This window comes from Gossypium hirsutum, chromosome D08, assembly GCF_007990345.1.
Source record: "Gossypium hirsutum isolate 1008001.06 chromosome D08, Gossypium_hirsutum_v2.1, whole genome shotgun sequence".
NCBI lineage: Eukaryota > Viridiplantae > Streptophyta > Magnoliopsida > Malvales > Malvaceae > Gossypium > Gossypium hirsutum.
Genome location: NC_053444.1, coordinates 51,474,559 through 51,546,647, shown reverse-complemented (window position 1 = coordinate 51,546,647; position 72,089 = coordinate 51,474,559). Strand labels below are relative to the sequence as shown.

General features: G+C 32.0%; 5 protein-coding genes, 1 long non-coding RNA gene and 1 other non-coding gene across 11 annotated transcripts; 4 read left to right on the top strand and 3 right to left on the bottom strand.

The window, feature by feature from the left end:
* Positions 1-14,273: 14,273 nt before the first annotated feature.
* On the top strand, positions 14,274-15,713 carry LOC107900851 (uncharacterized). Of its 3 annotated transcripts, none has more exons than XM_016826593.2 (2): positions 14,274-14,533; positions 14,615-15,713. In XM_016826593.2, exons 1-2 carry the CDS (start codon positions 14,468-14,470, stop codon positions 15,206-15,208), a joined length of 660 nt encoding a protein of 219 aa, XP_016682082.1. In that variant the 5' UTR covers positions 14,274-14,467; the 3' UTR covers positions 15,209-15,713. The 3 variants fall into 3 exon arrangements, with proteins under 3 accessions (XP_016682082.1, XP_016682084.1, XP_016682083.1); XM_016826595.2 differs by having other exon boundaries at positions 14,302-14,533; positions 14,631-15,713; XM_016826594.2 differs by having other exon boundaries at positions 14,302-14,537.
* A 3,391-nt stretch (positions 15,714-19,104) lies between these two features.
* Positions 19,105-19,807, bottom strand: LOC121219834 (uncharacterized). Its single transcript, XM_041098319.1, has one exon. The coding sequence runs from the start codon at positions 19,783-19,785 to the stop codon at positions 19,270-19,272; it is 516 nt and encodes a 171-aa protein (XP_040954253.1). The 5' UTR covers positions 19,786-19,807; the 3' UTR covers positions 19,105-19,269.
* A 13,836-nt stretch (positions 19,808-33,643) lies between these two features.
* LOC121219833 (protein transport Sec1a) lies at positions 33,644-39,434 on the top strand. 2 transcript variants are annotated; one of them, XM_041098318.1, is made up of 20 exons: positions 33,649-34,194; positions 34,274-34,417; positions 34,506-34,584; positions 35,015-35,065; positions 35,169-35,265; positions 35,362-35,394; positions 35,625-35,753; positions 35,943-36,128; positions 36,223-36,306; positions 36,399-36,497; positions 36,577-36,644; positions 37,193-37,286; positions 37,614-37,739; positions 37,847-37,942; positions 38,094-38,213; positions 38,304-38,384; positions 38,453-38,649; positions 38,749-38,839; positions 38,928-39,017; positions 39,186-39,434. In XM_041098318.1, the coding sequence occupies exons 1-20, from the start codon at positions 34,116-34,118 to the stop codon at positions 39,249-39,251; spliced, it is 2,010 nt and encodes a 669-aa protein (XP_040954252.1). In that variant the 5' UTR covers positions 33,649-34,115; the 3' UTR covers positions 39,252-39,434. The 2 variants fall into 2 exon arrangements, with proteins under 2 accessions (XP_040954251.1, XP_040954252.1); XM_041098317.1 differs by having other exon boundaries at positions 33,644-34,194; positions 35,169-35,394.
* A 181-nt stretch (positions 39,435-39,615) lies between these two features.
* On the top strand, positions 39,616-43,474 carry LOC121219832 (transducin beta-like protein 2). Its single transcript, XM_041098315.1, has 10 exons — positions 39,616-40,011; positions 40,290-40,395; positions 40,501-40,561; positions 40,645-40,937; positions 41,041-41,180; positions 41,662-41,736; positions 42,080-42,170; positions 42,481-42,684; positions 42,892-42,936; positions 43,025-43,474. Exons 1-10 carry the CDS (start codon positions 39,799-39,801, stop codon positions 43,108-43,110), a joined length of 1,314 nt encoding a protein of 437 aa, XP_040954249.1. The 5' UTR covers positions 39,616-39,798; the 3' UTR covers positions 43,111-43,474.
* Positions 43,475-43,509: 35 nt separating this feature from the next.
* Positions 43,510-43,582, bottom strand: TRNAK-CUU (transfer RNA lysine (anticodon CUU)). Its single transcript has one exon. It is a non-coding gene; the product is annotated as a tRNA-Lys (tRNA).
* A 102-nt stretch (positions 43,583-43,684) lies between these two features.
* LOC107900854 (uncharacterized) lies at positions 43,685-45,331 on the top strand. 2 transcript variants are annotated; one of them, XM_016826599.2, is made up of 7 exons: positions 43,685-44,116; positions 44,214-44,270; positions 44,358-44,483; positions 44,647-44,719; positions 44,803-44,895; positions 44,994-45,107; positions 45,180-45,331. In XM_016826599.2, exons 1-7 carry the CDS (start codon positions 43,974-43,976, stop codon positions 45,231-45,233), a joined length of 660 nt encoding a protein of 219 aa, XP_016682088.1. In that variant the 5' UTR covers positions 43,685-43,973; the 3' UTR covers positions 45,234-45,331. The 2 variants fall into 2 exon arrangements, with proteins under 2 accessions (XP_016682088.1, XP_016682089.2); XM_016826600.2 differs by having other exon boundaries at positions 43,875-44,116; positions 44,994-45,027.
* Positions 45,332-45,524: 193 nt separating this feature from the next.
* Positions 45,525-47,759, bottom strand: LOC107900855 (uncharacterized). Its single transcript, XR_001685062.2, has 2 exons — positions 47,470-47,759; positions 45,525-45,978 (listed from the first exon to the last, which is right to left on the bottom strand). It is a non-coding gene; the product is annotated as an uncharacterized lncRNA (long non-coding RNA).
* Positions 47,760-72,089: the final 24,330 nt, after the last annotated feature.

The window sequence follows — 72,089 nt, the reverse complement described above, 5'->3', positions numbered from 1 at the left end:
TCTATCGTAGGCACTAAATCGACCCTCCCAAATGTGAAGCAGCTATAAGCAGGATTTCAAAACTGGGCGAGGGCTCGAGACAAATGCTTGTCTACCTTTACATCAAGTAAATAAGGAAAATCCCCATAATTATTATAAAATAGCTGTCTAACCTCGTCATTCTACTGACCCTAGATTTCCCTCAACTCTTACAAGTTGTTTTGAGTTACACTGATACGAGTAAAATCCCATAATTCTGATAAATACCCGTAAACCAAACTATCACCTTTCTCTCGTTGTATAGCCTCAGACCAAGTTCGGACGGCTGCATTGTCCTCCACTCTATCAAGAAACCCTTTTTCCATGACAAGCTTTCTATCTAGCAACTGAATATGAACTGACGTCTTTTATGATGAAATGAAATGTCATGTCATGTCATGTAATCAAAATAAAACACAAAATTCAGTATCAAATATAAGCATATAATCAAGGAATAGTAAAACGTCTATTAGGACATCTACTAGGGTTTAGTATGGTTCTACCTAAGGCAAGCTCCTAAGACTCATTATATGTGGTTTGGCTCTAAAGTAAAGGTACTCGAACCAGCAGATTCCTCAATCTTCACCCATTATAGGCTCATATAGATCAATTTTGGTTCAGGGGAACACATTTTCCCTATGACTATACGGAGATGATAATCTCACGAAGGCATAGGTACCAATGTATTCCGAAAGCGATCCACTATCCTATACGGATGTGAAAACCTCACGAAGGAATAGTTTTTCACTCCCACTTAACAGTGTAAAATCATTCAACTCATGTAATGTATAACGCAAAGATCAATTAAGCAAGAAAATAATGAATGCAAAAGGATCTCATGAATTTTTTAAAAAAATATTTTCTCGATCATAAGACAAAAATTAATCAACTTTGTGGCTCGACTCTCTTATTTTAAAAAAAAGTTCCCAGTGGAGTCGCCAAGCTGTCAAAACCATTTTTATTTTTGAAAAAAACAAAAATTAGGTGTCGATGAAAATGAGAGTCGCCACCAATCTTTTATTGAGGTGTGATTGGATCACCTAAAATAATAGGTTTGGTCTACGAGTTTTAGAAAAATAGATCCGGGAGTCGGTTATGTACGAGGAAGGATTAGCACCCTTGTAACGCCCAAATTGGTACCTAGTTAATTAATTAGTGTCTTTAATGTCGAAAATTTAAAAATATGATCCTTAATAAAACTTAAAAAAACGTTACTTATTAAGACTCTTATCATTTCGGAGAAAGAAAATGAGTACCCAATGCGTTAGGGCACGACATTCTAATTCCTCAAAAATGAATTAGTCCAAAATACTCGTGTAATAAAAAAAATATTCATTTGTTTAAGATTTAAGAAATCGCGGCCCAATACGTTAGGGCACAATTTCTCAAAATCCTAAACTTGGGATATTTTCTTTATTATTATTATTTAAAAAAAACTACCTCGAGAAATCAACATGTCACATCCAATACGTTAGGATACAACTTATTAAATTCCCAACAACAAGCCTTATTTTTTTTGATTAATGACCAATTCTCGATTGTTAGATTTAACGAAGAAAATTGGAACCCAATACGTTAGGGCTCAATTTCCTTGAAAATCCTAAATACGAGTATTATCTCAATTTTGAAAATGTTCTATTTTTAAAACTCGAGTAAAAAGGGTGATGTAATGTTACATTGAATGCATGTATAGATATCGCAATAACAAATATCAATAATAAATACGAAAATTGTATAGAAATAACATAAATAAATAAATAAACAAAAAAATAAAAATAAATCAATGACATGCAAAGCATCAAATAAATGAGCAAAGTAAAAAACATGCTTTTAAAATATAAATGAAAACATAAATCAATAAAAAAATGAAGGAAATAAAAAAAATATAAAGAATAAAAGATACATAATATATACATTAAAATGATGAAGAATGAAAGACATACACATGAATTTACATATAAAATTTTGGATTATAAAATTTATATAAACAAAATATATAATGCATTTGTGAAAATAAAAAAATAAATATAAATATATACATATAAAATATATTCATGCATTTGAAAAAAAATATGTATAAGTAATATATTGGTAAATATAAAAACGTAGAAAATATTTATAATGAGCTTTGAATAGAGTATAAATATAGATGTACATATTACAAAAAATGTATAAACATATATAAATTATAGAATATGGGAAAACATATAAATATTATGAAATATAAATATGTTTATATATATGTATAAAAAAACTATGAAAATAAAATAATAATAAACTATGTATATAATATGTATATATATTAACATGCATATGCGCACCTATATATAGGTATAATAATAATATATAATATAATAATAATAATAATAATGAAAATAATAATATCAATACTAATAAAATAAACTAAAAAACCTAAAATGAAAGATTAAGGATTAAATTGAAAATCAACAGAATTTAAAAACTAAATTTAAAAATAGAAAATGTGAAAGGGAGCAATTTAAAACACGCGCAACAGGGGGAGGACCGAAAGAGCAATTTACCCAAACCTCCCAAAACGCTGCACAGCATTGGGCTAAATTGAAACAATAATAAAATACGTTGCCAAATTTACAAGAAATAAAATAAAAGTAATTTATAAACATTGTAAAACAGGGGGATCAATTGCGCAAATGGTCCAATTTAAAGAAACGTGCGGATCCTGCGGGTTGGATCGGGTCGACGTTCGGATCCCCCCATAAAATGGCGCCGTTTCAAATTAATTATAAAACTAACATTTAAAAAAAACACTTTCTGCCATATTTACAAAAAAAAAAACTTATGAACCCTAGCCTCCTCTGCTAGGGTTCCAACATTCAACCGCCGCCGCCGTTCAACGGATTCAAAGTCCCTTCAACCCCGATCTGATCGGAGCAAATGGGGAGTCTTCGTCTCCTTCCCGTAGGTAAGTATCCCTTTTCTCCCTTTTCGTATATTATTTCCTTTTTGTAATAGAATGCGGAAAAAAAAATAACTAAGAAAAAAAGCTGAAGCTCGAAAAAAAACTATTAACCTTTTGATTTTTTTTTTATTGATCTTTGCTATTTGGTACTTTTTTTGCTATGAAAGTAATAGCTTTTTTTATTATTGATTCTCGATTCGGGGCCTCTTTTACAGTGTATCAATGGCCATTTTTATAGCCAAAGTAAAATAAAATCATAGAAAGTAAATCTGTTTTCTTTGATTTGATTTTCAATCTATTCTTTCCATATACTACTTTGTTTCGTGCAGGTGAAGATCGTGTGGAGATTCGGGGGCGAGGTTTGGCTTGTGGTGTTGCCCTAGGGTTCCATCTGCTCCCCGAGCTTTGATTTGGGCTAAGGTCTGATTTAGGCCTTTGTTTTGTTTAGACTTGGGCCATATAGGCCGATCATAATTTGGGCCTTTTACCCGGGCCAAAATCGGGTATTACAATAATTATTAAACTTAAACCATACGAACTTACCAGAATTGAATTGTAATAATTGCAGAAGTTCAGGGACTATTCTGCTATTTTTCCTTTTTTATGAGTATCTATGGAATCTTGATCTAAAATATAAAATTATTCATTCATTAACATATATTTTAGTTCCAATTCATTTCAAAATTTATACCCTTCAATTTTTTTGAATTTATACAATTACCCTAGGTTTTTACAACTTTTGCAATTTAGTCCCTTAACTAGTTAATCTATCAAATCAACTAATTTTCTCAATTAATAATTTATCCAAATATTCTAGGATATCATACAGCCCTTAGTAAAATATAAATTTAATACAAACCCTAATATTTTAACCATTTTCACAATTTGATCCTAACATTAATATTTAACAAAATCACTTTATAATATCATTATACAACAAAATTAAAGTTCTAAACCCACTTGATATTAATAATTTCTTTCAATATATTAATTTAGACAATAAAACAATTCATTTCATGCAATTTGGTCATTTTTGACATTTTTACAAAATTGTCCTTAAAATTTTACTTTTATTCAATTTAGTCCCTGTGCCTAAAACATGCAAATTAGCCTTTTTTAATGTAAACCCATGCTAGCTGAATATTCATGGCATTCAAAAAAGCTCATTATCATGCTTTTTTATCACTACTAAACTTAAAAATAACATAAAACCTTAACATCCATACCTCATTCTCTTGAAACCAAACTTTAACTTAACTTTCTCTCTCCTCAAGCTTCTATTTCTTGAATCTAACTTGATATTCTAGCTCCCCATAGTCTCCTTATTATTTTTCTCTCTTGGTAGCTATAGAAGTTCTTTTGATTTCTAAGTGAAAATGGTGAATTTTTTATGAAAGGACCAAATTGTAAAGAAAAGAAAATTTCTTTCTTTCTTTCTTTTCTCTTCTCACGTTAGTAGCATGGAAAGATGAAGAGAATTCTTCATCTTTCTTTCCTTATATACTAAATAAAATATAATTAAAAGTCAAATCAAAATATTAATAAACTAATATTTATTTAATTAATCTAAAATATCACTAACATCATCATTACTCTTCAAAATTATCTTCCTTGCTAAATGACAATTTTGCCCCTTATGATTCTTCAAAATTCCTCCATTGACTCATTATTCATTTTGGTAAAATTGTGATTTAACCCCTCATACTTTTTTTCACTTATTCAATTTGGTCCTAATTCATTCATTTTCATTAGTTTCTAGATCATTCCACCCTTAAAATATTGGTCTTTTAAATTTTTCATATTTACACTTTAACCCCTCAAATTTTAAGTATTTACTCTCAGGTCACAAAAATTTTCTCACTTTTTCAATTTAGTCCTTTCTTGAATAAATATATCGTAATATACTTCCCAAATAGATTTTGTTGACATAACTCAAAATTCCCCTTTTTTTCACTTTATTTTCTTATTTTATTATATCAAGGTCAATATTTCACTTTCTTATAGTTGTAACTTTCGGGGTATTACAGATCAAGTATGAGTTTTCTACTCCAAAAGCTCCACAACAAAATGGAGTTGTAGAGAGAAAAAAACATATCAGTACAAGAGATGGCTAGGGTGGTGCTAAACAGTAAGGGTATTGCTCACAAGTTCTGGGCTGAGACTGTTAACACAACTACCTATGTGATCAATAGGGTTCATTTAAGGCTAAAGACTCAAGTGACCCTTAAGTGTTATCGAAAGGTAGAAAACCAAGTGTGAAATACTTTCATGCTTTTGGAAGTGCCTGCTTCAGTTTGAAAGACCGGGAGCATCAAGGAAAGTTTGACTCCAAGTTTGATCAAGGTGTTTTTCCAGGGTTTGCTACGAATAGTAGAGCTTATAAAATCTACAACAATAGGACACAAAGGATAATGGAGTACATATTAATGTGGTGGTTGATGATGAATGCTAATGTGGAAGAAATTTGATAGAAGATAATCCTTTGAAATATTCAGTGGAAGTTGTAGTGCCAACTTCTAGTGACCACTCATAGATGGAGCACAAATATGCTTATAATAGTAAGAAAGATAGAAGGTGAAACTGAGACAGATTTTGATCCATCTCAACCTTGTTCTAAAGTATGAAAAAATCAGTATACATGTGATATCATCGATGACATCCATGATATTGTTTGAACTAGAGAGAAGCCTAAATAGAATTTTCATTCTATATATAGGTATGTATGGTACATAGATTTGAGTCGATTAAGTGTACCGTAGGGGGAATGGCTACCATCTTTATCTTAACAGTAACAGTAGTAGGCAATTTTGTGTTATCATTTCACCTCTCTTCCAATTGTGACTTTTGTTTTATTAATATGATTTTATTGTTACGTAAGTTAAATTTTACTATTAGGGTCTGTTTGATTGCCAGTAAAATATTTTCCTTAAAATGATTTCGGGAAAATGTTTTACTTTTCTGTAAAATGATTTACTGGAAAATATTTTCTGGTGTTTGATTGAATCTGTGTAAAATATTTTCGGCTGTTTGGCAGATTTCCTGGAAATATTTTTCGAAAAAATTGTTTTTACATATATTGATATATATTAATAAATTTTTATAATTTAAATTATTTTTACATATATTGCAATGATTTATTTATAATAATATTCAATTATTAAGTTACAATATTAATTTTTATAAATTGAAAAAAATTAATATCAAATAAATTATTTGTAATTGTGTTAAAAAAAACAAGTATTGAATAATTAAAAAAATAAGTTACTGGAAAATCGATAAACAGAAGCAATTTTCTACCGGAAATGAAGGAATGAATGAAGGAGGCGATAGAGAGGAGAGCACGGAAAATGTCTTACGGAAATTGAAAGGGTAAGACATTTTCCCTAAAATATAACCCATTTTCCCTTATTTTGGAGTTCATTTTCCAAATGGAAAATGTTTTCCGCCAATCAAACGCTGAAAAAGTTGGAAAATGATTTTCCGGAAAATCAATTCCTTCAATCAAATAGACCCTTAGTTTTTATATTAGATTGTGAGTTTAATTTTTATATTTTAATTAGATTATTTTATGTCATTGTATTTTTTAAATTTTAAATTTTTAATCTTTATTAAATAATAATAATTTTTTAAACTAAAAGGGTAGTTATTAAATTTATTGAATTATAGTACTATTTTCAAAATCTTATATAGAAAACAAATTATTATATAATTGTCATTTTAACTTGCGATTTTCACATATTATTTATAAAAAAAATTAGTTAGTAGATTTAAGTGTCATCATTTATGCTAAGATTAAAATTTAAAAATTTAAAATGTATAGAAATTATGGATGATCAAATTGAAAAATATGAAGGAAACCTACAAGTTGACCTATAGTACAAGACAAATAGCAAAATTCTAATCAAATTAAAACTTTAAATATAAAAAAATATAAAAACTTTAATTAACCAAATCCAAATATAAAAATTAAATGGATGACTGGGAATAAAAGCAAGTTTGATTATAATATTATCTCAAAATATATCCTAGATTTATAGATATATTTTCCTTCATGTGCGTGCTGAATCGGAAAGAAAAAGGATTTATAATTAATAATAATCGTTCTATATAAATATAATTCAAAATTTGCAAGTCAAATTCATAAAAAAATAATTAAAGCGCAAGCCATTGCCTAAAGCATAATCCAGCTCATTCTTATCTCTCCACATTAATTTTTTATTGATTTCTGTCCAAACCCACCAGTCAAAATATAATTGTCACCTGCAACTAAAGTAAACGGATTTTAATCATCTTAGATAATTTACAAATTTAGCACTTAATGTTTATTAATTTTATTATCTGGACCTCAGTTCTTTTCTTTATATCATCTTGACCCTCAACCTTCAAATTTTGTTAAAAATTTATTAATTTTTAATATTTTTAAAATTTTTATTAAGTATACGTAAACTACCATGTTATTTTTCATGTAACTTTCGTTAAAATTTTAATGATTTGATTAACTTTTCCATCTAAAAGAAATATTTTAACTTAATTTTAAAGGTTGAAACTCTAAAATACAAAAGAAAAAAATAAACATTAAAGACTAACTTATCAGAAAATTTTAAAAACACAGAACGTCAGCAGTTATTCAAGAAGAAAAAGTGAAGTCGGGTATTGTACGTACGATTCCGGACTGCCAGTACAAGCCCCCCCCCCCCCCGCCGCCGCATGATTACCAATCAAAATTGAATTGGTATTTTCGTTAAGATGAAAATTGAGATTAGGCCAAATGATCATTACTTACATTTCTTAATATATTTATAATCAATGTCGACATTCTTTAAAATTCGGACTTTAATGCCATGGGCAGTCATCTTTCTAATGAAAAGTTCACACTTCTTTTTCTTTCTCAAATGTGACATAATCTTTTTACTACTATACCTTTCACATTAAGTAGATATATTATAGTCGATTGAGTTTTAGCTTGATTGATATCAATATTATTATCAGTGTAGGATGTCATGGGTTTGAGTATGCTGAAGCGTATTATCTTCCTATTTAAGGGTTGAGAATGAGCTATGGATAATTTTAGGCATGGTATCAAAAAAAAGCAGATATTATAAGTGTTAAAAAAATAACTATACTATATATTATTTTTCGTGAGAATTGAGATTACATCGAGTGATGATGGACATGGTTTTGAGGTGCAATGGTTAGACTCCCATTCATCTCGACTAATCGATATTCTTCAACAGGATTATTTAGGAACTTTTCACGCATATAGCAGTGATTAATAGTTTGTAACTTCTCTTTATTACCAAAAAGGTGTTGGAACATTTTTAAATATTTATAATATCCCAATAACTATAAATGAATAGGTGTAATTAATCAAAAGATAAAACTTTTGGTCATTGGTCAAAAGTTATATCATTTGATTTTTTAAAAAAGAATTATAACTATTCAAAAAATATTATTTGAATAGTTACAAAATTAAATGAATAATTATTATTATTTATTTATTCATAAAGACACCTATTGAAAGGTGTCTCCATGAAGAGATATGAAAATTCCTATAAATAGGAATGGGATCTCATTTGGAAATCATATCAACAAATTCTAATATTCTTTCTTTCCTTCCTTCATTTTCTAATATTATTAGATTATTCTATAAAGTATTACTGCAGAAATCCTTTGTAGAAATTGAGTTTTTTGTTATACATTGCTCAGTGCATAGTGGACTATTCTCGTCAGTGCAAAACGCAAATAGTGATTGGCTTCATTGTATCCTCGAGGTTAATTTGCTTGGAACTCATTTGCACACCGAAGGTAGGTGGGGGCAAATATAACCTTAAAGATAGTGGCTTGATACACGCCTTGGAGCCTATCCTATTTCTTCTTTTTTCTGTTCGAGTTTCGATCGTGTGTTCGAGATTTTCCTTATCGGAGTTTTGAACTAACAATTTTAAGGTTATAATTCATTATGACTACCACAACACATGAAAGTGGAACACTAAGGGAGTTGGCTTCCAACTTTGTTAAACTTGATCGGTTTGATGGTGGCAATTTTCGACGATGGCAGAAAAAGATGCACTTCTTATTATCAACTTTGAAGATTGCTTATGTTTTGGATACTTCAAGACCTGAAGAGAATGAAAACGAATCTGTTGTTGCAACCTAAGAAAGACAAAAATGGGACAATGCTGACTACATGTGCATGGGCCACATATTGAATGGTTTATCTGATGGTTTGTTCAACACCTACCAAAACGAGGTCACCGCTATAGAATTATGGGACAAATTGGAGGCAAGATACATGACTGAAGATGTTACAAGTAAGAAATTTCTTGTCAGTCGTTTCAATAATTATCAAATGGTTGATGGTCGTTTTGTTATGGAATAATTTCGTGATATTGAAAAGATGCTGAATCAATTTAAGCAATATGATATGAAAATGGATGAAATGATTGTGGTATCCTCCATAATAGATAAACTTCCACCATCTTGGAAAGACTTTAAAAGAAGTCTAAAACATAAAAAAGAGGAAATATCTCTTGAGGTTTTGGCAAATCATCTTCGTATTGAAGAAAAGTATCGAAAACAAGATCAGAACCTAAATTCTGAAAATGCCAAAGTACATGTTACGGAGGAATTACAGACTACTAAACCATTCAAGAGAAAGTTCAATCAGACTGATAGAGCACCTAAGTTCAAAAAGAAACAAAAGGGCTCATACTATCATTGTGGAAAGCGGGGACATTTCAAGAATGAATGTCGATTTTTAAAGAAGAAATCATCTTCTAAGGCAGATAATAACGAAAAGTTCGTTGCAATGATATCTGAAATTAATATGGCACAAGATGATAATACATGGTGGATTGATACCAGAGCAACCAAACATGTGTGCAAAGACAAAAGCATGTTCACAAAGTTCACACAATGTGAAAATGACAATGTCTTGTACATGGGAAATTCTTCCACCGCAGCAATCAAAGGCAAAGGGTCTGTTGAACTACAATTCACTTCTGGAAAAGTTTTAACGTTAAATGATGTATATTATGTACCAGAAGTTAGGAAGAATTTAATGTCTGGAAGTCTGTTGAATAAGTTTGGTTTTAAACTTGTTTTTGAGGCAGATAAGTTTATTTTGTCTAAGGGAGGAATTTTTGTGGGGAAAGGGTATATGTATGAGAGCATGTTCAAACTCAATATTATTAATAAGAATAAAAATACTATTTCTGCTTATATGGTTGAATCTTTTTGTTTGTGGCATTATAGATTAGGTCATTTGAATTATAGAAAATTGAATAACATGTATAAATTAGATTTAATTCCTGTTTTTAATAATAATATTAAAAAATGCAATACATGTATGTTGACTAAAATTACAAGAAACCCTTTCCCTAAGGTTAAAAGGAAAATAAAATTGCTTAATTTGATACATAGTGATTTATGTGACATGCATAATACTCCTACATTAGGTGGAAAGAAATATTTTGTTACTTTTATTGATGATTGTTCTAGATATTGTTATGTATATTTATTGCATTCAAAAGATGAAGCGCTTGATAAATTTAAAGTTTATAAATCTGAAGTTAAACTTCAGTGTGAATCATTTATCAAGTGCTTAAGATCGGATAGAGGTGGAGAATACTATAATCCAAGTTATTTTAAACTCACTGGAATTGTCCATCAAGTTTCAGCCCCTTACACACCACAACAAAATGGTGTAGCTGAAAGAAAAAATAGAGTCTTGACTGAAATGGTAAATTCAATGTTATCATATTCAGGTCTTGGACAAGGTTTTTGGGGAGAAGCTGTTCTAACAGCTTATCACATATTGAATAGAGTTCCTAATAAGGAAACTATATTGAATAGAGTTCCTAATAAGGAAACTAAAATAACCCCCTATGAACAATGGAAGAAAAGGAAACCAAATCTTAATTATTTGAAGATTTGGGGTTGTAGAGCTATTGTAAAAGTTCCAACACCTAAACATAAAAAGTTAGGTGAAAGAGGAATTGAATGCATATTTATAGGTTATGCACATAATAGCAAGACATATAGGTTCATGGTAATTGAACCAAATGATTCAATTTCAATTAATACTGTTATTGAATCAAGAGATGCTATTTTTGATGAAAATAGATTTAATTCTATATCAAGACAATTACAACCACAACAATTGATTCATTCTTCAAATGAGAATGAGATTCCATTGAAACAAATTGATAATAATGATGAATCTTGTCAAGAATTAAGAAGAAGTAAGAGGATTAAAAAGGTCAAAGATTTTGGACCAGATTTCATTATGTTTCTTGTAGAAGGAAAAGGTGAAAGTATATGTAATAAGATACCTTATTGTTATAATACTGAATCTGATCCTATTACATTTGAAGAGGCAGTGAAATCTCAAGACTCTATTTTTTGGAAAGAAGCAATAAATGATGAGATGGATTCAATAATGGGAAATCAAACTTGGATCTTAGTTGATCTTCCACCAGGTTCCAAACCAATAGGTTGTAAATGGATCTTCAAAAAGAAAATGAAGGTTGATGGAACCATTGATAAATTTAAAGCAAGGTTGGTAGCAAAAGGTTTTACACAAAGACAAGGTATTGATTACTTTGATACCTATGCTTCAATAGCAAGAATTGCTACAATTAGACTCTTAATATCACTTACCTCTATATATAATTTGGTTGTTCACCAAATGGATGTTAAAACTGCATTTCTAAATGGTGAATTGGAAGAGGAAGTGTACATGGAGCAACCGGAAGGATTTGTTGTTCCAAGATAAGAGCATAAGGCATGTAAGCTTGTTAAATCTTTATATGGGCTTAAACAAGCACCAAAACAATGGCACCGAAAGTTTGACAAGGTTGTTTTAGCTCATGGCTATAAAATAAATGAATCCGGTAAGTGCATGTATAGCAAATTTGAAAATGGAAAAGGTGTCATAATTTGCTTATATGTAGATGACATGCTCATTTTTGGCACGGATTTGGAACAAATAGAAAACACAAAGAAATTCTTGTCAAACAACTTTGTTATGAAGGATATGGGTGTAGCAGATATTATTCTTGGGATTAAAATAACCCGAGATGAAAGCATTATAGCTTTATCACAACCACATTACATTGAAAATGTGCTGAAAAAGTTTGATCTTTTCAACTATAAACTAGCATTTACACCCATGGATCCTCAATTAAAATTAGTATCTAATGCTGGTAGGAAAATTGATCAATTGAAATATGCAAGTCTAATTGGTTGTCTTATGTATATAATGACTTGTACAAGACCAGATATTGTATATGCTGTTGGAAAATTGAGTAGGTACACAAGTAATCCAAGTAGTTTGCATTGGCAAGCTTTGAATAGAGTACTTAGGTACTTAAATCAAACTATTAACTATGGATTGTGTTATAATGGATATCCTCCAGTTTTAGAAGGGTATTCGGATGCTAGTTGGATTACAAGTTTGGAAGATCATGCATCTACTAGTGAATGGATCTTTATTCTTGGTGGAGGAGTCATTTCTTGGGGTTCCAAGAAACAAACATGTATTACTGATTCCACCATGGCAACAGAATTTATTGCATTAGCCGCTACATCTAAAGAAGCAGAATGGTTAAGAAATTTGCTTTATGATGTACCTTTATGGCCTAAGCCAATTTCACCTATTTCTATCCGTTGTGATACTGATGCTACTCTAGCAAAGGCATATAGCTAAGTATATAATGGGAAGTCTAGACACATTGGATTAAGACATAGTTATGTCCGACAATTAATCTCTGATGGAGTGATCACTATTAATTATGTAAGGTCAAGTGAAAATTTGGCAGATCCTTTGACAAAAAGTCTTGCTAGAGATGCAGTAAAAAGGACCTCAAAAGGGATGGGACTAAAAACTATTAATTAGAGTCACCCCTGATGGAAACTCGACTCAACGCTTGGTATAACGTCAAGTCTTGAGTTCAATGAGACAAAGTACATCATTAGTATGTGACTGTTAGCACTATAAATAATCCATCCTAAGATTAAAGTGCTGGTACCCGTAATGATAAGGGAAGGATGAGTAATGTATTCTTAATGGACTCATAACATAAATATGTTAGAGTGTTATAATTACGAGAACACTTTTGATAGGATCCACCTACGTGAGTGGAAGTGTGGCAGCTTTTAGGAGCTCAAGGGCTTGGCTCTGACAGCACTCATGAAAAGAGGACATAGACACATGGCCATAATAGTGTCCCTAGATACTATGCATTGACTGATGTTGAAATTATTGTGTGAGATGTGTTCAGTTAATCAAATGGAATAGTTGGTTCAAAGCTTAGTCTACCATGCAATTTCGATTAACTTTAACATGTTTTCACTAAGTGAAGATTCAATCGTAAGACACATTTATTTATGCAAATTGATTTTCAAGAATATCAAAATCTAAATATTTTGAAAATGGGGGGAGATTGTTGGAACATTTTCAAATATTTATAGTATCCTAATAACTATAAATGAATGGGTGTAATTAATCAAAAGATAAAACTTTTGGTCATTGGTCAAAAGTTATATCATTTGATTTTTTAAAAAAGAATTATAACTATTCAAAAAATATTACTTGAATAGTTACAAAATTAAATGAATTATTATTATTATTTATTTATTCATAAAGACACCTATTGAAATATGTCTCTATGAAGAGACATGAAAATTCCTATAAATAGGAATGAGATTTCATTTGGAAATCATATCAACAAATTCTAATATTCTCTCTTTCCTTCCTTCATTTTCTAATATTATTAGATTATTCTATAAAGTATTAGTGCAAAAATCATTTGTAGAAATTGAGTTTTTTGTTATACATTGCTCAGTGCATAGTGGACTATTCTCGTCAGTGCAAAACGCAAATAGTGATTGGCTTCATTGTATCCTCGAGATTAATTTGCTTGGAATTCATTTGCACACCGAAGGTAGGTGGGGGCGAATATAACCTTAAAGATAGTGGCTTGATACACGCCTTGGAGCCTATCTTATTTCTTCTTTTTTGTTCGAGTTTCGATCGTGTATTCGAGATTTTCCTTACCGGAGTTTTGAACTAACAAAAGGAAAAAAATGTGAGTTTTGGAATCTCATCATGAACTGTTCTGATATGCAAGTTTTAGTGTTGTTAGTTTGTAATTTATTTGTTATACTGTAATAGTATAATTATTTGTTTTGATTTTTAATTGGTTTGTATTCATTATATCTCAACTCAAGTGTAGAGACATTAAATTGGATTGAATATTATAATATATTAGTGATTTTAGTGTGGTGAGCCAATTAGCGCTGCTTATCAGTTATCATCTCACAAGGAAGGGCAAGGTTATACGTCTTTTAAAATTTCCAATTTTGTAAGCGAACGTCAACGTTGGCCTTTCTCCTTGCAAGCATTTAAAAGCTATAACTAACAACTCCACCGCAAAAAATACATAATAAAAAAAATCTAGATCGATAGCGCCAAAAAGAAAAAACTGGAGAAAATTCATAAAGAGCGATATGATCCAGATGGTTTGGTCTCAAGAAATAGCTTCAAGAGCTTACCTAGACACTGTTAAAGCACTGGTAAGTAAGTTTCCTTTTTCCATAGCCTTTTACCTATGGATCTATTTCTTTTTTGTATTTTAATAGCTAGCTAATTTGCAGTGTCAAAATTTCAAAGAGCCAGGCATGTCGGAGTTCCTATCAGCCATGGCTGCCGGCTGGAACTCGAAGCTGATAGTGGAATCGTGGTCGTACGGGAGTCCCATAGCAACCAGCGTAGGCCTCGCCGTAGCGGCGCGTCACACGTGCGGAAGACACGTATGCGTAGTCCCGGATGAACGGTCAAGATTGGGCTACATCAAGGCCATGGAGGAAGCCGGGACGGTATCATCGACGGCGGTGATCGTCGGAGAAGCGGAGGAAGTGATGGAGGGGCTCCACGATGTGGATTTCCTGGTCCTGGACTTAAAGCGAAAGGATTTTGATAGGGTTTTAAGGTGTGCTAAATTGAATCATGACGGTGCGGTATTGGCATGCAAGAATGCATGCCATAGGGGCATTTCTGGGTTTAGATGGCATGGGGTGCTTGAAAAAGGGACACGTGTCGTGAGATCCTTGTTCTTACCGGTAGGGCAGGGATTACATGTTGCTCATGCAGGAGCTAATAGTGGGAGTGTGAGGACCAAGAAGTGTCCTAGCCGTTGGATTAAGTACATCGATCATCGATCAGGAGAGGAGCATGTTTTTCGAGGATAAACCGAAAGATGCGGCGGCAATCTTATGTAAATATTATATCAGACGAAGTGAGTTTTCTTCTCAATAGGTCTAATTCCGTATGCAATCCTTGTGTCTTCAAAATTTAGAAATTTAGTCCTTTTACTTTTTAAATTTTAAAATTAAAATCCAATTGATAACATTGTTAACTCACTTGTGTTAAATTTGAATATATGTTATCTATTGAGTTTTAATTTTTAAATGAAACTTTAAATATTTAAATATTACATCTTTGAATTTAATGAAAAACATATTAACAATGTTATCAGTTGGATTTAAATTAGACGATTCTTAGAAACAAAAATAAAAAGAGTGAATTTCAAGGTTCAGAAAAGTACAGGGACTGGAGCCAGAATTAAACCTTCTAAGTATTGTATAAATTTAATCGAATTGCTTTAGGCTTATGGTTTTTGAAAGAGGTTGGCCCTAACTCAAGATCTTTTAATGATCTTTACTGATGATATTGAGAAGCAGATTTAGCCATGAATCTAAGTGGATATTCTAGAAAATATGTTTGAATATACAATAAAAATTTTATGTTGTTCAATCTTAGCTCATGATAACATGTGTGTAAAAAATAAAAATAAGTAGATTTTTGTAGGATAATGGATCCAGAGAAATCTAAAGGATAATAGTTTTATGCACTATAATATAATTTAAGAATTGCAAAACTTGATAATGCTAGATTCTTTAAGAATGATGAAGTTAGTGAGAGTGCTTCAAAATAAGTTATGATTATAAGAATAATTCATATAGAATTTCTTACATCTATAAATGTTCCTTTATCCACAAATACCATAAATATTCTTCCGGCAATTAATGAATGTCCTAATAATGTTGCATAACATTTAACTGATGAAACACCCCTAGAAGAAACTAACTCACAGAGGTCTAATAAAAATGAACTACACAAATAACCCCATTAAGAAGATCTCAAAGAGAGAAAATCGATCATTTCTGGTGATTATGTAATTTATTTGCAATAGTCAGATTTTAATATTGGAAAAAATAAAGATCTAGTTTTCTTTTCTCAAGCCATAAATGGAGACGAGATTAATAAATGACTAAATCCATGAAAGATGAGATGAAATCTATGGAACAAAACAAAGTCTAAGAAGTTGCCGAATGGCCAAAAGATTCCAAATGAGTTCGATGTAAATGAGTTTTTAAAGCCAAATATGAAACTGTCAATATAGAATGTTATAAAGCTAGACTCATTGTCTAAAGTTACACTCAAAACGATGATATTGATTATAAAGATAAATTTTCACCAATCTCTAAGAAAGACTCCTTAAGAATTATTTTGGTATCAGTGGCTTATTATGATTTAGAGTACATAGACCAAATGGATATGAAAGCAACCTTTCTTAATGAGGATCTTGAGAAACGAGTTTATATGGACTGACCTAAAGGTTTTTCAATTGAAAGAAAAGGTCAAATGAGGTGCAAACTTAAAAAGTCAATATATGGATTTAAACAAGATTCACAACAATGGTACATCAAGTTTAATGATACCATAAAGTCTTTTAGTTTTCAAGAAAACATCATTGATCGTGTATATATCAAAAGATCAGTGGGACACGTTTATTTTCTTAGTTCTATATGTTTACGTTGTTTTGCTTGCTGCAAATGATTTTGGCATATTGCGTGAGACGAAAGTTTTTCTCTCGAATAACTTTAAAACGAAAGATATGGGAGAGGTATCCTATGTGATAGTAATTGAAATATTTTGAGATATATCACAAAGATTGTTAGGGTTGTCTTAGAAAAACTATATCGAAAGAGTTCTAGTGAGAATAAATATGTATAATTGTTTAGCAAGAATTATTCTTATACAAAAAGGGAATAAATTCAGTCTCATGCAATGTCACAAAAATGATGTTGAACGAAAAGGAATGAAATCAATTCCTTACGCTTCAGTTATAGATAGTTTGATGTATGTTAAGACCTGCACAAGACCCGATATTAGCTTTGCAGTTGAGATGCTTGGCAGATATCAAAGTAATCCTAGAATTGATCATCAAAAGATTGCAAAGAAAGATTTACGATACCTAGAAGGAACGAAGAATTACATGCTCACGTATAAGAGATCTAATCAGTTGAAAGTGATTGGATATTTAAATTCAGATTTTGCTAGATGTCTTGACAGTAGAAAACACGCTTTTGGCTATTTATTTTTTCTTATTGAAGGAGTCATATCATGGAAAAGTGCTAAACAGTTTATCATTGCATCATCTATGATGGAAGTAGAGTTTATGGCATGTTTTGAGACTAGTATTCATGCATTATGGTTGCAAAACTTTATTTCTAGATTAGGGGTAGTTCACACAATTAGCAAGTTGCTGAAAATCTATTGTGATAATTCTGCAATAATATTTTTCTCCAAGATTGATAAATATTTTCAAAGGTGCAAAATATATGAAATTAAAATATGTTACTGTTAATGAGGAAGTTAAAAAAACAAAGAGTGTTTATAAAGCATATTAGAACTGATCTTATGATTGCAGATTTGTTAACTAAAGGCTTACAACTAAAGACATTCAAAAACACATGTATATAGAATGGATCTCAATATGAATGATATTTTATGGTAATGTGATACTCTGAGCTCAATTATTGTGTTTTAGAAATAAAAATTAACATATTTCATTTCAATTATTATGATTGCATGCCCATAATTTTGAAATAATTTAAAATAAGAAAATAATTATAGTTACTTAAAGACCAGTTATATTAAATTGTAATGTTGTTGTTTATGAAAGGAAGTATGTGACTTAAACTATATGCAACCGTCATAATTCATTTTTGCAATTTACTATCATATGATAATAATGATGAGAGTTGTTTTTGTTATGCCCTAGTTATTTTTTTTTAAGTTTATATTTTTATTATATTGGGTCAAGTGGAAGAATGTAAGATTTTAGCTCAATTTTATGGACCCAATTAAGTTTAAAATCAATTGACCCAATTTAAAGAGATTAAAGGTGGGTTTGGATGGGCAATTGGGAGCAGTACAGTGCATCACACTACAGTATCACTACAATATCTAATCTCACCGCCACCGTTGTTTTTACACTAACCGTAGGTAAATGCACCGCCCATCCAAACTCACCCTAAGTGTTTTGCTTTAACAGAAATTAAATCTTATCCATTTATTAGTTACTTGATAAATATATCAAAATAAAAGTCTTGTCATTATAAATTATTCATTCCTTTACCTACTAGGAATACACACACAAAAAACATAAAAGTTATAGACTTCATTGCTGTATAACAAAAGGGATGATGTTAAGAGAAAAAAAATCAATTTATCATGATGTTCTTCTTCATCAAACCTAATGACTAACTCTAATTCTACATCAGGTAATATTTAAATTTGTGAAAATCATATTATTTTAAAGATAGTAAAATGATTACTTATGCAATATTAGGTTTTTGATTGCTTTATATCAAGATTATAATGATCTTACCAGTAAATTAAAATAAGAATAAGAATGTAAATAAGATATTTCTACTCACAAATTATTTAAATTCAATTCATACAAAGATTAAATATAATTTGTTCATTGTCAAGTGATTTGTTCTCTAATAAATTGAGTTTGAATATCTTAACACTTGATTCAAACAACGTGTAAGATGAATCAAAGTTTTAATTTATTATATATTTTTAATATAAACTTATTATTTTGCTTATGATACATATACTTACAAAGCACGAGTTCTAGTATGTTATTTTACTTCCAGCTAAGTTTAAGCTTCTATAGCAATACTCTGCTCAACTGGAGCCAAGTTTTGAGCAAAAAAATTTTAGTGAAGCTAGGACATCTTTGTTCAAGCTGTGATTCGGCTAAAGAAAATCTGAATTAAAATACAACGGATTGAGTTTGCTTTTATAAATAATTATTGTTAAGAAAATTTTACCTCAAAATCATATCGTTTAAACATGATTAACATGAACAGTAAAACAAACGAAGAGAGAACAAATATGTACAAACTAATTGAACTAAACTCGAGTTCGGGTTCTTAAAAGCAAAACCTCGGTCTTAAGTTTTGATTTGTGGTGAAGTGATCCTAAAAACATGCTCCTCACCGGTCCATTTATCTATTTTAACAACCCAACGGCTGCTTTTTCTTGCCTCGTTGGGCTTCCCTTTTCTAATCACCAGCAGGCCTTCTCCAATGGGAAGATAGTAGGTCTTAAATCCATCAGCACCGCTGCAACCTACAAGTTCCTTATTATGAGGGGCATTGTACCCTACAATGAGGGTACCTCCTCCTCCACGCTTTGCACCCTCTTGTGCTGTTTTCAATACCGTCTTGTGATCGCTGATATTACAGTCAATAAGCACAAAATCTGCATTTCTGTACTCATTTAGAAGCTTCTCGGCATCGCCAATGACGAAATCTATACAATCTCCATAGTTTCCAACTGCACTTACGGATGCATCATAATGGTGGAGACTAGTTAAGATGCACACCACTCGGCCGCCCGTTTGACGAGCCGCCGCGACCAAGGCTAGCGCGGTGGATCCGGCGACCTTAGCGCATGTTATCACCATGAGCTTGTTGCGGAAGCGACGATAATATTAATAACGATATTATCAGAAATATTTAGATAATTATTATGCCAACAATTATACTAAGAAAATTCCCAGTTAAATTGGAGGGGTCACAAATGGTCCCGCTTAAAACCCAACAACTAGACAGAACTCACTTAGATATTTATAGCAATAATAACTAAATAAATATAACCAACATAAAGCTATTAAATATAAGCAAACAAATAAGAAATAAAATACTAGAGATTTAACGAGGTTCTGCCAATTTAGCTTACGTCCTCGGACACTACCAAATTAATATTTCCTCTAGAAATATTACAAAGGAGAAGATTTTGGGATGATACAACCAAAGGGGGAGGGGTTCTATATATAACAAACCAAACCCCCTCCATTTCTATCTTTTCCTAATGTGGGATATTGCCAATATTCAACAAATCTCCACCTTGGCGATATTCCACATCTTCGAACATCTTCTCATAACACAAACTTCAATAGTGTCTTCAAATTTGCAACCAATCGCCTTCTTCCCTTTTGGTAGTTGTGCCAGCTTCCACGTCTTGTTTTTCTCTAGAGATTGCATTTCCTCTTCCATTGCACCTAACCATCTATTATTCTCTAAACTCTGAATGGCTTCGGTGTAAGTGGATGGAATATTATCAACAACTGGAAGTGCATAAGCTACCATGTCAGTGAAACGAGCAGGTTTCTGAATTTCTCGTCTCTGCCTTCTGACTGCAATTGGCTCTGATTGTTGTTGAGGTTCTTGGGTAGAAACCTCTTCCTCATCTGACTCTGCATCTGCCAATGAAGAATCACTAGTGGTACCTTTTGCTGGAATTACCACACTCTGCTCAAACTCCACCTGCTGCGGAGTACACTCCACCTGCTGTGAAGTACTACTCACTCCTTCTGGATTTACCTTATTCAACATGGCAGATTCATGAAAGGTAACATCCCTACTGATTATCGTCTTCTTTGCCTCTAGACACCACAAACGATATCCCTTAACACCAGCATTGAAGCCCATGAATAGAGTCTTCTTTGCTCTTGGATCTAACTTTGATTCTTTCACATGATAATATGCAATAGAACCAAAAATGCGCAAGGTGTCATAATCAGTAGCAGGTTTTCCATACCATTTCTCCAAAGGAGTCTTGCCATTTATAGCAGATGATGGCAAATGATTGATGAGATGTTGAGCGTACGTCACAGCCTCAGTCCAAAACTTTCTATCTAATCCAGCATTAGATAACATACATCGAACTTTCTCCACAAGCGTTCGATTCATACGCTCTGCCACCCCATTCTGTTGCGGTGTTCCACCTACGGTGAAGTGCCTTACTATGCCACAATCTTGGCATATCTTCAGGAAAGGATCGCTTTTATATTCTCCACCGTTGTCTGATCGGAGAACCTTAATCTTCCTTCCTGTCTGATTTTCAACTTTAGTTTTCCACTTAAGGAAAACTTCAAGCACCTCATCTTTGTTCTTCATAGGAAACACCCAAACTCGTCTGGAAAAATCATCAATAAAGGTGACAAAATAACGTCTTCCTCCAAGTGATGGAGTCTTGGACGGTCCCCATACATCAGAATGCACATAATCCAGAATACCTTTAGTATTGTGAATCCTAGTGCCAAATTTCACCCTTCGTTGTTTTCCCAGAACACAATGCTCGCAAAATTCAAGTTTGCAAGTCTTTGTACCTTTCAATAATCCTTGCTTGGCTAGAGTTTGCAAGGATTTTTCACCAGCATGGCCCAAACGCATATGCCACAGCTGTGTTGCCTCAGCGTCCTTCTTGGTACTCGTAATTGCTGCTGCTGTTGTCCCGACCACTGTACTACCTTGGTAGTAATACAGATTGTTCTTTCTTATGCCTTTCAACATCACCAATGCTCCTGAAGTTGCTTTAAGAACTCCATCTCGTATTGTCACAACTAGGCCTTTAGATTCTAACGACCCCAAAGAGATGAGATTCTTCTTCAACTTTGGGACATATCGTACATCCCGCAAAATTCTAGTAGATCCATCATGACTCCTCAGTTTAATTGAACCTATCCCGGCTATTTTACATGTGTTATCATTACCCATGTAAACAACCCCTTCATCTAGTTTTTGAAATTCAAAGAACCATTCCCGAATGGGACACATATGATAGAAACAACCAGAATCCATGATCCACTCATCTGCATATAATGTTGAAGATGTCATACTAAGAGAAAAGTCTGACTCTGCTTCACTATTGCATTCTGCAACATTTGCATCTTGCGGAGTCTTCCCTTTTTTCTTCAATTTTGGACAATCTTTCTTCCAATGTCCTTTTTCTTTGCAAAAAGAACATTCATCTTTGGCAACAGCTCGACCTTTGGACTTTCTTCTCTTCCCCTTAGACTGACTTTGTTGACGACCTCTTGTTACCAATGCTTCCACTGCTGCTTCACCTGAACCTTTCAACTTATCCTTTCGGCGTAGTTCATAGCTATACAATGCATCAGTTACTTCATTGAAAGTTACTTCCGATTTTCCATGAAGTAGAGTAGTTTCAAGGTACTCAAACTCCTCAGGAAGCGATCCCAACAACATTAACGCCAAGTCTTCGTCTTCAAAAGTCACATCCAAATTCAACAAATCAGCCACCAGCTGATTAAAATTGGTAATGTGCTCGTTCATCATGGTACCAGGAACATAACTGAAACGAAACAGTCTTTTCTTCATATGTAACTTATTTTGTCTGTTCTTCTTCAGAAATTTCTCCTCCAATGCTTTCCACAATTTACTTGCAGAAGTCTCTTTACTGAATGTATACTTCTGCTCTCTGGAAAGACATGATCGAATTGTACCACATGCCAATCGGTTGATGGTCTTCCATTCTTTATCATCAACCCCTTCTGGTTTTTCTTCCTCAATGGCAATATCTAGACCTTGTTGAAAGAGGGCATCTAGAAGCTCGCTTTGCCACATGCCGAAATGACCTGTTCCATCAAAAATTTCCACTGCAAATCTCGTATTTGTAGTTCCAACCCTCGACAAGATGTACGAGGTGGAAGTTGTTGCTGTGGATGGTTTTTCTTCTGTCATTTTTGCCATAGCTTCTATTTAATAGCCACCAAATGCTGAATACCCACAAGCTTTCGGAAATGTTTCTGATGTGTAAGATCAGACTAAGCTGCAAACACAGAGCATACTACAAAACCTTGGCTCTGATACCAATTGTTGCGGAAGCGACGATAATATTAATAACGATATTATCAGAAATATTTAGATAATTATTATGCCAACAATTATACTAAGAAAATTCCCAGTTAAATTGGAGGGGTCACAAATGGTCCCGCTTAAAACCCAACAACTAGACAGAACTCACTTAGATATTTATAGCAATAATAACTAAATAAATATAACCAACATAAAGCTATTAAATATAAGCAAACAAATAAGAAATAAAATACTAGAGATTTAACGAGGTTCTGCCAATTTAGCTTACGTCCTCGGACACTACCAAATTAATATTTCCTCTAGAAATATTACAAAGGAGAAGATTTTGGGATGATACAACCAAAGGGGGAGGGGTTCTATATATAACAAACCAAACCCCCTCCATTTCTATCTTTTCCTAATGTGGGATATTGCCAATATTCAACAGAGCTGTGCGTTGTTTCCGGCCGCAATGGCGGATATGAACTCAGCTACGTCTGGTTCTTTGCCTTTGCCCCTTCTTCCCTATAAAATACATCAGAAGGGAAAGTAATTAGCAAGTATATAGTTTAGAAGAGAAACAAATTACGGAGTATAAAAGGACCTTTGCATACCATTTTCAAGGCTCGGAGATAAGCTTTAGTGGCATTCTCAGCAGACCAACAACAAGCCAATTTGCCCTTACTTGGGTTTTATTCTTCTGTTTGCTTGAAAGTATGTTTGGTCTTTGGTGAGTAAAACTATACCTTTGGTTGAGGTTATTACCAATGCCATTGATGTCATATATATGAGGTGAGGGCCGGCACCTGGTATTATATTGGCTTATAATATTTGCATGCAAACAACTGGGGTAGGTTCTTATTGAAGAGATTCAGCCATTTGACAACCGACAATGTGAATTATTTTTATGTTAAATTTGATTCCTTTACTAGATTTAGTGTTTATTTTTTATTTTGATATTGTTTTATTTTAATTTGTTATTCTAAATAGTTTTTTTTTGAAACAAGTTATTCTAAATAGTTAGTGTTAAGATTTCGGGCTAAAATATTAATGTGATTTTTAAAATAAAAAAAAAATCATGTTCACACACACAAAAATCAACTTGGTAAGTTAGAAAAAATTGTTTTGATGGAAAGATTTGAATTTGAACATAAGTGAAGGACCAAAATCGAAGTTTAAATTCTTTTTAATTAATATCTATAGAAAAAAAAAGCCTATGAAATTATGTTAGACCAAATTCGGGTTAACTTGTCATAGAAACTTGACTCAATTAAAAAAAGAGAAATGAACAAAAATTCAAAGCCTGTGAAAATGAACCATGGAAAAGTGTAGTCCATTATTCAGTGTATGTTGAATTATATAATATGGAATACCCTTTATTCCCTGCGGGTCTACCAACACATGGGGACAAAATGAAACGTTCGTAGCTCAGACGTTTACATCAGTATCTTCCCCACCAGGTTTCAGTCTCTTGTCTTGTTTGTTGTTATGGGAGGACAAGGTCTTGTCCCCTTGCTCTTGCTGTGAAATTACAGTTAAATACTTTACAGATAAAACTCTGACGGAGATAAAGTGGGGAGGAAATTTCCTTTCGGCTACTAAAAAGCTAAAATTTATAACAAGAATATATGATGAACAAGTGATTCAAAGAAATATGCTTGTTTTTTTTTTTCTCAATATCGAATTCTAGAGTTTTCATTGTGGATAGAAATTTATCTAAATATTATTTTTTACTCCAACAGAAGTGATATCACATGGGAAGATGCGTCACTATTAATTTTTGTTGATAAACTTAGTCCTTTTTGTAGGATAGAAATCTTTTACCCACAGTTATAATAAACAATCTCATTAGCATCGTTATTTTTAATTTTATTAGAGATAAAAATACCGTTTATCCAACTCTTCCTTTGCAATATAATGTATTGAATTTTCTTAAAATTTTAAAGGATTGAAAACAGTCCAACTTCTTAACTAAACATTTTCTTTTGTTAATAAGATGATGATAACAACTAACTAAGCTATGTTTTGTTCTTTACTAACTATATATATATTGTTCTTAATTTGGCCAAATAAGAGACAGAATGTTAATAGATTTAATGCAGCTATTATATTTTTGTACCAAACTTGAATTATGATATTAGAGATATACAATTGATATGTGACAGCCTAACTAAGTCAATTTTCAGCCCATGGTCTTGAATATATTTAATTTAAATTTCTAACCTATCTCAAAATTATAGATAAATTTTGATTTAATGCAATTATATATATGTGTGTGAAATTTTGATTGTGATTCAATATATACATGAAACTTTAATTTTAATTTGATTATATAGAAATAAATATATCAAATTATTTTTATATTGAATAAATATAATTATTTGTTTATGCAATATATAAACATAAAATGATGTTATGTCAATAATAATGCTACTAATTTTTTAGAATTGGGTCATATCGAAGTTTTATATATAAAATTTCATATATAAAATTACACATTAAACCAAAATAAATGTATAATTATAAAATTTATTCCTTTAAATTTTAATTATAAAATTAAAATCATTTAAAAATCTATACTATTAATTCAACTAATTTCTCGAACCAATAGTGAGCCGCCCTTACTCTTTCTTTATAATTTTGGAGGCCGTCCTCACGTTGTAGAAACTATGATTTCAACTTAACCCATTCCCCAAATATTCTCATCTATATATTAGCTATGATGTATAATGCATCATTTTAAATGCTATATAAAAAACATTTCCCACAGGGAAATATTTGTACATCTTTTAGGAGGTGAAATCGATTTTTTTTTAGTGCGACCAATATTTTTTGGAGAGTTAGGCCGTAATTTTATTAGTTTATTAAGTGAGAATTTTAGGATTAAAAAATTTATTAAATTGAGGCTATCACCAGTGAAATTATCTCTAGTGAAATTAAAAACAATAGTAGTGGTGAAATTAAGTTTGAATTTAAACACAATAATAATAATAAGGTGAACTATGATAAAATAGAAAATTATTGTTAAGAATATTAGAATAATATATGTATTTTGTGGACCTTATAACATAAAAAGAATTTAATAAATAATTTAAAATATTAAAATTACTAAGATATAGATAAATTATTTTAAATATTTTGATATAATTATATAAATTTATTTATTATATTAAACGAATGAAAAATATTGAAATTTTAAATAATTAATTAAAAACAAAAAAAATTAATAAAGTATACAATGATATTTTAGAATAAGTGAATAAAGTGAAATATTTTAAGGCCTGAATGAATTGTAATAAAATAATTAAAAGTTTTTTTTAAAAAAAAAAGGTAAAACGTGGAAGCAATAGAAGAAAAAAAAAAGTAAATGGGTTTAAGGGGTAAATTCAAATATAGGGTTAAAATTATTTATAAAAATAAAAATAATATTTATTAATATAGAGTTAATATTCTAAAATTAGAATATAAATCATCAGTCTGAAACTGCAATTATTAAATCAAACAAAAGATTAATGTTGAAGGTATAAATCAAGGGAATAAGGGTACTTTAATGGTTAGTTTTGGTCAACAACCAACACTAAAATCTAAGATTGATCATTGCTAGTTGCTACCCATGCCATTATACAGTACCCTTCATGGTCTCCCCAACTTTATTTTGGGATTCTCGAAACCACATTTTTATTTTGCCTTTCGCTCTGCTTTTCAAGCTTCTTATCTTCACATTTCCCTTCGTTTTCTTCTTTAAAAATTTATTATCCTTTTTAAAACCAATGTATCTATTTTATTTGGGTAAATTATTAAAATAATCACATTTATTTGTTTTAGATTACATTTTAACTATTTATGTTTAATTATTTACGTTATCGTTTTGTAGTATTTTAGTCATTGAGCGTAAATTGTTGTTAATAGTATAACGATAAGCTGACGTGATATGTTAAATCATCATTTCAAATAAAAATTTTAGGTTAAATTATACAATTAGTCCCTATATTTTTTTCGTCTCGAGCAATTTAATTTTTTTCTTTTATGTTCTTTGAACTTTTTTTTTCTTCTTTATTTTTCATTCTCTTCTGCTTCTCCCTCAGCTTTCCTCATTTCTCCATTTCTTTTAACGTAGTTTTTCTATATTTTCCATTTGTTAAAACTAGACTCTATATTTACTTTCATTTTTTGAACAATTTATTTTTTTCTTTATTTTCCTTTTCTTCTTCCCCTTTATTTTTTTCTCTTATCATATTCTTCACTATAGAAACATAATTTTTGCCCACCAAATAAACCAAGTCTTTGTTTCTTTCACACTATTCCTAAATTGAATTTCACTCAAAATCGAATATCAATTATTCTTAATCAAATCTCAATTTGAATATAACCTAATTTTGAAACTAAAAATGGATCTAACTAATCAATATAAAAATCCATATCCTTAATCAAATCTAAACATAAATTGAAATATTTATATTCAAAACAAATTTTTTTCCGTTTCCAAACTTTTACAAAATCATGTAGATTATTCATTTCCTTTTCTTTTATTTTCTAACGAATAAAATTAAGCAAACGATAAAATTAATCTAAACCTTCTTGGATATTCCCAAGCAAACTTGATTGGAAGTCAAGCATAGATGAACCAAAAAGAGAAAGGGAGTATGGAACCAAATTGGTTTGGGTGAAGTTGAGGGTAAATTTCTTATAATGGTCATTTTAGTCATTGAGGATAAGTTTAGTCATTGAGAGTGTAGAGCTCATTTAAATAATCTGTGAAACAATGTAGTTTCGCGAGGGCGAGAATGTTGTAGGTAAGATAGATAGATAAGGTGGTCATGGGGTTGGTTAGGAGGTTAAGGGAACGGGATCGAGAAACTTTGTTGAGGGACGTGGACTACCATAAGTCACGACTAATGAAGTCTTCGAGTGAGGCGAGCTTGTGGACTAGGTCATTGAGAGATCCAAATCGGATTGTTAAAGTGATGATGGGCGATGAGGGTTTATAATTGTGAGGTGAGAATATGCGAAGCAAGTCTTATTTTGGTTTCAGGTTTCGCCTTTTCCTTTTTCATAAACATAAAAAAGTTTTAACAAATGGAAAATATAGAAAAATTACGTTAAAAGAGATGGAGAAGGGAAGAAAATAGAAGGAGAAGCAGAAGAGAATGAAAAAAAAAGAAAGTTAAAAGAACATAAAAGAAAAAAGTAAATTGCTCAAACCGAAAAATTATGGGGACCAATTGTATAATTTAACCTAAATTTTTTGTTTGAAATAATGATTTAACATACCACGTCAGCTTATCATTACACCGGTAACGACAATTAATGGCTCTGTGACTAAAATATTACAACTCGCTAACGTAAGTGACTAAAATATAACATTTCAATTATAAGTGACTAAAATGTAACATGATGTAAACAAAAGTGACTATTTTGACAGTTTACCTATTTTGTTTTCTATGATTTTCGGTGTAATTTTTTTTATTAAGGTATTTTTAGCTTTCAAACTTTAAAAAAAAATTGATTTAATTTTGTTTACTTAATTGAGTCTCTAAACTAATAAAACTGGTCAAATAGGCCATTTGATTAATATTGATCCTTAATACTTAACAGTAAATAAGTGTGACTGTTAATAGGTGCCATGTCAGCATAGTTTATTGACGTGGCAATGCCACATCATCACTAATCATTGATGTGGCAATCCACATCATCATTGAAGCTAAAGTGACAACTCTACGTCATCACTAATTACTGACGTAGTACTTCCACATTATCATTGAAGGATGATGTGGTAGTATCATGTCATCGTCGAATATTATCATGTTAATGTCACATCAATAAAATAAAAAAAGAAATAAAATAATATTTTAACATTATTTTTTAAATAATACATAGTGAATTTGAACATCCAATTTGTCTAGATTCACTATAGAATTATAAATAAAAAAAGCAAAAATTATAAAAATTATTAAAAAATCATTAAATTTTATAATAATTGTTAGAGGTTAATTCAAAACATTTTTTTATAAATTTTATAAAAAATAAATTTATTAAAAACCATAAAAAATTAGAAAAAAATTTTATAAAATTTGTTAGAAACTAATTTAAAGGCTTATTAGTAAAAAAAAGCCCTTCGTGAAAGATCAAAAAATCAATTAAGCCCTTATCAAAATTTAGCACTCAATTGAGCCCTTAAAGGATGAAAAATAAATCAATTAAGCCCCTCTTTTAATGTTCACTAGGTTTGACCATTATGTTACGTTGATGTGGTTGATAGACCAATCGTATAGCAACACGTGACAGTCACGTGTACATCATATTAACGTGGCATCTTAGATGTGATTTTTTAAATAATTATTTTTTGGATTTTTTATTTTTTAAAAATATTTGTTGATGTGACATTTTGACACGTTAGCATGATGCACATGTTGTAACACCCCTAACCAGTATCTGTCACCGAATTAGGGTTACAAGGCATTACCGGACAAAATACAGATCAGTAGTCATTTATCATTTTTATACACATGGAACACGTAACCAGATAAAACTTGTCATGATTTATTACTTATGACACATATACAAACTATGCTTCAAATTTCAACCGTATTAATATAATCTATATAACCGCATATTCGAATTTAACTAATATGCAACAAAACTAAATTTCATGTATTTAATACAGTTTAATGTCCAAACCACATAATCTTAATATTAATGGCATTCGTTTATTTCATTAGTTAAATATCAACATAACCTTGCATAACCTCTGTACACGCAAACGCTAAGTCATTCGAACTAAATTACTATAATTATTATGCGATCTCATATGCAACTTTAGTAACAATGCAACCTGGCCGAACATATTATGGATGTATATGTATATTTATAATACGCATCTTTCCCTAAAAGCAAAAACCACATATCAAAACGGAATTTACAAATACACATATGTGCATACCTATTTTTTTTAAAAATTTCACATTAACTAAAATCAACCAAATAACATATGTTCAACCATTTCATTATTTATATATCCGGTTCCTGAATTCAAACTCATAAGACCAAACCAAACTACCAAATAACATAACCATAATTTAACCTATGTTTCATATACTATAAACACACCTTTAAAGTGAGCTATTTTCATAGTCGAATATAGACCAAGCTATTCATTGTCTAATACCGAATCATATTTCAAAACATCACAAGCATATATACAATGAGACATTTTTTTCCATAATAAGCTCAAGTAATAAGCAAATACCAAAGTGAACAAATCATCAGCCACATAATCTATACCATGACCGAAAATGCATTAACATGAACATCATTAACATTTAAAACACATTAATATATCAAGATTACTACACGCATATATCATGACCAAAATTACTTAAACATTAGATCATTTGTATAAAGATTGAGCCATTTTCGCATGGCTAAATATATACAAATTTCAAGACCAACCAAAACAAGTGCTAGCCTATATATGCCATATGTTCTAAGTTTCAAGCTTTCAAAATACCAAAATAGTGTTCGGTACTGTGATGGATTTCCTCGACGATCCCCGAGCTTGTAACTAGCTTTCAAAATCTATAAAGCACCGAGTGAACACACAAAGTAAGCTTAAAAAGCTTAGTAAGTCATAGAAAATAAATCATTTTGAGATTGTTAACAATTCAATTCAAATAAGCCGAATACCAACCATTTCAAATATATATATATTCACTTACTACATAGGCATCATACATTGTCATGTAATTCAATATAGTCATTTAAATCATGCTCACTTTTCATTTCCGAATTATATTAACAAACCTAACGTACCTGAATCGGATACATTTATTGCATAATAATTCATTTCTCAATATTTTCTGTTGAACCATTCGGAGCCAATAAGGATATTCGAATAACTTGGAAAGCTCGTACTATGCCAACATCCCAGACGTGGTCTTACATGTAATCAAACATCGATGCCACTGTCCCAAACAGGGTCTTACACGTAAATCTCAAATCGATGCCAACATCCCAGACGTGGTCTTACACGATAATTCATATCAAAATTTTATGTCATGACATATATATATCCCCATTATTCCTATGGTTTGTATAGGGCTTTCGGACATCGTAAATCCATCGATTCAAGCTCATAATCACTTCTCCCATACTTAAATCAATTCGACATGCACATATATAATTACAATAATTCAATTTGGCACAATTAAATACATTTCTATATGGATTTAACAACAATTAATTACTATGAACTTACCTCGGACGAAGACAAACGGATGGAATCGACTACTCGACCACTTTTGACTTTCCCCGTTCTAATTCCGTTTTCTTTTGTTCTTGATCTAAATAAATTCAAATTTAGCTATTTAATATCACATTTTATTCAATTCAAGCAATAAACACATAATTAGGGCAATTTACACTTTTGCCCCTAAAATTTACATTTTTCATAATTTAGTCTTTATTTCATAAAATTATAAATTCATGAAATTTAGGGACAACCCATGCTAGCCGAATTTTGTATAGCTTCCTAGCAGCCCATATTTTCATTTATTTCACAGTTTTAACCACAACATTTCACATTTTCTCAATTTAATCCCTAACTAATATTTTCATCAAAAATCACTTTACAAAACTTAGATATCTATCACTAAGCTTTCATAATTCATCATCAAATATCCGAAAACACATGCACTCATCAATGGAAACTTTCAAAATCATCAAAACTTTCAAAAATTAAAGCATGTGTTAGCTAGAACACAAAGCAATGATCACAAAAACGTAGAAATTATCAAAAACCTAAACAAAAACATACTTTGATTAAGCTTGAATAAGGCCAAATGAATGAAAGCTTTAAAACCCTTATTTTCCTTCCAGTTTCGGTGGAAGAACACTTGGAAATGGTTTTATTTACTTTATTCATTTTGATTTAATGAATTACTACTTTAACCTTAATGATATATTAATATAAATGACTTAAATCATGGACATAAATATCCACTAACCTTATAATGTCATAATAACATTTTAAGGACTTCCCATAAATTAAATCATAACAAATTAGCATATTAACAATGAGAATGTCACTTTTACTTTTTATGCGATCTAGCCTTTTTCACAAATTAAGCACGCAAACGGATAAATTAAATCACAAAAATTTCACACATATCACTTTACATACTATAAGCACAGAAAATAATATTAAAATATTTTTCTGACTCGAATTTGTGGTCCCAAAACCATTGTCCGACTAGGGTCCAAACCGGGCTGTTACACATGTGGCTGTCATGTGCTGATTGGCCTATCAACCACGTCAGCAAAACTTAGCAGTCAAACTTGATCAACATTAACGAAAGGGCTTGACTGAATAATTTTTTATCCTTTAAGGGCTCAATTGAGTGCTAAATTTTTTGAGGGCTTTATTGATTTTTTTTCATTGAGGACCTTTTTTTACTGATAAAGCCTAAATTAAACATTTTATTAAAGTAAAGCCGTTGGTCATTAATTAAATATAATCCATGTGGCATTGTCACACCCGCAAATGGTATGGTGTTGATCATTAACTCTTACCAACGGCTATGTTAGTATTGTTGTTAAGTACTAGCGGCCAATGTTAATCAAATGGTCTATTTTGTTAGTTTTTTTAGTTCAAAGGCTTAAGTGGACGCAAAAATCACATGAACTTAATTTTTTTTAAAAAAAATTTGATGGTTAAAAATACCATTAAGTCCTAATTTTTTATTATTTGTGATGATTCCTCTTATAATAATATAATTTTTAAAATTTGAATTTAAATTTTTTTTAAAATATAATGTATTTTACCACTAAATATAACGCATTATAAATATTAATGGAAAACAACACTAAAGAACCTATCCCTAATTCAACTAAAGGATTAAAAATTCATCTTTTGGTTATTATTTCTACTTACAGAGGAGGTAGGTTGAGAGTTGGTTATTGAGTTAGTAAGAGTTTCAACCTTGTAAGCGAGAATAATTAACATAGCTTTGGAGCTTATGTTTGAAGGTATTTTTTTATGCTTAAGTCTATAAAAGGGAATGTGATAAAAATTTTAGAGAATATTCAGGGCGAAATTAGAAATTTTAGAATTTTACTGCATAATTTTTAGGGTTTAACGAAGTAATTTTTTATTTTAAGGAATCAAGGCCCTCACCGGTTCCTTACTTCGCCACTATACTTAAGTCTAGTTTATTATTAAAGTTGAAATTTGTTTTTAAAATTTTTAATAGTGTTTACTATTATTATCAAAAAAGTATTTTTGATAAGATAGAATGTATATTATAAATGTGATAAAGTAAAATGTCAATTTTAGAAAAGATAGGGTAAAAGTAAAAAATATATATTTAAAGTATATTTAAATTCATTAATATATGATGCAGTGCTTCCTTTGAAGATTTTAATCAAGCTATATATTTATGGTTTAGTAACAAAAAAAATAAAGGTGTTTTTTTTTGGGTTGGATTTTCATGTATGGATGTTTGTGTATTCTTGAAGTGTGACTTCTTCATAAGTTTTAAGGCCATGATGAAGTTCACCATTTTCTCTTTGAACGAACCCCTTCATCATATCAAAATTAATATATAAACTTACAAATCTGAAGTTACAACTAGCATTGACAATGTAAATAATGATGTTTATCTCTATGATTCAAAGTTAAAAAATCGTCAAAATTTGGAAAAAAAAAAGAAAGAAAAGAGATCGATGTTGTTCTGGGTTTATAATTTCATGGCTGATCAAGACTTGATTAGATAAAAAAAACACAAGAGTTTAAATGTATAAACAAGGAAACTTGTTTTCTCTAAAAGCATAAGAAAGTTGTAATCAGATTAGTTAACGACTGAGAAAATTAGTATTGAACTTAAAGTTGCGATATTTTCGTGAAAGCTGAAATGTAAACCTTTCAAAACTGACGGACAATCCATGAAAATTAACGGTCATTCTCACACTGCGCCATATTTCTCTCATACAACCCCAGATGCATGCACTCTTTTTTGTTTTCTATTTTTTCTACCACTTTTTCCTTTATCATTGTTTTCTTTCAATTTTGGCTTCAAAGAAGAAAAAAGATAATTGATCATAATCGGTTTAGATCTGGAAATCGGATTTTATTTAATTAATGATGACGTATTCGGATTCTGAATCGTCTCATGGTGGCGGAAAAGAATACAAGGTGTTTCGTCAGTTTAGCCGCGATCGTATGTCCTCTCTCCATTTTCTTTTTCCTAAAGTTTGAATTATGATTTTGAGGGACTCATTTTCTTCTTCTCTTCCCAGGACTATTGCATGAAATGCTAGGAGAGTCAACATCAGGAGAAGGCTCAAAATCGTCTTGGAAGGTACTGATAATGGATAAAGTGACGGTCAAAGTCATGTCGCATTCATGTAAAATGGCAGATATTACAGATCAAGGAGTTTCCCGTAAGTTTATTTAAACATCCGGGACAAAAATTGAGCAAATTTTTTTTAAATCGGAAATTACTGTAAATTCTTTTTCCCTATATTGCAGTGGTGGAAGACATTTTCAGGAGAAGGCAGCCATTACCATCCATGGATGTTATATACTTCATCCAACCAACAAAAGAAAAGTAAATCTTTTTTGTTTTCCAGTTAAACTCCATGTTAGGGAACTCCATGAGCCAAACCCACCCACTAACTACACCAACTTTTTGAAATCATTTAACATTTTATTTTCTAACTTCACTTCTTATACCACTATAATGCTCACACACGTAGAGTCGACCATATCCAAGTGCACTAAGTGCTTAGAAACCTAAGATTTATCAATGATGATTTAGAATATCTAGTCTTTTAGATAATATCCTATTTATTTATTTTATATTCCTAAAGAATATCACTTAAAAGGATAAGTTTGGATTTTATTTAGAAGTAGCAACATTTCATTTTAACTTCATATCAATGTATCATAGCTTTCGCTTGTGTCTATTAAGAAAGCTGTAGGTAAGCATGTTTCAAAACTCTGAAACTATTTTAACCCTATCTTTTGCTAGCATGCAGTATTGTCATGTTCTTATCTGATATGTCTGGAAGGGAGCCTTTATACAAGAAGTATGTGAACGATTTTCCCACAAACTTTGTTCCATTATGATTGATGATTTAGCTCTTTCAGCTTGGAATGGAAGTGTCTGGTCTCAACCCCTTTTTCTTCCAGGGCATTTGTATTCTTCAGTTCACCTGTTTCAAAGGATTTTATTAACAATATCAAAAGCGACATTAGTGTGTTACCTCGCATAGGTGCATTGAGAGAGGTCAAATTTCTTTTAATATTACTTCTTGCAACCTTTTTTACTCAAGATTATTCCTTTTTTGGTTTTCCATATAATTTCTTGTTTGATAATATGCAGATGAATTTGGAGTACTTTCCTGTAGATAGTCAGGTTAGACAACGTAATTTATTACAAGCATTGTGTTGTGGTACTGGAATCACATGTTTTGTGGCCAATAGGGTACAATGGTCTAGGAAATTTATGATCATATATAGCTCTGGAAATGACCCTCGCATACTTACTAGTTTGGATTAGGGTCTAAGGGTGATTTAATTGTTGGATAATTATCAGAAAGGTATTTTATTTAAAAATATTTTACCCACCAAGACTTTTCGATGCAGGCCTTCATCACTGATCATGATTCAGCCTTGGTGGAACTCTATAGTGAAGAGGCAGAGAACTCTCCGTATTTTGAAATTTGTTTGTACACAATGGCATCTCGGCTTGCCACAGTTTTTGCCTCGATGAAGGTGAGAACAGTATAAGAAATTAGGAAGCAACTATGGTAGTTACAAATGAAAGTATGAATGTCATGTCTTGTTGGCTTGACGGTTTATTGTTTATACGCCTTTTAAGCACATTTTCATGGTGAAATCGACTTTTTCCTTGAAATGAATATGCTTTACTATTAAGTGAATAACTAGGTTTGGATTTCTCAGGAGTTTCCATATGTTCGATATCGTGCTCCCAGGGAACAAGATGGATCTCCAGCAGCAACCCGCAGTTTAATTCCTTTTAAGCTTGCTGAGATTCTTTGGAAATGCCTTGAAAAGTACAAATCTATTCCTAACTATCCTCAGACTGAAACCTGCGACCTGCTCATCTTGGATAGATCTGTTGATCAGGTTTAGTGTACCTTCTCTTAGCATCACTTTCTATTTCTGAGCCAATGCGATATTGATTTTGTTGAATATGAAGACGCCGCTTTGCATTTTTCAGATCGCTCCTGTGATACATGAATGGACATATGATGCTATGTGCCATGATTTACTTAATATGGATGGAAACAAATATGTAGTAGAGGTAAGTCTTTTTGTTAAATTGATTTTATGATTTTCCATCCGCCTTACTTAATCCTTTTTCAAAATATGGTTTTATAACACATGTTTTCTTAGCTTCCTGGCAAACATGGTGGCCCACCTGTGGAAAAAGAGGTCATTCTTGATGATAATGATCCAGTTTGGCTTGAGCTTCGTCATGCACACATAGCAGATGTATGTCTCATGCCCTTATATTCTCCTTTATCTGGAATCAATAGAACTATAATCTTCTTTTCTACAATTGACATGTTAGGCTAGTGAGCGCTTGCATGATAAGATGACCACCTTTAAATCAAAGAACAAGGCTGCAAACATTAATAGGTTAGTGGCTTCACTGCTTAACTTGGTATTATTCATCTCATATAGTTATAGCATCAGCATGTTACTTGATTTATGACTTATGAGAATTTTCAGTCTTAATCTTAAGCTTGGAAAAAAGCTGGAAGTGTGTTTGTTTGTTTGTTATCAGAGTAACAAAGTGAACTTCATATACAAGATGCATTTAGTGTATGGCTTGGCACGATGTACTTCTTCGAAATATAATGCAGTTTATCCATTCATTTTTCTGATTCTTTTTTTTTTCTTGAGGTATCCATATCTGACGTATATTTGGACATGGGTATGGAGATATGACTCTCCAAACAACTTAGGTCTATTCTACAATTAAATAAGTAAATATATTCTGGGATTTTTTTTTCCTTGTGGGGGGTATTTTTTTAACTGAAACTTTAGATGCTTCCTCTTAGGGCTGCTTACAAGCATGGTTGAAGGAGACAAATGTTTTTACTCTCTACTAGTAACTTTAATTAAGTTGTATAGTCATGCAATTATACCATATATTCTTCCTGTTGAAGTTTAGTTCGTTGCAGAGATGGTGAATTATCTACACGAGAATTGCAGAAAATTGTGCAAGCTTTGCCACAATATAATGAAACAGTTGAAAAGCTCACTCTGCATGTGGAGGTTTGTTTCTTCTTGAATGCCTGGCCTTTTTTCTTTCTTTTTTTTAAATTGTCATTTGTTGAACGTCCAGGATGCATGTATTCCTTCTGAAATTTATAATCTAATAAAGGGAAATCAATATGACTGTGTTTTAGCCACTAAAACTGAAACCCCAGACTTGTATCTTCATCTAACTTCCTGTAATTCGTCTGCAACATGCACGGTTTCGGTATACATTCTAAGTATTTGAATAGCAATAATAAGAATTAGATAGAGTTTTAAGATGCTTGCAGTTCTTGAACAAATAAGATTGTTTGCCGATTGTGTCGACTTATCATTTCATTTCAGATCGCCGGAACAATCAACGAATGTATCAGGGATATGAGACTTCGTGATCTCGGGCAACTAGAACAGGATCTTGTTTTTGGAGATGCTGCAGCCAAGGATGTCATCAACCTTCTGAGGTCATTGCAGGTAATGCCAGCGATTGGTGTTATCGCATAACATTTTTATATTGTATGATTGATCATTACCTTTTCTTCTTAAAAATCTCACACATTCAGAAATTTAATCCAATACAGGATGCATCTACTGAGAATAAATTGCGTCTGCTGATGATTTATGCAATTGTGTATCCTGAGAAATTCGAGGGCGATAAAGCTACAAAGCTAATGCAGGTAACTACTGCAGTCCCATTAGTTGGTTACATTATGAAGTAACAGTAGGTTTATTCTTCTTCTAGTTATTAAAACAGATTAATGAATGATGTCTGATAAAAACAGTCAAGTTCACACTGTTCTTTTTTTTTTTCCCCTATTTACTCTTCAGTTGGCTAAACTAACACCAGAAGACATGAAAGCTATTAACAATATGAAATATCTTGGAGGAAGTCCACAAAGTAAGAAGTCAAGCTCTGGTTTCTCACTCAAGTTTGATGGCGGTCAAAAGGTAAGCCAAGAAGGTTAAAGATATCAGCTGAGATTAGAGTAGCATCCTGCATTTAGCCAATGAATCGATCCACATCATTTTTTATGTCAGACAAAACATGCTGCAAGGAAAGACCGAACAGGAGAGGAAGAAGAAACTTGGCAACTGTTTCGATTTTATCCTATGTTAGAGGTTTGGCTTATTGTTATACGAATATAGTTACGATGAAATGGCATTAGCTGACATTTTTAACATGATAGGAGCTTCTTGAAAACCTTAACAAAGGTCAGCTGCCAAAGGATGAATATGCATGTATGAATGAACCAGCAAAGGATTCAAAATCCCAAAGATCGACAAATTCAACTGCACCTAACGGTAGAAGGCCCGCTCATTCAATGAGATCAAGAAGAACACCAGCGTGGGCACGAGGTCACTGTTCTGATGATGGATATTCCAGGTAGCCTTGCTTGTCAAAATCTCATCCTTTTTAGTTGTGTTTACTGGTTAGAGAATATGCAATCCTCCAACACCTAATTCTCTTTGTTGCCTTCTGTAGTGATTCAGTTCTGAAGAATGTGGTTCCCGATTTCAGAAGGATGGGGCAACGAATTTTTGTGTTCATCATCGGTGGGGCAACTCGATCCGAGGTAAAAATAGCTGTCGGGTTTCTCTTATCATTATTGCCTTTGCATCAAGGTTTTAATCTCCCCTGAAAGTTCCTTTTGCTACTGGCAGCTAAGAGCATGTCACAAGCTAACAGCAAAGTTGAGGAGGGAAGTTATCTTAGGTTCTACTAGTTTCGAAGATCCTCCACAATATATTTCGGTAAAAGAAAAACAATTTCATGCATATCTGATATGGCCAAGTACCTAAACACATTCATACATAAATACATATGGCTGAGGAAGTATCTAAAGACATTCATTCATGCATACATACATACGTACGTACATCATTGTTGCTTTTTAATGAATTTTTATGTTAATTTTGCAGAAACTGCAGTTGCTGTCAGAAAAGGATATCCTCAAAACTCCCCCGAAACCCCACAATTGGTCCTAGCCAGTTGAAGATTACTATTACCTCATTGTGGAGCTGATATAACCCTGCCATTTTCAATTGAGCAGTTTTACCTTACTCTGTGTAGTTAAAAAGCAGTGCAATTTAAGATATTTAAAACAAGGCCTATGTACAGTCATCGAGTCTTGTAGTTGTTCATCTTCATTATCGTTGTTAAAAAGGAAATTTTGTCACGGTTTTTTGAGTAGACATTTGTATGCCCCAGGCCAAACCACTTTGAATTTAGTCAAACCCAATTGATTTAATTATAAAAACCATATTTAAATATTGTTATAAATTATAAATTATAAAATCGTTTTATCGGAACTTAAATAAAATAAATTAAAAAAGAATTGGACCGTCAACCGGCCCGGGCCATAATTTCATTTTGTGCATAGGGCACGGCACGTGTCCATTCATATCGATGTTTCCACGCTGATAACGAGTGGCACAAAGTTGACACCTTACCCCCGCCATTTCCATTTCTCGTCAAAGCTTCGATTGCTCCCACTGTAATTGAGGAAAATTACTGTTATTTCGTCCCTTGGTAATGGATCCGATTCTTTCAACTGCGGTTCTTTCACTTGTTATTGGAGCTGTGATCGCTTTCGTTTTCTTCAGAAGCTACCTTCTCAAACAAAGATCCGAAGTGCAGACCATTGCTAAACCGGATCTTCATTCAGATCCGAAAAAGCATTCAAAGCCTCCTCAGCATGTCTCTAGAAAGTCTCACTCTAAATCTCACGCTCATGCCTCTGACAAGGTAATCCCCCCTTCTTATTTTCGCTCTTCTGTTGATTGGCGAATGGAATTAGAAAGGGATCCGAAACACATCTTGAAGTTTCATTTTTTAACTTTACTTATTTATCGAAGCGGTTAGACTTTTGCTTTGAGTAATTAATTTCTCCTGAATTTGGAACCTTTTTTTGTGATAATCTGATGTTGTTAGGGTTTAGTCCGGTGGTTTTAGTAGTTATTTTTATATAAAAAATTATTGAAAATGACTAAGAAATGCTTTTATTTTCTTATCATGTAATTTAGGATTCAAATAAGCGTCATCATCCATTGGACTTGAATACTCTTAAAGGTCATGCGGATTCGGTCACAGGACTGTGTTTCTCCCCTGATGCTCGTAACTTGGCAACAGGTAATTTGGTTGCTGTTTTTATTTATTTAATTTTTTAATAATACTGAAATATGTATGTTCATGGAATATTTTGTTCTTAATCCGTTTTCTCTTGTTTCTGCAAAGCTTGCTCTGATGGAGTGGTGAGGATATTTAAGCTGGAGGATGCTTCAAGTAAAAGTTTCAAGTACGAACTTGAAACACTTTTTCATTAGTGATGGCCTTAGAAGGACTTGCTTCTTAATCTCTTTTTCTGTGACCATTGTGCAGGTTTTTAAGAATTAATCTGCCTGCTGGAGGTCATCCAATAGCTGTTGCATTTTCTGATGATGCATCTTCCATAGTTGTGGCTTCTCAGGCTATGACTGGTTGTTCCTTGTATATGTATGAAGAAGAAAAACCAAAAACGGCCAATGGACCCAAGCAACAGACGAAGCTCCCTCCGCAAATTAAGTGGGAACACCACAAAATCCATGAGAAACAAGCAATCCTGACCCTAACTGGATCTACTGCAACTTATGGAACTGCAGATGGGAGTACCATTATTGCCTCTTGTTCAGAAGGTTTGACATTATCTGTGTTACATAATATATATATATATGGGTTACAAAAGCAGTACAATTGTTAATTCAGATACAATATAAGTAACTTTTTATTAATTCTCAGGTACTGATATCACACTTTGGCATGGAAGAACTGGGAAAGTTTTAGGGCATGTCGACACTAATCAGTTAAAAAATAACATGGCTACTATATCACCAAATGGCCGTTTTCTTGCTGCTGCAGCCTTTACTGCAGATGTCAAGGTGAAAATTCTATGAATTCCTTTATATATTAGCACAGTATCAAGACTATGATCAGTATGTGTAAATCCTGAAGTTATGTCCTAACATTTCAAGTTATATATCACCAACATTGTGCTGAACTCTTGAATGAAGACCGTGTCCATAGTCAACATGATGAGATTCATAAATCACACAGTCTATTACAGAATTCAATTGCACATTTATATGTTGGTAGGTATTGGATATTTAGCCCTACTTTGTATGAATGACCATTCCAGTTTCTTTGAATTTATGCTATACGGATAGTCAGGGCATAACTGTGCTGCATATAAAACTGAAGTGAGATTTCCGCTTCCTATTAGTTTTTGAATATTTTGGTTCGTATTTTTCATTTTTATTGAAGATGCATTGAGATCTACTATGTTAATACGTGCAGTGAGGCACTAATAATAGTTCTGCATTTTATCATTCAGTTTCATAAGAGTACTATTTGGTTGGTCAGGTGTGGGAGATTGTGTACTCAAAGGATGGTTCAGTCAAGGAGGTTTCAAAAGCTATGCAACTTAAAGGGCACAAGGCATGTGATTTCACTCAGTAGTGCTAAAGCTTATTTGCATCTTTCAATATGCTGTGATTTCACTCACTAGTGCTAAAGCTTATTTGCTATCTTTCAATATGTTCATATTGTTCAATTACATAATTTCTATCATGCCACAAATTGCATTTTCTCTGTTAGAGGTTCTTAGAAATTTTACGACAATTTATGTATAGGAGAATGATGACCTAAGGGTTGACTTTACAAAGTTTTCTCACTTCTGCATATTGGAAGTAATAGGCTAATAGTTGTATGACTTTCCCTGAAATTGCTGTTTGTTTCTAATCTTTCCCCTTTTTTGTGTTTCTTTTTCCTAAATGTTCAGAGTGCAGTAACTTGGTTATGCTTTTCTCCAAACTCAGAGCAAATTATTACGGCATCCAAGGACGGTTCAATAAGAATTTGGAACATCAATGGTCTGTCTGAACTCCTTTTTCTTTCTCCCTCTTTTATGTACATATCCAAAATACTCAATGAAAAAAATCAACTGTATGAAGGTCAGTTTCTTTTCCACCTTCAACCCCTTTCAAGTCTGATCCTACAAAAGGAAAAGAGGCAGGGGTGGGAGGTGGAAGAAATATTCTCCATAAATTTGAAGACATGACATATAAAAAATCTAAACAATGAGCTAATTTGCAATTGTTTATGCCTAAACTTAGCATTTCTGTTTCTCGTAGTAATAGTTACAAATTTGTGTCTGCTGACTATTCTAAATGATTTGTGAAGTTCGATACCATCTTGATGAGGATCCAAAAACTCTGAAGGTGTTCCCAATACCCCTTCAGGATTCAAGTGGCTCTACTTTGCACTATGATCGTCTCAGTTTATCACCTGATGGAAAGATACTGGCAACAACTCATGGTTCAACATTACAGTGGCTATGCATGGAAACAGGAAAGGTCTTGGATACCGCTGAAAAGGCACATGATGGTACATCCCAAGCAGCAAACTTTTATTTTCTTTTATTGTTTTCCCCCCTTATCCTTACCATGTTCTCACATAAGAATCTATAGAAACCATGTCATGTCTAACTACATATTGCTAACAATTTTCTTAGTCCCGATGCTCTATGATGACTGTCACCTGGCATGGAATGATATTTAGGATTCTGGTATTAACCCTAGTTTTATGCTGCAGGAGATATTACATGGATTTCGTGGTCACCTAAGACTATACCTCTAGGTAAAATTTATTTTCTGCTTGTATGAGTTATATCTGATATCTCAAGTTACGTGCATTTCTTACAATTTTCCACGTTGTTTTTAAATAGGAAATGAACAAGTGGTGGTTCTAGCTACAGCAAGTGTTGACAAGAAAGTGAAATTGTGGGCAGCACCATCAGTAATTTCTTCGTGAGCCAATGCTTTTTACGTTCATTTTCAAGAATTTCATGGAGAAGACCAGGGATACCTGTGGATGCACTTTAGATCAGATCTGCTCAGCAATCTTTTAACATCAATAGAGAATACATACGTAGCACTTCCGGAATGGTAGAATAGCTGTATGGTAGGCATATCTGACTGGAGCCGATACGGAAGAATGTTCCATATAGTTGCTTGGATGGACTTTTATGTTACTGAACTTTTTTGCTTACTTGAAGGATTTAAAAAAAGATGTAGTGGGCTGTTTGCGATAACTCACACGAATAGTATGAAGGGAATTGGCCCATGTTTATGGATTATAATCATTTGAGCAATGAAATGTTTTGCGATTCATGTCACGGCAACAGTATTAAAAAACGTAAGGTAAGTCAGGCGCCCACCGTGGGGCTCGAACCCACGACCACAAGGTTAAGAGCCTTGCGCTCTACCGACTGAGCTAGACGGGCTTGTTGTATCTTTCTTCAAGAAATATTTTAATAAACTTTTATTATGGTGTTTGTAAATGTATTTTATTTCTGGCTTCTCTTCTGATCTTTTCTTCCCGCACGGCACGGAGCAGCAAGTTTGGCCAAATTACGTACCCAGCTGCGGTTTATATATATATGGTACATAAAAAAAGGTTGTTTATTTTAGTATTTTATTTATACAAAGCAAAACGGAATGGGTATAAAAGATAATAATAAAATATACGAAAATCGAAGTACAGTAAAAATTATTAAGAAAACGGTGTCGTTGGAACAACATGGCCGGTGGAGCTCATACTTTAGGTGCTCTATTAAAAGGCTGGAATAGGCTAGCAACGAGGGGGAGGAAGATAGCGAGCGACAAAGTAAGAGAATGGCATCAATGGCATCATCACCAAGCTTTCTCTACTACAACAAATACATAAGCAAAAGCAAAGCCCGAATACTTCCACGCATCGTCCTTTCTCAGTCCTCCCAGCTGCCCGACGATAAACCCCACCACCAACTTCCTCGAAGGTTAACTTATCTCCCTCCCGTTATTCATCATAATACATACGTGTCTAGTTTTTAAGCTTAAGAATCGGAGCTGAAAACATTGCTTGTAATTTTGAAGGGAAATCATATTGAGGAGCAGCGAATTAGCTGTTATAGGAGCCATCTTCAGTTTCAGGTTTTTGTGTCCACACCATCGCCCTTCTAAAATCTTTGATTTCTGGGTTCTTGACCAAAACAGTGAATGAATGGTTTGATGATGCAGTGGGAAGAAACCAGAATATCTAGGAGTGCAGAAAAATCCCCCATCTCTTGCTCTTTGTCCTGCTACTAACAACTGTATTTCAACCTCTGAGAATGTCACTGATCTCACCCACTACGCCCCTCCATGGTAAACCTCTCCCCCTTTGCCTTTTGCTTTTTTCTTTTTTCTTTGGTCGAAAATCGAAACTGGAAGCGTTTTTTTTTTGGTCGGTAAACGCATGAAAAATGTGCGCCGCCCCGACAAAATGTGATGCACATTGTGTTAACTATATATATATTAAATATGAAAGGAATTACAATGGTGGGCGTAATAGGAAAAAGCCAGTGAATCGTGAAGTGGCAATGGAAGAGCTTCTTCAAGTGGTAATTTTTTCCTTTTTTTTTCACAGTTAAATGGCTTTTCAAGTATTAAAAAGAATCAATCTAATTATACGGCATAATGCCAGATAAAATCAACGAAATCAGACAAGTATACCCCCAAAATCGTGGAGAAGAAAGACGATTACGTGCGTGTTGAATATCAAAGTCCCATACTAGGGGTAAAAGTTTAAGCTCTGTTTCTTTTTCATTACCAAACATATCAAAAACAGACCTGCAGATTGGCTTAACTGATTATTTATGTTATGTTGTTCAACAGTTTGTGGATGATGTGGAGTTCTGGTTTCCACCCGGTAAGGATTCAATCGTGGAGTACCGATCCGCATCAAGGATCGGGAACTTTGATTTTGATATCAATAGAAAAAGAATTAAGGTAAACATGATACAAATATACACACGAATATATAAAACTTAAACCCTGATATTAACTTTCTTTTGCTTACAGGCATTGCGAGTGGAGTTGGAAAAGAAAGGATGGGCTTCCGTAGAAACGTTTTAAAAGGACAAAAACATCATTTTGTACTGTACTCCTTGATTGTTGTTTCACACCACTGTTCACAGATTTTGTTATAAATCATCAATGCAAGATTTGTGTCACTTGCGTTTCCATAATTGAAAAAGATTATTATCACACACTGAACCATCATTGTACCAAATGCACTTCAACCCCAAATTTATCTTAAAAGATGACAGCTAAATTTATAGTATTCCAATCCTCGCATTTACAATTTAATATCTAATCTAACAAAAATAGTCAAAAGAGAGTAATCATGAGTTAATGCCATTTCCATCCATGAAAGATTATTCCAGTCTATTTTAGCCTAATGTCGAAGGTAAATCAACTAAGATTTAAGTATCACTACTGTCAGAATGCAAAAAAAACAGTTCAATACAACCAGCAGATGTCATGAGCTTGGACTTCAACTGAGCAAATCATGCGGCCATAGGCACGAATGGAGAGCATTTACTCTTTAAGGCTTTCTTGAGTTTTTTTACTTTCTGTTGTTTCAACTTTGAGGATTTAGGCTGAGTTAGGCAATTTAAAGTGAATTCTCCACTTAAGGCTGCACGGTTTGATTGGTCAAAGTCTAGGCCAGTGACACATTAACACAAGAACCATGATCATTCCCTAAATTTCAAGTATTCCACTTCTGTAAGAGCTCTTACCCGATTCAGAGTGGAAAGCCACCATCAATCCTTCCTCAGATCCTTAGATTTAAGACAACAATTTCGAGTTTATTCCCCTGAATTAGGAAAGGAGAGTCAGACATGGAATTAGACATTCTTAGCAAAAGGTAAACTAGATCGAAGCTCCAACAGCAAGTTCGATATTCATGTTACCTATCCATCTGTATGGAAAAAAACCAACAAGGGAGCTCATCTATTGTTCGAGGTGTTTAGACTTTCAAATTCTCTATAAATTGAGCATTTCTCAAGCTCACAACATATATACAAGGGAACAAAAGAAATTAAAAGCCGACTAAGGTTGAGACATAGCACTGGAAGTAATCAATATTGTGGCCCCAGAATTGAAAAAACAGCCTTCCGAAGATACCCAATAACCAAAACCATAACAAATAAAACAAACAGTGTAAATATCTCTTCAGATGCTGATGCAAAAACAGTTTTTACCAAATCAACAGCTTCAGCTTCCATAAGTGGACTAACGCATTCTGCCAGGTGAAGGACTAGAGATAAATTTTTTTTATAAAAGCATCAAAACATAAAGAGTAATCAAAATTAAGAGCACACCTAGGCAGGCAATAGGAGAAGGTTGGGTGATTTTAGTTGGTTATCCAAGAAGGCATGATGAGTGTTGAACTGGAACCTTGAGAGCTGTATCTGACCCTCTCAAAGGAACCAATGGCATCATATGTGAAGACACAACCCTTTCCAAATGGTTTAACATAAGAATTTTATTTCATATTCAAAGAGAGAAAAGAAAGGCTTAAAGCTAGCAACTAAAAGCAGATACCTTCATAATCAAGGCCCCCAAAAACATTAATAAGTATAATGAGGAAACAAGTGCTTGTAAATTGTAATAATAAAGGGTGTTGGAAAGCAGTTGAGCCATTGCAGGGCAGCTCATTTGCTTCTTGTGTTGGTCCTGACAAATCTATATTCTTGAGAAAGCACCAACAGAATCATATGTTCATTATGTTAGCTGCAGAAGGATGTTCACAAGATTTAGTGATGCCATAGTTTTGTTCTTAGATTCCTAATCTATATCAAAACTAAATGCCTTTGTCTTTTGCAATTACTGTAGAACAGTTTCTACTGCAACAACAAAAAAAAGTCAAGTGAAGCCAACATTGATATGAAAAAACAAATTTACATCATCATATCTTTGAAAGTTGAAATCTAACGAAGTAGCTAGCTGCCAGTGGCTTTTGTAAATGGAGGCAAAAACTAAATTAAAATTCCATGACTGGTAAACAAATTTCACAAAAAAAAAAAAAAGAATGGAGTAGTTTTACTACTTCTTCAACCATAGGAGGCAACAAAAACCTAGTAGCAAATTTCACAAAATTCTTAATTTCTCTCTAAAGCTTTCTATTCCTTTGATTCAAAGTAGCTTGCCAGTTTTGGAGACTAAAACCCAACCTTCCTACTAATTAGTAATTACGACATAAAAGTGCAAAAAAGAAAAGCCCTTTAGTGCCAAAACACCATTACAATCAAGTTTCTCTATTAAGTTTTGCATTGTAAAAGCGAAGGATGGGTAAAGAACATACAGTTTTGGAGATTTTGGAGTAGTCGCCGGTGAGGATATTGTAACCGGTAGACATTCAAGTATTAGCTGCTATAACACAGTAATCGGTCCCAGCGATAGCAGCGCAATATCTGCAATTTAGGAAAAGCAATAGCATATCGACATTAAACAACGAAATCGACCGGTCCATTGTTGTTCTAGGGAGACCAGTTTGCTAGCTGCTTAGCCACGGTGGAAGAAGCTGAAAGACTTGGATCCACAAAATAGGAAAATAAACAAGACTGCAGTGTCGTTTTGGGATTACAGCTGTACAATTAGCATCAACTTAATAATTAATTTAACTCAAAACTTTTCATATTTCATTTTATTATTAAATATATAAAATTTTAAAAACTTATTTATATATTTTATGAATTTATTAAAATTGGATATTAAGTTGTTAACAAATTGGGGTAATGTGTCTTATAAAATATAAATTCAGGTGACAAGTAAGTACAAAAAATGGTTCAGATACGAACTAAGTACTTTTAGATAAGATAAAATGATAAACTATACATTAACCTAATTTTAAATGAAAAATTAGACTATGACATCCACATTGTGACTCAAGAAAAAAAATTAAATAAAATATCTCAAGGCTTCTCATTTTTGTGAAATAGAAACATTAAAGAAATTGTGTTTGATTAAAAATTTTGAAATAATTTTTAAAAAGTAAAAATATGTGAAAGTTGGAAAAAAAATTTACTAAAAATATATTTACAGGTTTTTTCTTTAGCTAGAGCATAAAAATTTCACTAATAGTATATTAAATATATATTTTGTAAAACCGGAAAATATTGAAAATAAGGGTCCAAATCTATATAAATATAAGAATTGTTTTGTTTTATTTTTCATGTTTCTATCATTAAAAATATTATTTTTATTTATCAAAACTTGCTTTTCAATTTAAATATATAAATAAAATATTTTCAAGAAGGGAACTCAATTTGTAAATATGAAAACATGTTGATTCGTGTTTTTCAATTCGAGAACATGATTAATTGATTTAGTATTACAAATTAACCGTAAATTAACTCAATTTGAAAATTACTAGAAATCATCTATTTTATAAACTAATAAATATCATTTTGAGAATGTTTTTTTTCAGTTTATTTAAATTACTATGTAATGAGATTTGATAGTAAGTGTGACTCTTTCATTTTTAACATAACAGTTTTACACTTATGGTAGATGTGCCATGATTAGATATTAAAAAAACTTAATTGAAACTTGAGCATTAAAATTAAATTTGAAAATTTTGATGTTTGAAAAACTTCAGAGAAATTTTGAATTATTAAGGTTGAGGATTGAGTCATTTTGAAGTCGCGAAAGTCTTTTATAAGCATTAAAAATGGGGAAAACCGAGAGATGAGATGGGCGGTGACACTAGCACTGTACCCTAAAACTAAAAATTAAATCTTGAAAATTAGAAAACGTTAAAGCCCATTGGTTTACCCTTGAAAGCATAACTCCCTTTCTTGCATCCGAGAAAACCTTCAGAGTCGCCTTGATCTTTAAGAAAAAAAATTCCTGCCTCTTCTCTCAATCAACAACCCTTCTTACATCCTGAATTCATCGGAGCCTATTATATTCCTTCGGACTCAGGTACAACGAAATCCAAACTGTTTATCCTTCACGAAACCCCTGCATGTCTTTGAGGATTAAATGTTCGATCTCTAGTGGAACTTCCTCTACCCAGTAGATTTGAGAATCATGCTGTTGTCCATAAAATGCTATTCCGTGCGCCGCCCCATTCACTGATCGGAAAGTGTGCCGAAAAGATATGTTTCGAAATCTTGAATATCTATTTTTTAGTTCTTTTATAATGTTTGCTATCTCTGACCTGTCATTGTGTTCGTCGTTCAGTTTTTTGACCACTGTCAGAGTTAGGGGTGAGCATTCGATCGAATCGAATCAAAAATTTTCGAGTTAATCGAGTTTTCGAATCTCATTTTATCATCTTAACTTTATTTGAAGTTTTCTCGAATCGAGTCGAGTGAGATGGAATTCGAATCGAATCGAATCGAATATATTTGTTCAAGTTAAATTTTAAAAAATAATTTTGGGTCATTGTACCCATCATAATAAAATTTGTCCACCTTAATCAAATTTTTTATTAACTTTCATCACCTCAAAATTTATTTATTAATTTTTTATATACTGGTTAACTTCTTTGCTTACTTAGTTGTTTCAATTATCTTCAGATTCTTGTCACTATGTATTTTAGAATTAAAAAATATATTAAATGTAAAAATATGATTTTCTTAATAAAAATTATTTTAAAATTAAAATATTAAAATTGATACCAATATAAAATTTTAACACGAATATTTTATGGCATAATTAATAATTCAATTTTAATATAAATATTCAATATGACTAAAAAATTTAACAATATAAATAATATGAAATGTGAAATTTAATTTAATAATATAAATAGTAGATATAAATAAAATTATTACTATTTATGTTTAGTGATTTTTTTTTAGATAATTTTGATTTTTTATTTGAGAGTAAAGAGTAAGAAGTAAAAGTTTAGGGGAAAAATAAAAAGTTTTGGGAAATAAAAGTTTAAGAGAAAGTAAATAGGGGGAGTAAAATTTTGGAGGGAAAATATTAAAAAATATTTGGATGGGGGGAGGGTTTGGGGTAGATGAGAGGTGAGATGGGAAGGGAATAAAAGTTTTATGGGAAAAGTGGGAGGGAGTAAAAATTTTGAAGGAAAATAAAAGGTTTTAAGGGTTTTGGGGAGTAAAATTTTGAGAAAAAGTAAATGAAAGAGTAAAATTTTGGTGGGAAATAGATTTTGGATAGATTGGCGGGTTAGGAAGGGAGGGGAGGGGAGTAAAAGTTTTGGGGAGAAAGTGGGAAAGAGTAAAAGTTTTGAGGGAAAAGTAAAAAAGTTTGAGAGTTTGGGGTAAAAATGTAAAATATTATAGTTTGATATTCGAATTATTCGAATTATTTGAGTTATTCGAATTCAAAAACTCAACTCGATTCGAACTCGAAATTTGAAAAAAAAAATCGAGTTGATTCAAATAACTCGATTAACTCGATTCGTTTAACTCGAAATTCGAATTTTTTTCGATTTTTTTCGAGTCGAATCGAGTTTTGCTCACCCTTAGTCAGAGTATCTCCTTCAACACATATATCTTGAAAACCAAGTTCTCCTTTGTAGGCAACATTTTGTTTAGCGAATCATTATTAAAATTACATAATTTTGTAACATGTTTAACCCGTCTCCGTTATCGAATTAAGGTTATGGAGTAATACTGTACAAATCAGAATATTTAATTTCAAAACAAAAAACAATTATGCAACTTTGATGTTAACATTTAATAACTCAATTTAATTATGGTAAAAACATACAGGTCTTAAATCAAGTCTACAAGATCTTAAAAATAGTTTGGAAACAACTAGAGACTAATTTAAATTAAACAGAAAAATATAATAAATTTTAGAAATAGGAGTCACATGGTCGTGTGACAAGGCTAGCCCATGTGGCCCTAAATATGGTTGTGTGGTTATCTCACACACTCGTGTGTTTACTCCACACGCCTGTGTACTCAGGCTGTGTAACTTACTGACTTAGAACACGCTGCCATGTCTCAGACCGTGTGGAACCTACATTTAAAATAAAAAGTGACACACGGCCATATGACTAGAATGTGTGACAACCCATGTCCCAGGACGTATGCAGCACAAAAGTCCTCTAAACAAGCTTTTTTCAACTTACATACTTTAGCACCAAGCCAAACCATTCTCACAAACATTCATATGACCAAAACACATTCAAACACATTCCAAAACATAACAAAACAACTAATACTACTCACTTCCAAAAGGGCATGCATAAGAATTTAACTTCAAATATTTACACCTTGTTTACAACCATCAATAACAAGGGCAATAAAACACAAATAGACTTTGTACCTAATCAAAATAAACCAAGATAACATTTAAGCACTATTACATGCCATTTATAACTTTAACCAAAGTAACCGAAAATTATCAAAACGATGATTGGATAGTGGGATTATGTTTCAACGAAATTCCAATCGATCGAGCTTTCCAATGATTTACAAGCAAAGAAAGACAATTACATAAGCATATAATGCTTAGTAAGCACGTATAAAATTAAACAAAAACTTACCAAATAGGGTCAATTTATAAAGTTAATGCATTATTCCATTATCATGCTCATATGTATAATTGATTCTTATTTTCAATTACCATTCTCACAAGTTAGTGATCTGATACATAACATTCAACATATATCCAATGTAACATTTATACATCTCAAACATTTGCTTAGATTTTAATACCCATTGAACCAAACGAATCTATTTAAGATACACAGGAACCATGTTTACATGAAGTGTGCATGTACATGTAAGTATAATCGTATCATGTAATGCTCACACAAGCTGTAAAATGAGCCTACTCACACGAGCTGTGGGTCGGGATGTTAGACTACACAATACTGCTCACACGAGCTGTGGAGAATTCGCAACAAATGCAGGACCTCATCCATCAGCAGAACACCCAAGACCAGCACCCGAAAACGTTTAATCCCTAGTGACGTGTCATTGTATCCTAAATATTCATAAGGCTTAAACGGGGCATGTTTTCATATTATCCCATAATTCTCAACATTTTACACACATTATCTTAAATTACACAAACTTACATCATTGCCTAAATAACAAATTAACAATTTATATACAAAGAAATTATACCAAGCATAATATAAATAAAATTTCCATCAAATTACAAAATTGGTTAGTTTACCATTAAATGAACTTACCTAGACTGCACGATTGCACAAAAAGGTACCGACGACTAATTTGAAACTTTGGCCTTTCCACGGTTCAAGTCTGGTTGTTGCATATCTTGATCTAAACAATAATTTTATTCAATTAAATCATTCAAAGTCAACTTAAAATAACTAATTCGAACTCATAACCCTTTTTAAGGTGATTTTATAAAATTACCCTTTAACACTTTAACACTTTAACATTTGTACAATTAAGTCCTTAAACCAAATTTCACAATTTAACCATAATCAATGCAAAACCAAACAAGCCAATTTTTCTATGTTTTCATTTCAACCCAAATTTTCTATCATTTCATATTATTCACATTGCATTTTACTATACTCTCAAATAGGTCCTTAAACTTAAAATCATCAAAAATCATTTATTAAATTGTTAACCTTCAAACTCAAGGATTTAACAACTAAGTTCACAAATACACTTATTGCATTCATGGTATGTAACACCTCTAACCCGTATCTGTCGCCGGAATAGGGTTACGGAGCATTACCAGAATAAATAGACCAAATACAGATATTTTATATTATTTAACATTTATATCAGATATTATTCATATAGTCCTTTATATGAGTCCTCTAGACCCAATACATGCATTAAAAATGAGTCGAGACTAAATCGGATACTTAGAGAATTTTTCGTGAAACTTTAAATTTTTTCCTAGGTGTAGGGGATACACGCTCGTGTGATCAGGCCGTGTGGCTCAAACGGCTAGTTGACATGCCCGTGTCCCATGTCGTGTGGGCATTCGAAATAGGGACACGTCCATGTCCAAGCCCGTGCCCGTACCTATGTAACTCTCTGACTTAGGTCACATGGCCAAGTCACACGCCCATGTGGTAGACCGTGTGTAGGTGCAGGGGTCACACGGTCAAGCCACACGCCCGTGTGCCAGTCCGTGTGAAAATCCTAAGCATTCTATTTTGAATTTTTAAGAAACAGGGGACGCACGACCAAAACACGCCCATGTAATAGGCCCTGTGTCACACACGGCTGAGACACATGCCCGTGTCTCTGTCCGTCTAGACAAAATAAGGCCATTTCCAAACCTTATTTCTCACCCAAATTTGCCTTGCACCTACATTAACACTTCAACACTTTCCGAAGACAATTCAAAACATTTAAACCAAGCCAAATCCAAGTTTCATGCATTATATATTACCTCATATAATCAAGTATACAAAGTTACCTATTTGATCAAATATTCACATGCATAATCCCTAATCACTTCAACTTTAATTCTTTTACCATACACGTTAGCTAGATAAAGACACACATATATACATCAATATATATATTAATTACAAGTCATTTCAAATGGCTAGTTACAACCAAACATATATGTGCCAACATTGACTAATTAACTTATACTTGTCATTATAATCAAAGTTGATTTACTAAATATACCGAGATGAGCCGATGGATAGGTGATGATATTTTCACCAAACTTCCAACCCAACGAGCTTCTGAAGTACTATAAAACAGAAGAAGTAAAACAGAGTAAGCATATTATGCTTATTAAATTCGTATAACGAGAAATTAACTTACCATTCATAAATAATTAAGGTAAACATACAAAATTCATCCAAATTAAGTTGGCCAATAGCCTATACATATATCCTTAACAAGTTAGTCAAGAAATCACATATAATATTTCATAATCATGGATGAATAAGTTCATCAAACATGTTTCATACATATCTCACTTATCTGATAATTTCCATATAACATATACTTCAATTTCCATGTAATTTCATGTACATTGTACAAGTAACAACTTGTACCGAATTCACATTTTTTATATCAGAACATTGCTCGTTGAATCATTTAAATTATCGATGGATACAAGGGTAGTACACATAAGGTGTATATATTTAAAATCCGTCAATTCATATTCGGGAGTGCTCATTAGAGCACATAATCGGGAAGCCCTCTCTCGAGCCATATAACGAGAAGCTCATATGAGCCATGTAACAGGAAGCTTATTCGGGCTGTATATTTAACACCCCTAACCCGTAACCGTCGCCGGAATAGGTTAAGAGGCATTATCGAACTTTCAACTCAGTTCAGATCGATAATTCATCAAACATTTAACAAATATCATTTCATTTCAGTAATTATCAATCATTCATATTCATAACATGCTTAAATCGAGCATACAAAGCTTAATTCATACCTTTGGGACTGAATCGATAACTTATAAAAGTTTTGAGAAAACTTAGAAAAATTTTTGAATAAAGGTCACACGCCCGTGTACTGAGGCCGTGTGACATGAAATAGGCTTAGTTTAAGTCACTTTTCACACCCCAAAACACATGTACCTAAACCATTCATATAGTACCAAATTCACATACAATTTAAGCAACTATAAACAACCATTTCAATGCACATATATGTCATTTCAAAACCAATCATTTACATACTCAAATCAATACCATTTATGCATTTAAACACATATCAAACTAATATGATTCAACCTCATACCTATCCTAATATCAAATGACATTCGAGCATTTTCCAATCACCAACTCATCACATACCAATATTATTGTATGCATCAAATCCTTCATAAACAAACTTTCCAAAACATATCATCTTATACACATTTGACCATTATAACAACTAAGCCAAATCTCATGGCTTAAGGACATCAAAACAAATAACTATACAATAAGCTAAAGTAACCAAAAACATATTCCCATAAACTAGCCTATACATGCCATATTTACACAACTTCCATGAGTTCAAAAGTACCGAGAGATCGACTGGATAGTGTGATGCTAATCTTTAACGTTGTCTGAATCGAGCTAGCTAACGAGCCTCTATAAAACACGAAAAAAATAAACTAAGTAAGAATTAAAGCTTAGTAAGCCCGTATAATAGAATTAAACCTACCACATTGCATAATTTAAGTAATTAAACCAATATGTTCAACTCGAATATTCAAATGCCTATCACACATACACCTTAATAGGTTAGAGTCTCAAATATGCATATAACCAACATTTCATCCATGAATGATTCAATTTGGCATTCAACTCACATAGCATTTCATTCATACATTTCATAAAATCTCATTTCCAGTTCCATACATCCTAATAACACATATCACATTTCATTTATACAATTCACATAGATCGTATTCCATTCCATTCTCAATCATATAATCGGTAACAGTATAATACCCGTTGAACCTTGTAACACCCCAAACCCGACCCAGATGTTATGGCTGCATCTAGCGATGTCACATGATAGGGTGTTTGAAAACCATGTTGACGCGTTAAAATAATTTCCATTGAATTCCTTATCTTAATATCTCATTAGTTCCAAAATTGTTTTGCTTATTTAATCAATGGTTTCAAAACGTTATTCGTTTGCAGAAGCTTTTAGAACAGATTAAACAATCATGCGTTTAGGAAAAACATTTATTTCTTTTGAAAATCGAGGTTTCCTACTACTAGCAGTTGTAATTCATAAGGTAAAGATAATTAAAACCCAAAACCAAAGTCCAAAAGTCCAATTACAACCCAAAAACTTAGCCAGTAAAAATATAATAGAAATAAAACCAATTATCGCAAATATAGGTTAAAAACCATGAAAGTTTAAAATCATGGCCACCGCCGAGTCCTCCGCTGCACCGATCCATCTAGATCTAGGGATTACCTGTGCACATTTAAGCAAAAGGGGTAAGTTTACGAAAACTCTGTGTGTAATCCCACAGAAAACAAATAATTGCAAATCACAGTGCACAGTTAAAGAAGTCCTGGGCCTAAGCCCTTTTTCAGTATCAATAATAGTTTGGGCCTTAACCCATCTCAGTACAGTATCAAATATGCAGTAGGGCCTTAGCCCATCACAGTATCAGTAGTTGTCATGCAGTATTCAGTAACAAAGTCCTACCCAACTAGACTCTACACACCAACTCCGTCCAACCCTACACTCCATGTGGGGATCAAATCAACCCACCCATCCCTACACTCCAGGTAGTATTAAATGTAGCACAAAACAGTAATTTGCAGCTGAGCTGCCAAATATAATTAACCCAACCCCATGCAATGTAACATACAAGTCATGACATGCTATCTCAGGACATCAGTACATATAACCAGTTCAGTATACAAACATACTATCATCATGCTCAACACATATATAAATCAAACAGTCAGTTCGTACAATTAGGGGTCTAAGTGATGTTTACCAACCCTACAGTAGGTTCACAGTCCATGTGGTCTCACACGCCCATGTGGTCTGCCCGTGTGGGCCCATACGCCCATGTGGCCCACTCAGCCCAAATTAGCCTTGGCTGCGTGGTCCATTTTTAATGTAACCCGTGCTAACTAAATATTCATATATGTTTTCACTATTTACTTATATGTTTCTTCAAAGCTGTCTAATTGAGTCACTGTTACTAAATTATTTATATCTTGAGCTATAGAATTCCAAATTAAGGTCCGCTTGATGTCTTTGAAACTAGACTCAAATAAATTTCTACCATAAAGTTATCACAATTTTTGGTTTAGCCAATAAGTACAGTAAAATCTTCAATCTTACCACTGTTCTGCTGTTTGACAGTTTCGACCTTTCTTTGCTAAAAATCAAGTATCTCTTAGTACAAAATTTTGATGATATTACCATTTGTTTTTATTGAAAATAGGCTCATTAATAATTTAAACATGTAAATTTTAACCTCTAATTATTTTCCTCCAATTTTTGATGATTTTCCAAAGTCAGAATAGGGGAACCCAAATTCATTCTGACCTTGTCTCACAAAACTTATTATATCTCACGATTTACAATTCCATTACTTACACTGTTTCTTCTATGAGAAACTAGACTCAATAAGATTTAATTTCATATTTTGTTCATTCTCTAATTTGATTTCCACAATTTATGGTGATTTTTCAAAATTAGACTACTGTTGTTGTCCAAATAGCAAGTAATTTTATCTTTTCGCCGAATCTTATTTTCTGTGTTTCGGGTACACACCTAGTTTTGTTTGATGCTAAAACAGTCCCCAAGAACTCCAAAGCCTATAATTGAACAAATAACACTAATTTAATCTCACATAATGTGATCTCAAATCGAACTCGTATCAAGGTTTTAACCCATAAGCGACTAAACCTTACCTTCAACCGATGAACAATAATTCTCACACAAACTAAGACTCTGATTGGTGATTACGAGCCCTTGAATCCTCCCCTAATTGGAATAAACAAAACACTTCAAAAGAAAGTTAACAAACATAGACAAATCACTTATCTAAAACTTACCGAACGATCGCAGACAAACGTGGAACGACACGAGGCAGAATCGGAAAAGAAAAATCAAGAAGATGAAAGGCGAAAGAGAGTAGAAATTCAGCAGCAATGAAGAGAAAAATGGCAAAAGGGTGGAGGATTTTGGGAAAAGTAAAAAAAAAAAGGAAAAGAAAATATGAACAGAATAATCTTATAACCACCCCAATCCCTTATTTCTCTCCATCAAACTCCCCACTAAATCCACTACTCAGAAAAAAAAATGCCCACACTAAGATTCGAACACAGGACCTCCTTCACACCAGCGCTCCACTTATCCACCAGACCAACAGGCCCATTTTGTTAATTATTTTCCAACTTTTACTTAAAAGCATACTGACCAAAGATAGGGCTTATTCATAAAAATACCAAAATTTGCCCAAGTCTTGGCTTGAACTTGGGACCTCCCAAACACACCTAGAACACATAACCACTAAAGCAGACAAATATTTTGTGTCACACATTCACAATACCCAAAATTAAAATTTTGGGGCGTTACAAACCTAATGAAATATCAAAGGATACTCAAGTGATACACACTATGTGCATTAATCGGTAATCCGTCAATTCATTATCATTTTTGCTCTTTCGAGCCATGATCGGTAAGCTCATTCCAAGCTGAAGAATGGCAAGCTTTATCGAGCTGAAACGATAAGCTCATAAGAGCTGTTATATCAGTAAGCTCATACGAGCTATGGTGAGTCCGCAATAAATATAGGAGCTCGACCAAAACGGTAACCCTAGTGACATATCACTCGTATCCTACGATTTTCTATAGTTCAAATGGGGCTCGGTATTACTCAACACATTTCAAATTAAACAATTCAATATCGTTTATTTCAACCATTCAATTCACATATATATATACATATTCATTTCATACAATTGCAATTAATTGAAAGTTCGATTCTAATTATATGAACTTACCTCGAGTTGCTCGGATGGAAATTATTGATTACTCGTCCACTTTTCCTTTTCCTCGATCTAATTCCAATCTTGACTTATCTTGATCTATATATTGTCAAAATCAACTTATTTAATCAACTATTTATTTAATTTAATCCAAAACACATATTAGGGCTATTTTACACATTTGCCCCTAAACTCACATTTTTACAAATTAGTCTTTATCACTTAAAATAGCAAATTCATGCAATTTAGTACAAACCCATGCTTAACCAAATTTAATACATGTTACTAGTAGCCCATATTTTCAATTTATTCACACTTTTAACCACCATATTTCACATTTTATCAATTTAACCCCTTTTTGACATTTTTGTCAAAAATCACTTTACAAAACTTGTATATCTAACACTAAACCTTCATAATCTATCATTAAACACTTAAACAACCAAGCATTCAACAATGGAATCATTTGAAATCTATAACAGTTTCAAAAATGAAGGTACGAGCTAGCTAGATTAAGCTGCAACGATCCTGAAAACATAAAAATCATTAAAAACAGATTAAAAAATACATACCTAATCAAAGGAATATGAATGACCGAATGTCAAGCTTAATAATGGCTTCTTCATCTTCTAATTTCGGTTGAAAAAAGATAATGGAAGATGATGATTAATTTATTTCATTTGCTTTTTTTATCATTAATTACCTATTTACAATTATAACCTTTAAAATCATTAGTAATTACACAATATGTCAAGCCATCATATTCCACTAACACATTTATGGTCTAATTACCATATAAGGGCTTCCACTTTAAAGTTCTATAGCTATTTAATACATTTAGCCTATAGCACTCTACTTTTACACTTTACGCGATTTAGTCTTTCTTATCAAATTAAGCATGTAAACTGTAAAATTTCTTTACGAAGTTTTCACATAGTAATTTTATCATACTATAAACCTTATTAAAATAATAAAATAAATATTTTAACTTGGTTTATTGGTCCCAAAACCACTGTTCTGATCTGACTCAAAAATGGGCTATTACAACTACGGGAAGCTCATAAGAGCCATAATCGGGAAGCTCATGTGAGCCAATAATGGGTAGCTTTGAAGAGTTATTAATGGGAAGCTTCGAATAGACATATATCAAGAAGTTCAACCGAGTCATATCGGGAAGATCACAAAGAACCTTTAATCGAAAAGCTAATGAAGAGCCACATATCGGGACACTCATAAGAGCTGTGGTGTGTCTACAACACATACATAATCATAACCAAACGAGATACTCCGAAGAGCTATTAACGGGAAGCTCACAAGAACCATATAATGGGAAGCTCGAGAGGACTAATAACGAGACGCTCTTTCGAACTATGGTGTGTCCACAACATATGCAGGACCATAACCAATATGGGAAATCCTGTATCCATCGAATTTTATTTATTCAAACGGGACTTGACATTTATCAAGCTTTGTCAGATATGCGACTAATTTTATATATATGACATTCATACAATACAAATATACAACATCCAATTTAAATATTTAAATATACACAATTTAGTTACACGAACTTACCTCGACAAATGTTCGTGTATTTGTAATATACTAATTCAATACCTTCTCTTTTCCTCGTTCTAAATTCGTATTAGGTCTATCCGGATCTATATAAATGAATTTAACATCAGTTCATATTCAATTCAATCCAATTCACATCTTAGGAAAAGTTACCATTTTACCCCTATACTTTTGATAAATTATGATTTCGTCCCTAGGCTCGAAAAATAAAATTCATGCAATTTAATCATTATTCTAAGCCTAGCCAATTTTTACATATAACATTTGCAGCCAATGTAATTCATAAAATTTAGAATATTTCCATGAATTTTACAGCCTTACAATTTAGTCCCTAAATCACAATTTCATCAAAATTCACTTTAAAAAAGTTGTTTATCTATCAACAACCTTTCATTTTCTACCATAAATTTCATAATTCATGCATATTTATCCATTTAAAAACCCTATTACTTTGATAACTTTACAAATTAATCCCCAAGATAGCTAGATTAAGCTGTTATGATCTAGAAAATATAAAAATTACTAAAAACATGACTTGAATACTCACCTAATTAGGCCAAATAAGTTTTATTTTTCTTCAATTCTTCATGGCTAGGGTTTTCATATTTTATTTGGGAAGATGATGATAAAATGATGATATTTTCTTTATTTTATTATTTATCATCTTTTCAATTTTATCATTTTCTTTTTCTAATTTTCCATGGATGAATCATCAAACTTATCTACTAACTCCTCTTAATGGTATATTTGTCATATAAGGACCTCTAATTTTGAATTCCATAGCTATTTGATATCTATAACTACTAAAACAAAACTTTTACATTTTATGCAATTTGGTCCTTTTATCAATTAAACACATAATCGGTAAAAAATTTCCTAAAGAAATTTTCATACGATATTTTTATTATACAGTAAACTATAAAATAATTTTAAAATAAATTTTCTTTCAGATTCAGATTTGTGGTCTCGAAACCACTATTCTGATTTCATTGAAAACGGACTGTTACAACTGTCACCTTTTAAAAAATTTTCGTCCTCAAAAATCTTACCAGTAAAGAGGTTCATATATTGCTTTCTCATAGTTTCCTCCAGTTCCCAGGTAGCTTCTTTTATTCTGTGTCTTTGCTAGAGAACTTTTACTAGAGCTACCTTTTTATTTCTCAATTTTTTCGTCTCACAAGCCAGAATTTTGATCAGTTCCTCACTGTAAGTCATGTCAAGCTAAATCTCAACCTCTTTCGAGGAAATAACATGTAAAGGATCTGACCGATATCGTCGGAACATAGACACATGAAAAAATTATGAATTCTGTTAAGCTTTGGCGGTAATGCTAAACGGTACGCAAAAGGTTTGATTCTTTCCATGATCTCATTTGGCCCGATAAATCGTGGACTCAGTTTTCTTTTACAGCCAAACTAAAGAACTTTCTTCCAATGCGATACTTTCAAGAATACTTTATCGCCAATTTGGAATTCTATTTCTTTTCGTTTAAGATCCGTATAAGATTTCTGACGATCAGAAGCTACTTTTAAACTATCTCGGATCACTTTTACTTTTCTTCAGTTTCGAGAATTAAATAAACTCCGTATATCTTTTTCTCATTGAGTTTAGTCTAATACAATGTAGTTCTACATTTAGAACCATATAGAGCTTCATAAGGTATCATTTTAATGCTAGACTGATAACTATTATTATATACAAATTCGATTAACGACAGATATTTCTCCCAATTGCCTTCAAATTCTAGCACACAACACTAAAACATATCTTCAAGAATCTGAATTACCCATTCTGACTAACCATCAGTCTGAGGATGAAATGTGGTATTGAAATGTAATTGTGTACCTAGGGCCTCTTGTAACTTATTCCAAAATCGAGATGTGAATCGTGGATCTCTATCAGAAATAATAGAAACTGGCACACCGTGTAATCTGAGAATCTCAAAAACATATAATTCAACCAATCTATCTAGGGAGAAATTCATACGTACCGGAATAAAATGTGCAGACTTTGTCAAACGGTCAACGATTACCTAAATAACATCTTTCTTTTTCGGAGATAGGGGTAATCCTGATGCAAAATCCATGATAATTATTTCCCATTTCCATTCTAGTATCATGACTGGATGTCAAAGTCCCGAAAGTACTTGATGTTCAGTTTTAACTTGCTGACATATTAAACATCTAGATACAAATTCAGAAATGTTGTGTTTCATTCCCGGCCACCATTGTATTTGTTTCAAATCATTGTACATTTTATTACTCCCCGAATGCACAAACATAGTACCACTGTGAGCTTCATATAAAATCTTCTGTACAAGCTCTGAATTCTTCAGAACACAAACTCTATCTCTGAATAACAGACAGTCACCGGGTCTAATCTGAAATTTTGAATCGAAAGTTGATTCACACTGTACCCGTTTAGCTTGTAACTCATTATCACTTTTCTGAGCTTCGCAGATATGCTGTTGAAATGTTGGCTTAGCTTTTAACTGAGTTAAGATTAAAATGATAATCGGGTATTCATTGCTCGTAAAGCAAACAGAGATTTTCTACTCAGAGCATCTACCACCACATTTGCTTTTCCTGGATGATAATCAATTATCAAGTCATAATCTTTTAACAATTCAAGCCACCTGCGTTGTCTCAGATACAAATTTTTCTGCGACATCAAATACTTTAAGCTATTATGATTATTGAATATGTGACATTTTTCACCAAACAATTAGTGTCGCCAATTTTTCAAATCAAATACAATAGCTGCTAGTTCTAGATCATGTATCGGGTAATTCTTTTCATGTGGTTTAAGCTATTTAGAAGTATACTATTTTACCTTACCTTCTTGCATTAAGAAACAGTCTAAACCATTTAATAACGCATTACTATAAATTACAAATTCCTTACCTGATCCAGGCTGAACCAGAAGTGGTGCTTCGGTCAACAGGGCTTTCAACCGATCAAAGCTTTGCTGACATTTATTAGACCATTCAAACTTCACATCTTTTTGTAATAGTTGTGCCATTGGTGAAGCTATCATTGAAAACCCTTGTACGAATGTCCGATAATAACCAGCTAATCCTAGAAAACTACTGACTTCAGACACATTCTTTAGTGGTTTCCAGTTAACAATTGCTGAAATTTTATTTGGATCCACCCTGATGCCTTCAGCAGATATTATATGTCCAAGAAAACCAATTTCCCGAAGTTAGGATTCACATTTACTGAATTTAGCATACAACTATTTCTCACGCAGTGTTTGCAGAACAATTCTCAAATAATTAGCATGCTCAATTTAATCTCAGGAATATACTAGAATATCATCAATAAATACTACCATAAATCTATCTAGATACGGTCTGAAAATTCTGTTCATCAGATCCATAAATACTACAGGTGCATTTGTCAAGCCAAACGACATCATAAGGAATTCATAATGTCCGTACTTGGTTCTGAAGGTTATTTTCGATACATTCGAGTCTTTCACTCGTAACTAATAGTAGCTAGAACGGAGATCAATCTTTGAAAACACGGTGACACCTTTTAACTGGTCAAACAAGTCGTCAATACGAGGTAGTGGATAATTGTTCTTGATTGTAACTTTAAGTTGCCGATAATCAATACACAATCTCAAATATCCATCTTTCTTCTTAACAAACAAAACCGGTGCACCCTAAGGGGAAGAATTAGGTTCAGCAAAACCTCTGTAGTTAGTTCTTGCAACTGTGCTTTCAACTCTTTTAATTCTGTAGGGGTCATTCTGTATGGTGCTATAGATATCGGTGTTGTCCCCGAAACAAGATCTATACAAAATTTCACTTCTCTAACCGGTGGTAATCTAGGTAACTCCTCTAGAAACACATCAAGATATTCACAAACTACTAGCATTGACTTAATCTTTGATTCAGGCACTTTAGTATCCAACACATAGGCAAGATAAGCTTCATACCCTTTTCTGACATATTTTTGTGCTGACATGGCTGATATCACATTAGACATACCATCCAAATAATCAGATTCATTACAGAGCATTTCACCATTCTGGCATTTCAACATAATATGCTTTTGCTTACAATTTACCACATCATCATGTTGAGTCAACCAATCCATACCTAGAATTATATAAAATTCATCAAATGGAAATAACACCAAATCAACCGGGAAACAAAAACCTTGTATCATTAACAGACAATTCTTGCAAATTTTATCCACCATCATATGCTAGCCTAGGGAGTTTGATACTTTAACCACGAATTCAGTGGATTCGACAGGTAAATTTTTATTATTCACTAAATTCGTGCAAATGTATGAATGTGTCGATCTAGGATCAATTAAAAAAATTATATCAGTATCAAAAAGAGAAAAAGTACCAGTGATAACGTCGGGTGTAGAGGCATTCTCACGTGCAAGAATAACATATGTTCTTGCTGGTGCTCGTGCTTTAGATTTGACAGTTAAATATTTTTTCGTACCTCAGCTTCCACTGACATTGTCGAGTTTCGAGGTGGTCTACCTCTAGTAGAAGACTTGCTCAACTTTGAAGTCTGTACAGTATCTTTCTTAGGCTTTTCCGGGCAGTCTTTGAGATAGTGGTCAAAAGAACCACATCTAAAACATGCTCCGCTTCTCATGCGACACTCACTAAAATGAAATTTATTACAATATTTGCACCTGGGTTTGATATTTTTGACACTGCCTGCACTCACTACAGATGTAGCCTGAGATCTCGGATTAGAGCGTTGAATACTTCTGTCTTTCCCAGAATACCCCATATAAGTGGTAAAACGATCAAAATTTTTCTTTGATTTCTTTGAGGCCGACTGATATGACTTTCTCGTAAATCTTTTACTTGAAGTTCTGGCTTCCATCTTAGCCTTTCTCTTTTCTTTACTCAATTCTTCAACTTTATAAGCTCGGTCAACCAGTACTACAAATTCTTTTAATTCCAGAATCCCAACCAACAACTTGATATTTTCATTTAAACCTTCTTCAAACTACTTACACATGGCGATTTCAGTTGGGATACACTCCCTGGCATATTTACTCAATCTAACATTCTCGTTCGTATTCAGATACTGTCATATTCCCTTATTTAAGCTCTAAAAATTCCTTTCGTTTCTGATTCAAGAATCTTTGACTAATATACTTTTTTTTGAATTCAATTTGGAAAAATTCTAAAGTAACCCATTCTTTTGGCACAACAGAAATTAACGTGTTCCACTACTAGTAGGTTGAGTCTTTTAACAAAGATACAACACATTTTAGACATTCAGCTAGTGTACAAGATAGTTCGGCAAGATAAGCTTCATACCCTTTAGTATCCAATGAGAAACTCGAGAGGACTAATAATGGAGCACTCTTTTGAGCCATGGTGTGTCCGTAACATATGCAGGACCACAACCAATACGGGAAATCTTGTATCCATCGAATTTTATTTATTCAAACGGGACTTCAAATTTATCAGGCTTTGTTGGATATGCGATTAATTTTATATATATGAAATTTATACAATACACATATACAACATTCAATTCAAACATATAAATATACATAATTTAGTTACACGAACTTACCTCGACAAATGTTCATGTATTTGATCTGATACCTTCTCTTTTCCTCGTTCTAAATTCATATTTGTTCTATCCGGATCTATATAAAATAATTTAACATCGATTCATATTCAGTTCAATCAAATTCACATCTTAGGAAAAATTACTATTTTGCCCCTATACTTTTGATAAATTACGACTTTGTCCCTAGGCTCGAAAAATAAAATTCATGCAATTTAGTCCTTATTCCAAGCCTAATCTATTTTTACATATAACATTTGCGTCCCATGTAATTCATAAAATTTAGAATTTTTCCATGAATTTTACAAATTTATAATTTAGTCCCTAAATCACAATTTCATCAAAATTCACTTTACAAAAGTTGTTTATCTATAAAAAAACCTTTCATTTTCTACCATAAATTTCATAATTCATGCATATTCATCCATGGAAAAGCCATAGTACTTTGATAACTTTACAAATTAATCCCCGAGATAGCTAGATTAAGTTATTACGATCTCGAAAATATAAAAATTACTAAAAACGAGACTTGAATAATCACATAATTAGGCCAAATAAGTGTTATATTTTTTCAATTCTCCATGGATAGGGTTTTCATATTTTATCTGGGAAAGATGATAAAATGATGATATTTTCTTTATTTTATTATTTATCATCTTTATTTTTCATATTTCCAATTTTATCATTTTCTTTTTCTAATTTTTCATGGATGAATCATCAAACTTATCTACTAACTCCTCTTAATGGTCTATATGTCATATAAGGACCTCTAATTTTGAATTCCATAGCTATTTGATACTTATAACTACTAGAACTCAACTTTTACATTTTATACAATTTGATCCTTTTATCAATTAAACTTGTAATTGGTAAAAATTTTCCTAATGATATTTCTATCATACGGTAAACCATAAAATAATTTTAAAATAAATTTTCTTCTAGACTCAAATTTGTGGTGTTGAAACCACTGTTTCGATTTCACTGAAAACGGGTTGTTACATGGTAAGTCACTAAACTTCTTACAATTTGAGAAATCAATCTCTAGGGTTAGCTAAACTAAGCTAAAACGAACTCAAAAATATAAAAATCAATAGAAATGGAACTCAAAAACTCACCTAAAGCAAGGTAGGAAGCTTGGCTGAAACTCCTATTGCTCAACAATAGGGTTTCATGATTTTCTTTGTGAAAAAAGAAGAAGAAATAATACCATCAAAATTTTTTCTTCCTTTTTCTTACCTAATGCCCATCATTACTATTTTATTATTAAAATTTAACTCATAAAATATCAATGGTTGTTCACCCACTGTCCACTAATCTATGCTAGGGTATAATTTCCCTTTAAGTCCACCTAACTCCCTTACCTTGGTTGTTAGGTACATTTAATTAATAGAACTCAATTTTTGTAACTCGTACAATTTAGTCCTTTTTACTTAATTAATGGTTCAATCATTTAAATCTCCTAACATAAATTTAATATGACTTTACTAAATGCTTGTAAATATTAAGTTAATAATATTTAGTGACTCTCTTGTCGAAGTTGTGGTCTCAAAACCACTATTTTTGACACCATTGAAAATCGGGCAGTTACATAATTGCTATTTTTCAGAGAATATATCCTCTGATTAAAAACTTTTTTTTAAAGAATATTCACTATTCATTCTAAAGAATCTGTACTATTCATCGCAGGGAATCATCACTATTTATCCGCCTTTTCTTGTATGGCCATGTTCATCTTTTGTCTTTGCTTTGCAGGTTTGCAAGAAATCATTCATCTCTTGTCTTTGCAAAATATTTTTTTGCCATCATTTTTTATCTTTATTTTTTCTAGTTTTGGTGATAGTTACTGAAGTGGTATCGTATGCAAAATCCTTTATTTTGATTAAAGACGTTAAGGATTTCTCGTCTTCTGATCTAGAATCCATTGAGCTGAGCATTTCAGCCATGAGTTTTTTGTATTCCTCCTTAGTCTTGGCTTGAGCCAACATTGCACTAGTAGTCGATATTGCTTGAAGGAATTTTGTTGTAGCTTGATCCAGACCCACTGGCTTACATAATCTTGGATTCCTGTTAAAAAAATAATTCAAATACTTGGAATCATATTTTTCATCATTAAATTTGTCCCACTATTTCGTTCTGAAATTTTGAACTAATAATAGAATTCCTACACATGGATCCTGTTCATAAGAGTAATTCCATGAAACAATTCAAGAAATACATAATTTTGAGAAAAATGGAATGTTCAATAGATTTTTTTTGGTCCAGTTTAGGCTGAAATTTGTCAAAAAAAACTTAAGTATAAGTTTTGAATTATTTTTTGGTAGGATATCAAAAGATAATGATCCATACCAGTTCAACCATTCTTGAAACCAATTTGGAAATTTGAATTGGATACCATATTTGAAATATATGAGTCAGGAATGTCTCATATGTTGATTGTTCATTAAGAAGGCATTGTACTAGGCCGTTTGCTAATCCCAATATGAGAAATATGAGTGGTGGTTTATTTTGGTGGTAAATTTGACTAGGAATTTCTTTGGAGAATTTGGGTTTTCACCCCAATCTCTTGGTCAAATAATTTTAACTATTTGAGTTGTTGAATAGGTAATAAAATTTAGATCTTTTAGGTCTGTGTAATGTTTAAACAATACTAATCCAGTTTGAACCAGTATGTTTTCATAATACTGTTGAGGTTTTTGAAAGTCTAATGGTTTAAAATGTCATCCTTTGAAAAGTTCTTTTATAAGAATATGTAGAGGGTTTTTTTGAAAATTCGTCCTCCATAATATTTTTTTTTCAAAACATTTGTTTGCAAAATATTGTGAGGATTTTGGGTGACATTTTTGAAGAAACTCTCTGTTAAGAAAATCAATCAAAGAATTAATTTATCTTTTGATGTATTCAATGTTAAAATCAAATATGCTCAAAATTTTGTAAAAGTCTATTTTGAAGTAATATTTTGAATATCTTTTTGTAAAATTTCTTTTGTTGATTTGCAATCAATTTGTAAAAGAAAGTTTTGATTTAATAAACCACTTTGAAATTTTGTAATACATAAAAAATTGATAAAATTTCTTTTGCGATAGTACTATAATTTTGCTGAGTTGGATTCCATTGTCTGGAAGTAAATTTGACTATTTGCTCTTTTCCTCATTTTATTTGTTTTAAGATCCCACCATACCCTATTTCAGAAGCATATGTTTCTACTATCTTGGGGGCATTTTGATCAGCTAAATGTAAACATGGAAGTTTAGTAATTTATTTTTTAATTTTGGTAACAAAATTGGTGTGGTCAAAATTGGTGTGGTCACTTGTCTAAGATTGTGAAATCTTTTTGACCTATCATATAAGGGCTTACATAATTTGTTAAGACCTAAATAAAAATCTATGACATAATTGAGGCTTCATAAGAACCTTTGCGATTGGACTTTATCAAAGATTTGGTTTGGGAATTTGCTGACAAATCCTATAGATCTTTCTATTGTGTTAATGGATGTTTGAAGTGTTTTTCTAAATTTTCAGATAACACTATTAAACCTTTATTTTTATGATTTTGACAAAGATGAATATATATTTGAAGTGTTTTTCTAAATTTCCAGATAACACTAACACATCATCAATGTATACTATTCTTTGAAATTTAGAATGGGGATCCAAAAGGCATTACATTCCATTCATATTGCTCAAATGGTACAGTAAATTTCATTTTGTATCTTTCTTTTTCTTTTATTTGGATTTGTCAAAATCCTGATTTCATGTCAAATTTTGAGAAAATATTTGCATTGCAAAGTTCTTGTAACAAATCTTTTTTTTATTTGGGATTGGGTATCTAATCCATTTTAAAGCTTGATTAAGAGGTTTGTAATTAATGACTAATCTTGGTGTTCCTCTTTCAAGTTCTGCATTTTTCATCACATAAAGTGCTAAACAACTCCAAAGAGAACTATTTTTTCTGATTAATTTTTTATTAAGAAGACTTTGGATTTCCTTTTTACAAAATTCTTCAATTTCTTTGTTCATTTGTATTGGCCTTACTTTTATTGGTATTTGTCTTTCATCAAAATTATTTTCATATGGTAATATTACTTCATTTTTTTTTTTCTTATTCCAAAAAGCATTAGGAATGTTAGAACAAATTGTTAGTTCTATTTATTCTTTAATTTGATTTATCATTTTTTGAACTTCTCTTTTTTTTAATTGTTCAGTTAATTTTTTAAAACATAGTTCTTCTTTTAAAAAAGAAATTTGTTTCTGTTTATGATTAATTAAATTATTGATTTGCCAATTATGGATGAATAAAAATTTTAATAGGTTGAGATTTCTTATTTTGTGTTTTTCTACAAAAGAAAATTCTACCTTAGTGTTTAAAACATTGATAGCGATTGATTTGTTTGTTACTTTATATGGCTTGAGTAAGGACATGAACGAGGTTTCTAATATGACATCTTGGGTAATATCTTTTACCATTAAAAAATATGTTTGATATTTTTATCTTTGTTGCAGATTTCTGCATTGGGAACTTTGTCAGTAATTTTGAGTTTTTCTTATCATTTGTAGCTTTAAGAGATTCTTATGTTTTATCATAATATTTTGTTAGAATTATCCCTACTCTAATACAATTTTAATCTGCTCCTATTTCAAAAAGGGTTATTGTTTCCAGTTGAAATTCATTATTTATGGTAAGATTTATTTTTATTAAATATCTTTGGATGGAAACTTCAGTGAGAACCATCATATATTCTTATGTATTTTTTTCAGGCTCGAGTTTAGTTTCTGAAGAACTATATTATGGGATTTCATGTTTTAAAGTCTTCATTTGTTTTTTCATTTCTTGTTGTTCATTTTTAAACTAGGAAAGCTCCAATTTAATTTGTTTTATTTCCAATTGTAATTCAGAATTCGTGATTTGTCTAGTTTTATTTTTTTCATATTTATTAAATATTATGTATTGTATATTGTACATTTGTGATTCACTAGGAATAATTTCTTTTTCTTTCTAATTTATCTTTAAATAAAAATTTTAATTTTAAGTTTTAATATATATTTTACCAATTACTTTAATCATAAATTCTTGATCTTTGGTTACCATATTTATTGAAGTTTCATTTTCATCAAAGGATTCTGATGTTGTATGTAATTCATTTATTTGTAATTCATTTGATTCGATATATGTATCATTTTCAAAAGAAGTGGTTTCTAAAAAAATTTCATTAACTTTTTATTTTATTTCTTCATCTAGATTTAAATTATTAATCTTTCTTTTGATCTTATGTTATTTTGATATGTGTCCTAGTTTTTCACATCTATAACATTTTATTGTTTTATCAATTTTGTTTTTCGATTTTTGTTATTTCTTTTCTTTTCTATCTTTTGGTTTTTTTTTGTAACACTTTGAAATATTCTTTCTCCTATTTTTTTGGTTTTATAGGGCAACAAGTTTTTGAAGAAGAAAGTTAATTTTTTATATCGAATTGGTGGCAAAAGTATCTTAATTACTTTCTACATTAAAAATAAAATATTTCTTTTTAAAGTTGTTTTAGTAATTTTAAATCTTGACGAATATTTAATCCTTATTTTTGGGTGAAACTAATTAGTTCACCATATGTAAGTTTTTCATATGAAATAATATCTCTGTAAGTTTCCCTAATTTAAAATCTGTAGAAAGTCCTACTAGAAACTTTTCTTTTCAAAATGGTTATTGATTATCATATCTTTGCATAAATACCATTTAAAATCTGTTAATTTTTTGCATTTTAAATTTGGTAATAATTCTGAATTCCCATCTTTAATATAAGAAGGATCTCCTATAAAATGTTTAGAGATTGAGCAAAATCAAAGTTGCAATTGCATCTTGGATTTCTCTTACTTGTTCATCTAAAATAATTCTTCCTTAATCATCTTTTTTTTTATTACTTTTAAAAATTCTTGTTGTTATCTTTTAGTGAGTACATGTTCCCACCATCCCTTTAGTTGGCTAATAAATCCAGCAACTAAGAGATTGGCTATAGCATGATCACTAATCAATCCATTTTGGTTTTGAGTTTTATAAATATTTGAAACCATTGTCATTTGTTATAATAAACTGAGAATATTATATTCAAACATTCCATCTATATTCCACTCATAAATTCTATTAGCATTGTATTTATTTTTGGAAAAGAGGTTTTTCTTCAATATTAAGATCAGGTGTAGTGTTTTTTGGATAATATAATCTTTTCCAAGCCATTTTGTTAATTTTTTTGTTCATTTGACTATTTAGAATCAGATTGGAAAGATTGGTGTAACGTATTTACTGAGTGTTAGGCTTACTTTAACACCCCTAACCTGTCTCCGTCATCAGATTAAGGTTATGGGATGCTACGACGATTAACAAGTCCAATAATAAATCAAAACAACTTAGAGTTCAATTTAATCATCATAAATTAAT

What these genes read in the sequence shown, in the direction of transcription:
- LOC121219834 (XM_041098319.1), bottom strand. Translation starts at nt 19,785, where the DNA reads ATGGTGATAACATGCGCTAAGGTCGCCGGATCCACCGCGCTAGCCTTG.
- LOC121219832 (XM_041098315.1), top strand. Translation starts at nt 39,799, where the DNA reads ATGGATCCGATTCTTTCAACTGCGGTTCTTTCACTTGTTATTGGAGCT. An exon ending in AAGAATTTGGAACATCAATG is followed by an intron (nt 42,171 to 42,480) that starts GTCTGTCTGAAC and finishes TGATTTGTGAAG; the next exon opens with TTCGATACCATCTTGATGAG. An exon ending in ACCTAAGACTATACCTCTAG is followed by an intron (nt 42,937 to 43,024) that starts GTAAAATTTATT and finishes GTTTTTAAATAG; the next exon opens with GAAATGAACAAGTGGTGGTT.
- LOC107900851 (XM_016826593.2), top strand. Translation starts at nt 14,468, where the DNA reads ATGATCCAGATGGTTTGGTCTCAAGAAATAGCTTCAAGAGCTTACCTA. An exon ending in TAGACACTGTTAAAGCACTG is followed by an intron (nt 14,534 to 14,614) that starts GTAAGTAAGTTT and finishes GCTAATTTGCAG; the next exon opens with TGTCAAAATTTCAAAGAGCC.
- LOC107900854 (XM_016826599.2), top strand. Translation starts at nt 43,974, where the DNA reads ATGGCATCAATGGCATCATCACCAAGCTTTCTCTACTACAACAAATAC. An exon ending in CACCACCAACTTCCTCGAAG is followed by an intron (nt 44,117 to 44,213) that starts GTTAACTTATCT and finishes GTAATTTTGAAG; the next exon opens with GGAAATCATATTGAGGAGCA. An exon ending in ACCCACTACGCCCCTCCATG is followed by an intron (nt 44,484 to 44,646) that starts GTAAACCTCTCC and finishes TAAATATGAAAG; the next exon opens with GAATTACAATGGTGGGCGTA.
- LOC121219833 (XM_041098317.1), top strand. Translation starts at nt 34,116, where the DNA reads ATGATGACGTATTCGGATTCTGAATCGTCTCATGGTGGCGGAAAAGAA. An exon ending in ACTTTCCTGTAGATAGTCAG is followed by an intron (nt 35,395 to 35,624) that starts GTTAGACAACGT and finishes TTTTCGATGCAG; the next exon opens with GCCTTCATCACTGATCATGA. An exon ending in CAGTTTTTGCCTCGATGAAG is followed by an intron (nt 35,754 to 35,942) that starts GTGAGAACAGTA and finishes TGGATTTCTCAG; the next exon opens with GAGTTTCCATATGTTCGATA.